General features: G+C 39.9%; 1 protein-coding gene across 1 annotated transcript; it reads left to right on the forward strand.

Annotated features, from left to right (window-relative positions):
• The first annotated feature begins 24966 nt into the window (after positions 1-24966).
• On the forward strand, positions 24967-59369 carry LOC140737095 (actin-related protein 2/3 complex subunit 5-A-like). The gene is given in 6 exon segments (XM_073063272.1): positions 24967-25239; positions 25241-25282; positions 27780-27784; positions 54592-54662; positions 55226-55402; positions 57676-59369. Coding segments are annotated over 6 exon segments (450 nt in total). The 5' UTR covers positions 24967-25147; the 3' UTR covers positions 57739-59369.
• The last annotated feature ends 1579 nt before the right edge of the window (positions 59370-60948 follow it).

A 60948-nucleotide genomic window follows, 5' to 3' on the forward strand; every position in this document is an offset into this window, starting at 1 on the left:
AACAAGTGGCTGAAGACATGGTGCAGGAGGGAGGGCTTCAGATCTACAGATAATTGGGCAGTTTTCCAGGGATGGTGGGACCTGTTCCGATGGGACGGTTTACATTTGAACTGGAGGGGGACAAATATTCTTGCAGGTAGGTTTGCTAGAGAGGCTCCAGTGGATTTAAACTAGATACGAGGGGGGAGGGAACGAGAGTGTAGGAACAGATGTATGGGAGAAGGAAGAGAAAGAAGACAGTAAAGTTCTTTGTACTGTGAGAGATAAACAGAGAGGAAGAGGTGGAGAATTTCTTAAATGCATTTATTTTAATGTTAGGAGCATTGTAAGAAAGGTGGATGAGCTTAGAGAATGTATTGATACCTGGAAATATGATGCTGTAGCTATTAGTGAAACATGGTTGCAGGAGGGGTGCGATTGGCAACTAAATATTCCTGGATTTCATTGCTTCAAGTGTGATAGAATCGGAAGGACAAGAGGGGGAGGTGTTGCGTTGCTTGTCAGAGAAAATATTACAGCAGTACTCTGGCAAGATAGATTACAGGGCTCGTCTAGGGAGACTAATTGAGTGGAACTGAGGAATGGGAAAGGTGTAGTAACACTTGTAGGGGTGTATTATAGACCGTTTAGTGGGGAGTGAGAATTGGAAGAGCAAATTTGCAAGGAGATAGCAGACATTTGTAGTAAGCACGTGGTTGTGATTGTGGGAGATTTTAATTTTCCACACATAGACTGGGAAGCCCATACTGTAAAAGGGATGGATGGTTTGGTGTTTGTAAAATGTGTGCAGGATAGTTTTTTGCAGCAATCCATAGAGGTACCAACTAGAGAAGGGGCAGTGTTGGATCTTCTGTTAGGGAACGAAATAGGTCAGGTGACAGAGGTATGTGTTGGGGAGCACTTTGGGTCCAGTGATCACAATGCCATTAGTTTCAATATAATTATGGAGAAGGATAGAACTGGACCCAGGGTTGAGATTTTTGATTGGAGAAAGGCTAACTTTGAGGAGATGCGAAAGGATTTAGAAGGAGTGGATTAGGACAATTTGTTTTATGGGAAGGATGTAATAGAGAAATGGAGGTCATTTAAAGGTGAAATTTTGAGGGTACAGAATCTTAACGTTCCTGTTAGGTTGAAAGAAAAGGTTAAAAGTTTGAGAGAGCCATGATTTTCAAGGGATATTGGAAACTTGGTTAGGAAAAAGAGAGAGATCTACAATAAATATAGGCAGCATGGAGTAAATGAGGTGCTCGAGGAATATAAAGAATGTAAGAAGAATCTTAACAAAGAAATTAGAAAAACTAAAAGAAAATACAAGGTTGCTTTGGCAAGTAAGGTGAAAATAAATTGGAAGGGTTTCTAGTTATATTAATAGCAAAAGGATAGTGAGGGATAAAATTGGTCCCTTAGAGAATCAGAGTGGACAGCTATGTGTGGAGCTGAAAGAGATGGGGGAGATTTTGAACAATTTCTTTTCTTCGGTATTCACTATGGAGAAGGATATTGAATTGTGTAAGGTAAGGGAAACAAGTAGGAAAGTTATGGAAACTATGACGATTAAAGTGGAGGAAGTACTGGTGCTTTTAAGGAATATGAAAGTGGATAAATCTCCAGGTCCTGATGGGATATTCCCTAGGACCTTGAAGGAAGTTAGTGTAGAAATAGCAGGGGCTCTGACAGAAATATTCCAAGTGTCATTAGAAACGGGGATGGTGCCAGAGGATTGGCATATTGCTCATGTGGTTCCATTGTTTAAAAAGGGTTCTAAGAGTAAACCTAGCAATTATAGGCCTGTCAGTTTGACATCAGTGGTGGGTAAATTAATGGAAAGTATTCTTAGAGATGGTACATATAATTATCTGGACAGACAGGGTCTGATTAGGAACAGTCAGCATGGATTTGTGCGTGGAAGGTCATGTTTGACAAATCTTATTGAATTTTTTGAAGAGGTTACGAGGAAAGTTGATGAGGGTAAAGCAGTGGATGTTGTCTATATGGACTTCAGTAAGGCCTTTGACAAGGTTCCGCATGGAAGGTTAGTTAGGAAAGTTCAATCGTTAGGTATTAATACTGAAGTAATAAAATGGATTCAACAGTGGCTGGATGGGAGATGCCAGAGAGTAGTGGTGGATAACTGTTTGTCAGGTTGGAGGCCGGTAACTAGTGGTGTGCCTCAGGGATCTGTACTGGGTCCAATGTTGTTTGTCATATACATTAATGATCTGGATGATGGGGTGGTAAATTGAATTAGTAAGTATGCAGATGATACTAAGGTAGGTGGTGTTGTGGATAATGAAGTAAGTTTTCAAAGCTTGCAGAGAGATTTAGGCCAGTTAGAAGAGTGGGCTGAATGATGGCAGATGGAGTTTAATGCTGATAATTGTGAGATGCTACAGTTTGGTTGGAATAATCCAAATAGGACATACTTGGTAAATGGTGGGGCATTGAAGAATGCAGTAGAACAGAGTGATCTAGGAATAATGGTGCATAGTTCCCTTAAAGTGGAATCTCATGTGGATAGGGTGGTGAAGAAAGCTTTTGGTATGTTGGCCTTTATAAATCAGAGCATTGAGCATAGGAGTTGGGATGTAATGTTAAAATTGTACAAGGCATTGGTAAGGCTGAATTTGGAGTATTGTGTATAGTTCTGGTCACCGAATTATAGGAAAGATGTCAACAAAATAGAGAGAGTACAGAGAAGATTTACTAGAATGTTACCTGGGTTTCAACACCTAAGTTACAGGGAAAGGTTGAATGAATTAGGCCTTTATTCTTTGGAGCATAGAAGGTTGAGGGGGGACTTGATAGGGATATTTAAAATTATGAGGGGGATAGATAGAGTTGACGTGGATAGGCTTTTTCCATTGAGAGTATGGGAGATTCAAACAAGAGGACATGAGTTGAGAGTTAGGGGTCAAAAGTTTAGGGGTAACACGAGGGAGAATTTCTTTACTCAGAGAGTGGTAGCTGTGTGGAACGAGCTTCCAGTAGAAATGGTAGAGGCAGGTTCGGTATTGTCATTTAAAGTAAAATTGGATAGGTATATGGACAGGAAAGGAATGGAGGGTTATGGGCTGAGTGCGGGTCAGTGGGACTAGGTGAGAGTAAGCATTCGGCACGGACAAGAAGGGCCAAGATGGCCTGTTTCCGTGCTGTAATTGTTATATGGTAATACAGCACAGTGCAGGCCCTTTGGCCCACAATGTTGTGCCGACCCTTAAACCCTGCCTCCCATATAACCCCCCCACCTTAAATTCCTCCATATACCTGTCTAGTAGTCTCTTAAATTTCACTAGTGTATCTGCCTCCACCACTGACTCAGGCAGTGCATTCCACGAACCAACCAATCTCCGGGTAAAAAACCTTCCTTTAATATCTCCCTTGAACTTTCCATCCCTTACCTTAAAGCCATGGCCTCTTGTATTGAGCAGTGGTGCCCTGGGGAAGAGGCGCTGGCTGTCCACTCTATCTATTCCTCTTAATATCTTGTATACCTCTATCATGTCTCCTCTCATCCTCTTTCTCTTCAGAGAGTAAAGCCCTAGCTCCCTTAATCTCTGATCATAATGCATACTCTCTAAACCAGGCAGCATCCTGGTAAATCTCCTCTGTACCCTTTCCAATGCTTCCACATTCTTCCGATAGTGAGGTGATCAGAACTGGACACAGTACTCCAAGTGTGGCCTAACCAGGGTTTTATAGAGCTGCATCATTACCCTGTGACTCTTAAACTCTATCCCTCGACTTATGAAAGCTAACACTCCATAAACTTTCTTAACTACCCTATCTAACTGCAAGGCAACTTTCAGGAATCTGTGGACATGTACCCCAGATCCTTCTGCTCCCCCACACTTCCAAGTATCCTGCCATTTACTTTGTACTCTGCCTTGGAGTTTGTCCTTCCAAAGTGTACCACCTCACACTTCTCAGCCAACTTCTGCATCCTATCAATGTCTCAATGCAATCTTCGACAATCCTCAACACTATCCACAACACCACCAACCTTTGTGTCATCTGCAAACTTGCCATCCCACCCTTCTACCCCAACATCCAGGTCGTTAATAAAAGTCACGAAAAGTAGAGGTCCCAGAACAGATCCTTGTGGGACACCACTAGTCACAACTCTCCAATCCGAATGTACTCCCTCCACCATGACCCTCTGCTTTCTGCAGGCAAGCCAATTCTGAATCCACCTGGCCAAACTTCCCTGGATCCCATACCTTCTGACTTTCTGAATAAGCCTACCGTGTGGTACCTTGTCATATGCCTTACTAAAATCCATGTAGATCACATCCACTACACTACCCTCATCTATATGCCTGGTCACCTCCTCAAAGAACTCTATCAGGCTTGTTAGACACGATCTGCCCTTCACAAAGCCATGCTGACTGTTCCTGATCAGACCATGATTCTCTAAATGCCCATAGATTCTATCTCTAAGAATCTTTTCCAACAGCTTTCCCACCACAGACGTAAGGCTCACTGGTCTATAATTAGCCGGACTATCCCTACTACCTTTTTTGAACAAGGGGATAACATTCGCCTCCCTCCAATCCTACGGTACCATTCCTGTGGACAACAAGGACATAAAGATCCTAGCCTCATGGAGCAGCCTGGGGAATATTCCATTAGGCCCCGGGGACTTATCCATCCTAATGTATTTTAACAATTCCAACACCTCTTCCCCCTTAATATCAACATGCTCCAGAACATCAACTTTACTCATATTGTCCTCACCATCATCAAGTTCCCTCTCATTGGTGAATACCAAAGAGAAGTATTCATTGAGGACCTCGCTCACTCCACAGCCTCCAGGCACATCTTCCCACCTTTATCTCTAATCGGTCCTATATTCACTCCTGTCAACCTTTTGTTCTTCACATAATTAAAGAAAGCCTTGGGGTTTTCCTTTACCCTACTCGTCAAGGATTTCTCATGCCCACTTCTTGCTCTCCTCAGCCCCTTCTTAAGCTCCTTTCTTGCTACCCTATATTCCTCAATAGACCCATCTGATCCTTGCTTCCTAAACATCATGTATGCTGCCTTCTTCCATCTGACTAAATTCTCCACCTCACATGTCACTCTACCATTCTTTATCTTCCTCATCCAGACAAATTTATCCCTAACATCCTGCAAGAGATCCCTAAACATTGACCACGTGTCCATATACATCTCCCTGCAAAAATATCATCCCAATTCACAACCGCAAGTTCTAGCCTTATAGCCCTTCCCCAATTAAATATTTTCCTGTCCTCTCTGATTCTATCCTTTCCCATGATAATGTTAAAGGCCAGGGAGCAGTGGTCACTGTCCCCCAGATGCTCACCCACTGAGAGATCTGTGGCCTGACCCAGTTCGTTACCTAATACTAGATCTAGTATGGCATTCCCCCTAGTCAGCCTGTCAACATACTGTGACAGGAATCCGTCCTGGACACACTTAACAAACTCTGCCCCGTCTAACCCATTGGAACTGATCAGGTGCCAATCAATATCAGGGAAGTTAAAGTCACCCATGAAAACAACCCTGTTATTTTTGCACCTTTCCAAAATCTGTCTCCCAATCTGCTCCTTGGTATCTCTGCTGCTACCAAGGGGCCTATGGAATACTCCCAATTGAGTAACTGCTCCCTTCCTGTTCCTGACTTCTACCCATACTGACTCAAAAGAGGATCCTGCTACATTACTCACCCTTTCTGTAGCTGTAATAGTATCCCTGACCAGTAATGCCACCCCTCCGCCCCTTCCCCCCCCCCCTCTATCCCTTTTAAAGCAATGAAATCCAGGAGAATTTCATAAGAGACTCAAAACTGCTTCCGGTACTCCAAGTGTGGTGTAACCAATGCATTATTAAATCTCAGTGTCACATCTTTGCTTTTATATTCTAGTCCTTATGAAAGGGATGCTAACCTTGTATTTATCTTTCTTCCCACCACACAACCTGCAGGAGACTTCAGGGGATCCTGCATGAAACTCCCACGCTCCTTTGCACCTCTGTTTTCTGAATTTGCTCCCCATTTTGAAAATGATCTCTGCCTTTATTCTTTCAAAGTGCATGATCATACATCTCCTTACACTGTATTCTATCTGCCACCTCTTTGTCCATTCTCCTAATGTATCCAAGTCCTTTTACAGACTCCCTATCCATTATTCCATCATTATTAAACAACTTTAAGCTAGTACTGGAGTTTGTAAATACCCTAATAGAAAGCATTCATTTTATTTAGTGGAATTTTATTTTCTGTTTGGCTTATTATTGGCCTCAAGGTGAAGAGGCTGCGGTGGTGGTGGGGGGGGGGGGGGGGGATGAGCCAATGTTCAACTCCATTTTGTCAATTAAAGCTTCCACTGTTCGCTGATTAAAGCAATGAGTGAAATTGAAACATCAAGGCAAATGCGAAAGCGGAGTGTCAGCTACCTGTCTTTTGATCGCTGGCGGGATCTCTCTGCAACCGGAGAGTGGAAGACATTGTGGCCCACCGCTGTGCCAGGAGGGTGTTACTGTGTTTTGGATATGGATATGGATATGGACTTGGACTATGGACTTTTTTACAGTCTTATATATTTTTTAATATTCTTTGTTTTCGCCTGGTCTTTCTCAGGGTTTTTTGTGCAGGGTTGGGGATTTGGGGATTGATTTTCCTGTTCCGTTTTTGTTCATTTTTTGTGCAGGGAAGGGAGAATTTGGGGGTTGATGATCGTGTTGCCGTTCTTTTCTCTCTTGGTTTCGTGGCTGTCTGGAGAAGGAGAATTTCAGAGTTGTATACTTTGATAATAAATTAACCATTGAACCTTTTATTAGCAATGGTATCTAATGGCCAGGAAACCCACCAATATTATCTCTCCTTTTTTATTTTTGTTTCAGATTTGCAAAGCAGTAGGTTTTAGCATTGGGATGGAATTTAATCTGCTATTGCAACCATGATGATTGTGAAAATCTTTTGTTTGGGCTGTCAAGCATGATCCAGTTTTTTAAGGCAACATAAAGCCAAAAGCTATGATCGAACAGCAAACAGATGCTTACATTTGTACCTTGGAATCCTCTGTGAGATAACTTGCTTTATGTTCAGTCATGCCTTGCTTTGCAATATATTAGCATGAAGCCTTATGGAATGTGGTCAGACTCCTCTGAGATGGAGCCTGATTAAAAAGCCTGTTAATATTGTAAAGCTGCATTAAGAAGGTATCAGGTGATCTTCTCCTCCAAGAGGAAAAGCAGTTTTCTCCATACATGGTAATGCTGCTGAGCAGTAGTGCTGCCACTTTACTCCAGCCACAAAGTAGCCAAGGGCCAAGGACACTTTTTGTTTCCACATCCAGTAATGCAGAGCTACAATCATGGCGTTTGTTTATTGTATGCCAGCGATCTCATCGGTACACAGTTGCTGCCTGCGCAAGTGGCCCAATGCCCATGCACTTGCTGTTACTCTGCAGCAGAGTCAACAAGGCCCAACATTGGCCCCAAGTGTCACCAAAGGACCAACAGTACTGGAGTGGAAGGAAGTAGTCCCCCATTTCTAAAGATGCCAAAAGAGGAGGCAGAAGGAAGCGGGGTCTGTTACACAATGTGGAAACCATTTAATACATGAATAGAGAAGAGAGAAAATACTCTGATACTGGGCCTCATCTGTGCAAAGAGAAAAATGTTCATGTGTCAAGTCAGACCCTTCATCAGAAATACAGGCAGTCCCTGAGCTACGAATGTCCGACTTACGGACAACTTGTACTTACGAACCAAGGAAGGAGAACGCCGTCAACCATTTTAAGTCATTGCCGTTGACACTGTGTTGAGTGTGTAACTTTGTATTTGGCTTAAATTTTTCTTAGCAAGATTCACCCTGACCCCGCCCCCCCATTCTGATTGGTTGGTGGCACAGTGAGATCAGTGCTGGGCTCGAGAATGGAGGTTCCCAAGTTCGATCCAGTGACAGAGATCAAGTGACTCCCATACCATCCGTGCCGGGTTGATGTTGAGCTTGCAACTCGACCTTGTAAAAAAAAACACTGCCACCTCCAGTTTAAATTTCCCCGTGGAATATTGTGGAGGGTCAAATACAGTTCCCAAACCCAGCACAGCCCCCACTTGTCCCATTTAACCTGTCTCAGTGCGGTGGAGTTTTGAACCCGGGGAATTCAGTGCGGTGGTCCTTAGGACCCAGCGGACCTCGGGAGCCGGCGGAGGTTGGGAGCCGCCGCCCACAGCGTTTCTGTTCTGTTGATGGGAAGTGATCGCGATTGAAAATAAAGTGAAAATAATAAAGCATTTGGAAAGAGGTGAAACGCCATCGGTCATTGGAAAAGCGTTAGGCTACAGTCAGTCAACGATCAGAACAATTTTAAAGCATGAAGTGAGAATAATGGAGCATGTGAAGGCCCTGCCCTGATGAAAGCTACGATAATACTAAGCAACGCAATGATTTAATTATTGGAATACATACATTTCATAAGTGTTTTATATGCATAAAAAGGTAAAATATATACTATATACTAAGACAAACGTTTGACTAACTGACGCTAAATAATACCGGATGTACTTGTCAGGACTTACGTAAAAATCCAACTTAAAGACGGACTCAGGAACAGAACTCGTACGTAACCCGGGACTGCCTGTAGTGGAAATAATTTCAACCTTTAAACAAATGTAAATTGTAACATTGTAGATTCAAATTTTTTCGTCTTTCTTTAATCTTGGTGATTGTGTTAACAGTTAGTTAAAGCAAAAATGTTACCCATTATTGCTGTTACTGTTCACCATTAGTTAGACCTCTCTGCAGTTGGCTCCACATTCTGGGAACTTCGCACAGACATGAAAATTGAAAAGAGGTCATGGAAAAGATGCAGTAACCCTGCTTTAAATAGAATGTCCTGCTTGAAAAATAATACTGATGTGTTTTTGACACTGATTCTCTCACCTTCTCCACATTTCCAGCTGCCCACACTGATACGCCTGCTCAGTTGGGTCATGCTGCTGAGTTTTTTAAACCTGCATTTCAGTCCTGAGACCACAAATGTATTGTTTAACACTGTCATCTCAGCTACCATGTGAAGGAAATGGCAATGTGAAAAATACATTAAAGAGTCGATTGAGAGAACTACACTTTTTTGAAACAATTACTCTTAAATATACAACAGCTTTTTCTGCTTTGATGTAGTAATGACCCAAATTATTAAATAAAATTATAGTTAGAATAAATGTATGGATAATGTCCCAAACGCAAATATTAACAGAGCTGACTAAAAGAGGGTCTTAATGCAAGACAAGCGTACACATCGTAGGGAAGCTGTTTGATATACTATAAAGATCTCATAGCTATGAAGAGACATGTTCATACAGGTTAATGCCTCTATAACTAAGATGGAAGAATGTGTATTTATGATATAATTTAGTTACAGATAACTCCATGTCCAAAAGACTGCAAGGATATGTACATTTGATTAGACTGTACAAATGTGTGCATTAAAGAGGATGGATTGGTAAATAGGGAACAATGTTTATGAACTACCATTCACACCCCACCCACTTTTGTCCATCCATTTCATTCCATCTCCCTCTGACCTTTAGTCTAAAAGTAAATGATGTTTGTGATTCATTTCCCCTCAATTCTGTTCCACCTTTCCTCCCCCACCCCCACCATTCTCCCAATTGACTCGTGATTTTAGCATACTTACCTGTCTCATTAACTACTTTCTTCAGCAATTACCACCAACTCTGCTCCTCTAATAAAGAACCATAAGCAAGAAACTGGATTTTACCCATTTCATTGCACTAAATATGTGACTATACTTAGCAGAAGCAACAAGCCTGAAAAAATGGGGTCCAGAAATCAGAAACATAATTGAAAGAGACTGCAATAGTTTACACCCAGGTACAGGCGCTAAAACAGGACCCGTGCATTTCCTAGCACAACCAGGCTCATTGAATAAAACTACTAGTATCCTGCTGCATGAAAATCACAAAATGCTGCAGGAACTCAGCAGGCTGGGCAGCATCTACGGAAAAGAGTAAACAGTCGACATTTCAGGCCAAGACACTTCATCAGTACTGTCACACTGTATCACTCTGCTTCCTATTGCATGAAAGGTTTTGTGTCCGGTACAGCCTTTTAATACACATTTTGTGATATTGAAGAAGAGGAGAATGCCTTCCAGTCTATCTTCTCCTTTGGACCTGTGGCTTTGGGTTGCTGCAGGGTCAGTCTCACTTGCATTGACACTACTCTGTGGTCAGAACTGACCGAGTTGAAAGTGCTGTACGCTTCTGTGTTGATCACACAATTACACCATTTCGTTCTTACGAGGATGGAGTAAAGATGTTTCCTGTTGAGGGAGGCTCTGTTTCCGTATGTCCACAGTTTACCAGTTTGCTTCTTGAATTGTGTGTTGGCGGCAATGAGACTGTGCTCCTGGCTGAAATCAACTAGGTATTGTTGATTTCTGTTGGTAAAGTCATGTTATGAGTGTGGAACATCTTCCAGTCCAACCTGGGCATTAAAATCGCTGAGCACAGCCAGGAAGTTATGTGCCGGTATTGAAGTGACCGCTTCGTGAAGTTTACTGTAGAAGGTCTCCACCTCCTTCTCCTTGCTGAAGTTGTGCAGGGAGTAACAGATGATGACAGAGGTCGCTGGGTTTCCGTCGAATTCCACAGTAAGGATTCTGTCACTAAGACTACACCCCTCAGTGCCTTCTTCGCCTTGCAGTTCAACACCAGCCCTACTCCCACCTTGTGCTGACATCGTTGTCGGCTCTCTCCATGCAGACGAGGTGATGAGGTGCATCCCCTCTACCTCTGTAAACCTTATAACAAGAGGAATTGAGTATAGGAGTAAAGAGGTCCTTCTGCAGCTGTACGGGGCCCTGGTGAGACCCCATCTGGAGTATTGTGTGCAGTTTTGGTCTCCAAATTTGAGGAAGGACATTCATATTGAGGGAGTGCAGCGTAGGTTCACAAGGTTACTTCCCGGAATGGCGGGACTGTCATATGTTGAAAGATTGGAGCGACTGGGCTTGTATACACTGGAATTTAGAAGGATGAGAGGGGATCTGATTGAAACATATAAGATTATTAAGGGATTGGACATGCTGAGGCAGGAAGCATGTTCCAGCTGATGGGTGAGTCCAGAACTAGAGGCCACAGTTTAAGAATAAGGGGTAGGCCATTTAGAACAGAGATGCGGAAAAACTTTTTCACCCAGAGAGTGGTGGATATGTGGAATGCTCTGCCCCAGAAGGCAGTGGAGGCTAAGTCTCTGGATGCATTCAAGACAAAGTTAGATAGAGCTCTTATAGGTAGCAGGGTCAAGGGATATGGGAGAGAGCAGGAATGGGGTACTGATTGTGTATGATCGGCCATGATCACAGTGAATGGCAGTGCTGGCTAGAAGGGCCGAATGGCCTACACCTGCACCTATTGTCTATTGTCTTATCTCTTCATCTGGGTGTACGTGACAGTGTTCTTGGATCCCCAGGATAGAGATCTTGTGTCTGCTTGTCTGTGATGCCAACTCTGTGCATCAAGGCAAGAGGCGGATGATTTTTGCATTGAAGGTTGAGATGATCGTTTTTACCTTACAACACAAAAGAGGCACAGTTCGCTTGCCCCCTCTTGTCGGACTCAACCCTCCCCGTGGGGTTTGAGGTTGCATCTTCATACTGCTTGTCTAGGCTAGAGTCTGTGCGCTCTGCAGAGTTCCTGAGCACTCTCGGCTCTGGAAGTATAGGGTTTGCTGGGTTGTCTGTCATCATAATGCCTTACAAGGCGCGAAACGGAAGACTGTGTGGTGCGCCACTCCTCACACAGACAGTAGGTGACACTCTGGCACCCTACTCTTTATAATCATCCTTGATTACACTCTATGTCAAGCTACCAAAGATCACGACAAGCTTGGTTTTACCATTAAACCAGGATGAACTAAAAGGGTCAGATGAGTTACGCTCACAGATCTCGATTTTGCAGATGACATAGCCTTGCTCTCTGACCAGATGGAGGAAGCACAGCAGCTACTGACAAAAGTGGAAATTGAGTGCAATAAAGTTGGATTTCATCTAAACACTAAAAAGACAGAGTACATGGCGTTCAACTGTGACGAAGCTACCCACAAGACCATAAAGAATAATACCATTAAGAAAGTCTTAGACTTCAAGTACCTTGGGTCAAGAATAATGAGTTCAGAGAAGGACATGAAGATATGGAAGGCGCTGGCATGGAGGGCTATGAACAACATGAAGGAAATCTGGAGTTTGAACCTGACCAGAGGGCTCAAAAAGAGGATCTTCATAGCAGTCATAGAGTTCATTCCCACGTACGGATGCGAGACGTGGACGCTCACCAAGACCATGCGAAAGTCACTAGATGGTTGCTATACACGAATGCTCCGGATGGCTCTTGACGTGAGTTGGCAACAGCACATGATGAACGACGAGCTCTATAATGACCTACTGATGCTCACTACTAAAATTGAGGCAAGAAGACTGCAACTAGCGGGGCACAGTCTACACCACCCTGAGCTACCTGCCAGCCTACTCATCACATGGGAGCCCAAGCATGGGAGGATGAACCCTGGGCGCCCCCTCAAGACTATGGTCAACACGCTCCTAGAAGATAGCAGTGCAGCTAATGTAGATGAACTGAACACACTGATGAGGATGAGGGAGAGGGAGGAGCGAAGAGTCCATCATCGTGCCCGACACCAGCTCCCTAGGCCAGAGTCGATGTAGTAGTACTTGTGATATTGTTATGGCCAGGCATAAATGTGTAAATTTCTCTGAAATATGTTTGAACAAGTAAGCATTCATACGGTATAAAGTGCACGTGTGCCACCTAGTGCCAAAAAAAAACATCAACTATCCAGCTGGAAGAATTTTTAAATTTGGCCTGTGGGAAGATTAGATTAGATCATTGTCTTATAGACCAGGGTGCAATGGGTTCCTTAATGGCTAGTGTGGAACCGATGGGCCAAAAGGCCCGCTTCCTCATTGTAAGTCTCTGACTCTTGCTATTCTATATATTTGTGTGATCCCTATTTCCATATTCTTACAGACAGAAATTTCCCAATAATAATTCCACATCTCCACATTCACCCCCCAACATTCTGTACCTTTTATTCATCATGTTGAACCTATCTTCCCAAATTGATGCATCACAGAAAGCACCATATCTGGATGTATCAATTAACTTGGGCTGTCTCCTTTCCCACACTTCTGTAATTCCCTTCACTATAATAATAGTAGATATTAATTTAGTTTCTTCCTTTCAAATTGCAAGGTGAATTCTATCACATTATGATCACTGTCTCCTAAGGGTTCCTTTACCTTAAGCTTGCTCATCAAATTCAGTTCATTTTACAACACCCAATCCAGAATTATCTTTTCCCTAGTCAGTTCAACTACAAGCTGCTCTAAACAGCCATCTCATAGGTATTCTACAATTCCTTCTCTTGGGATCCAGCACTTGGGAACCATCCTGATATTGAAATCCCCCATGACTATAAAAACAGTGCCCTTTTTACATGCCTTTTCTATTGTCTGTATAATTTGTATCCCACATCCTGGCTACTGTTCGGAAACCTGTATATACCTCCCATCGGGGTCTTTTTGCCCTTGCATTTTCTTAGTTCTTCACAAGGATTCAACATCTTCCGGTCTTATGTCACCTCTTTTTAAGGATTTGATTTCATTTTTTACCATCGGAGCCACCCACCCCGTCTGCCTACCTGCCTGTCCTTTCGATACAATGTGTATCCCTGGATGTTAAGTTCTCAATATAATCTTTTTCAACCACGATTCAGTGATGCCTAAAATGTCATACCTGCCAATGTCTAACTGCACTACTACACAATCATCTCCCTATTCTATATACTTTGTGTGTTCAAATATAACACCTTCAGCTCTGTATTCATCACCTGTTTCAATTTTGACCCCATTTTACACTTCAATTCATCCCACCAACTGCAATTTTTCCCTATCTTCTACCTATCCTTCCTCACAGTTTCACTACACACATCTACTTGTATACCAAATGCCCTATCCTCAGCCCTGTCACTTCAGACCCTATCCCTCTGCCAAATTAGTTTAAACCCTTGCCAACAGCTCCAGAAAACCTGCCCACAAGGACATTGGTCCACTCTTGAGTTCAGGTGTAACCCATCCTTTTTATATAGGTCATACCTTCCTTCAAAGAGATCCCAAGGATCTGGAAATCTGCAGCCATGTCCCCTGCACTAATTCCTCAGCCATGCATTCATCTGCTAAATCATTCTATTCTTTCTATTCTTATCCTCACTGGCACGTGACACAGGCAGCTATCCAGAGAATGTTATCCTTGAGATCCTGCTTTTCAGCTTTCTACCTAACTCCCTATATTCTCTCTTCAGAACCTCATCCTTTTTCCTACCTATGTCATTGGTACCAATATATATTATGACTTCCAACTACACCCTCCCCCCTTAAAATGCCGATCCGAGGTACCCTGGCACCTGGGAGGCAACATACCATCCAGGTATGTACTCATTCATGTACACAGAATCTCCTTTCTGGTCCTCCAACTATGGAGACCCTTATCACAGCTGCCTTCCTCTTCTCCCCCCCCCCCCACCCTTCCCTTCTGAGCTCCTGAGTCAGACTCAGTCCCAAAGACCCCATTACTGCTGCTTCTCCCGATAGGTCGTTTCCCACACCCCCAAAAGTAATATACTTATTATTAAGTATTCTTGAGGTACTCTGCATTGGCTGCCTATTCCCTTTCTCTCTCTTGACAGTCACTCAACTACTTCCCTCCTCCAACTTAGGAGTGACTACCTCCCTGTAGCTACTATCACCTCCTCATTCTCACCTATGAGCCAAAGCTCATCCAGCAGAGGCTCCTGTTCCCTAACACAGACTCTAAGGAGCTAAAGCTTGAAGCACCCTGCACAGATGTAGTTATCAGGGAGAATGCAGTTCTCCCAAAGTTCCCACATCTCACTAAAGAACATACCACTAACCCTGGATCCATTTTCACCACACTAGCTATGTACTAATAGACAAAGAAATTTATTAGGAACTTCCTTAAAGCCTCGTCCCTTCTCATCCAAGCCTCTTGTGCCAAGGCCTGACCATTCAAACACTGTCCACTCAGACGAAGACTGCTCTGCTTAAACCTTGCTTCTTTTTATTGGCCTTTGCCAAGTGCTAACAGTCATTATGATTTCAACTTGCTGAAAAGTCCCGAAAGGCCCCAAGCTCTTTTTAAGCTTCACACTGCCTCTCCCACAAGTGAGTGCCACTCTGCACTCAACTCTCCAGGTCCTGCTAAAGGATAATGGTTCTCAACAGGAGCTGAAGACAAAAAAAGCTATTACATACAATGAATAGTTTTTAGAAATTAATTTTTACAGTTTCAGCTGTTTTCACCAGCAGAAATTAATTTATCTGCAGGCTTTTACAAATAACCAGCATTAATAAAAACACGATTCCTTTTCTAGGCTTCTTAATTCTACTAACCTGTTCTCTCTTTACAACTGATTAAAACATTAACTCTGTTGTCAACATTGAATGAAAAAAAATTGGGTAAGTAAAGACTGAAAGGACATGTGTATCTTGTAACTATAATTACAAACATTAACTGTATTCATACTAGTCATTCAGTTATTTATGACTTAGGTTTATTTTGTGGAAAGAATTTTAATCACACCTACCTAACTTACTCAAATGTGGAAATTTCCAAAATGCCATCTCATTCTCCCAACGTGCTATGGTTTTGGAACAGGTTTACTATTTGTTATTGGCAGGAATATCTGATATCTGCACATTCAAAGTTTAATGTGAAAATCCCAATGTGGCCTTGATCACTCCCTGCACAAGACTATGCTGGTTTGCAGTCTTCCCCAACAATCAGGGCTCTAATATGAAGTCTTGACATTTATGAATTGTTACTATAAAACAATCTTTATGAGATGCTTAAGATGTTATTCGGCGTAATGAACCACAGTAACTATTTCCCAAACATTTAAGCTCAAATGTAGCTAATTTGTTGTTCTAAACTCCCTTAGGTAAATATTTCAAAATACCATGAATTTCAAAATTATAGAAGATCGTGTTCATTATTATCTTAAAATTTTCCTTGAATTTTTTAGTTTTAAACTATATATTTCATATATATTCCAGTTTTTGTGGTGTATTTTGTTTAAAAACATGTTTTAAAATGTGTATTTTGTGTCTTAAGAATTACCTTTCCTTTCTTAGTTTGGTATATGAGAACACTTCATTGTAATTGGCAATTGTTCAAACTCTTCATCATTATCTTGGTATAACAGGCAAAATATTCTGCTATGCAATTAATGAGATTTAATTTTATTGATAAGAGATATTACAAGAGTCATGCTTGAAAAAAGTTGCTAGCTGAGGTTTTTGGCCATGAGATGTTGATGATGAATTACACAATGGATTGCAAGCAGATTTAAAAACCTTTTTTTATTTTTCCATTGGTGCCACTGAACCAGCATGGCAACCTGGTGTTCCATCTGTTGCACAGGAAATTATGTTCCTAATAAAAATATTTTTATCTCAGTATACATTAGAGTTCATCGTAGATTGATTCTCCATTGATATTTGTTTTTAACTTTTTAAAAAAGAGAATCTCTTCATAAACTTTCAATTTTATCAACCCTACCGATACCATTAGCGATGTCTCAGTCTTGCACAGTTGACTCATCCAGTTGTACCCCAAATTCTGTTTTTTTTGTAGCTCTGTGCACAGTTGATACTCAATGTCTTCACTCATTTTGTCAATATAACGAGCTACAGAGTTATTACTCAGAGGAGTTGATTTAAAAATACTGGTATCTGCTTTGAGAAGTGTTGGGCAATTCTGATATAGGAGACTATTAATTTTTCACCAATTGTTTGAGATTTTTCACACTTTGCTATCAGTTTGGAAATTTTATAAGAAGCAGTGAGACCACTATCAAAGTCATTTTTACCTTTCTTGGCAAATGACTCGAGTGTGCAACAGTTTTCAAATGTTTCTTTCATCTTCTGGAACTGAGTGATACCTTAAGTAGCCTTTTAAGGGTGTCTTTTACGGAAGTGTTCCTGCAACCTTGATGGTTTCATGGCTTCATTAAACCTGGGGGCATTGCTGATGTGATGGGAATTAAATAAATCCATACTCCAGTTCATGCAACATTGTATTGATACACTTTCTGGAGTTTCTGTTTTTTAGCAGGATTAGAATTCAAGGCTTCACCACCTTCAGCCTCATAGAGGTCGCATCGTACATATATATCCATATTTAACAGGGTAAATTAGATTGACCAATTACGTCAGGTCCATAATCCCCAAAGCTGGTTCTTGCCTGCACATATGAAGCTGAGGTCACTTTGACCCCCTCAAGAGGAATCCTCCGGTTGGCAGGTTCACTGATGAACTCTATTTCACCATTTGGTTCCTGCCAGCGCTGTATCATTGCGGGACCTGTTTTCTGTAGATCTGTAGAGAGAGGGTGTACTTGACTTACCAACTGTTAATTTGCATGAATTCATTCTGTGCCGCAAGTCAAGGGGAACTGTTGGGCACCCTGTTTGCTAATTTCTGCATTCCCAATAATGTTTGTTTGGTTGGTAAAGTAGGATGAGAGTTTCAGACACATTGTGACGACAAGTGTTCACTGCCTGCAGAGCTGTGGTTCTTCCTGTGTTCCAGAGTCTCATTTCTTTTTATTGGAAGTGCCTACTCTACTGATGGTCGGTCAGGTCTTGCGCCTCAAGTTAGGGTGCCGCTTACTGCTCCCCCCCCCCCCCGAAGAATCTTCAACATCCTGTGACAACTTCTATTTTCCCTAATGCCACTATAGTACATATAACCACCTCTGTTGGGAATCACTATCTTAATGCAAGATAATTAAATGTATATAACCTCAGTGAGATGTTGTGCCATTAGAAATTAACAGATCAAGATGCAAGTACTAATCAGTAAAAAAGCAAAAATGAGCCAAAGCATAAGAAAATGTAGAAAGAGTAAATAAATAGACAAGGAAAAGATAGAATGCAAACAATCTGAAGTAAAATTGAAAAGAGTAATGTGCAGCTTATTTACCAGTTGTTAGATGAAAATAAAAGTACATCAACAGTACATATAAATGATTAGTAACAATATACAGTCATTTCAGCGTTCAGGATCAGGGACTCTACTAAAAGTTCAAATTTTCAGATGAGTGCCTGCTGTTCTTGCTATTGTCCCTGGTAATCAAACTGTGCTTCTGAATTAAGGCTTCAAACTACCTTTATGCCCTTCCCTGTAAGGACTTATTATTAGATATTTAGCTGGGGATTTATTTGACAATTTGCCTGAATATCTACACCTGTTGCAACATCCGTACCAGCATATATTTCATTGGTGATTCATAGCTTCTCAATAACTTCAGCAGGTGGTGAGGTGTTCAATGTCTAATTATCCATTTTAGTAGAAAAAATCACTGTGTTAATTCATGTGAGTTTCTAACTAGGTATTGTAATATTCTGTCAGTTCAAGGGATTTGCAAAACCTACAAAGGTCTCTTCATGGCAGTTCAAAATAATAATTGAAAATCAGGAAATGGCAAACTTACTGGTAGCTATTTTGCATCAGTTTTCACAGTAGAAGGTTAAAGACAAATACCACAGCTTCAATTTGTCAATAGGAGGAAGTAACTATATTTAAAGTAGTAAAGAATGTACTTAATCACATAGAAACATATGAGGAGTTAGAAGTGCCAATAAGCTTCTTTGGCTGTGGCATCCTTGTGGTTAGACTAGGATAGGCTATTGGTGATGTTCACCTCGTAGGAACTTGAAGCTCTCAGCTCTTGACATCAACACCTTTGATGTGAACAGGAACATGTGCACCAGTCCCTTCCTGAAGTCAATGACTAATTCTTTATTTTTTCTGACATTGAGGAAAAGGTTATCATGACACCATGTTGCAGGTTCTCTATTCACTTCCTGTACTCCTGTATTGAAGGCAGAGCTGTAGTCAATAAATAGTAGTCTAACATAGATAACTTTATTTTCCAGATGCTCCATAGTTGAGTGTAGAGCCAGGGAGATATGATCCACTATAAACCTGTTTCAGAGTAGGTGAATTGCATTGGGTCAAAGTTGTCTGGGAGGATGCGTGCCATGACCAGCCTCTCAAAAACAGTTCATGATGGTGGAAGTTAGAACCATGGGATGGTAGCCATTAAGGCACATTACCTTGTTTTTCTTGGGTACAGGGATAATCGTAATCTTCTTAAGCAGGTAAGAACCTCACATTGAAACAGGGAGAGGTTAAAAATGTCTGCAAATACCCCCCATGCCAGCTAATCTGCAAAGGATCAAAGAACACAAGTCAGGGACACCATCCTTGCCAGATGTTTTCTATGGATTCACTCTGGGCTGATCTTATGCCCACATCAGTGACTGTGGGTTCAGGTGCTTTGGAGTGGGTGTGAACATTCCAATCCCCTTATGTTCAAATTATGCATAGAATGTGTTAGGCTCATTGAGAGGGTTGCACTTCATCAGCAATACTGTCTGATTTTGTTTTGCAGCCCTCTATGACATGTGAGCCTTACTGCAACTGACAGCTGGACTGGGACTTGATTTTGGACCTGATATTGTCTCTTGGCATCACCGACAGCTTCTGTGCATGTACCCTGATTACTTGTATAGGTCAGTAGGGAGTGGATCTCTCGGTTCATCCATGATTTCCAATTAGGGAACACTCAGATTGTCCTCTTTGGTACACAGTCCTCGACACTCTTGCTGATAAAATCCATGAAGTTGTTGAGCATGTGAAAAATGTAGTCTGTCCAATGGAGCAACTGAGAGCATCAGTCCTGAAGATATTGGTCAAGGAAAGGACACAGACATTATACTTCATGTGAATATGGAAGAGACAAAGCTGTGGTAGCTTTCCTATGTCTTAATTCAATGGTCTAATTCGAGGAAACATACAGGAAGCAAGGATCACTGTTTCACACAGGGGAATATTGTCAACTGTGGGAGTACATACAAATGAAAGCAGCTTAAATGGGAATTGATTAAGAAATGGTAAACATATAATATACTTAAAATGGCAGGACTTATTCGATGTGTACTATAAGAATTATTGAGGAGCTAAGCCATAACTTTTCAATATTTTTTATAAGAATCTTGCATGAAAAGCCTTATTACTAAATTTACTTTAATAACTCTAAGCTGGATGACATAATGAATAATGTAGATGGAAATATAAGTTTGTAAGAAGGCAAATAAGTGAACTGAGAAAATGACATGCAGTAAGTTCATTATGGGCAAGTGTGAAGTAATCCATTCTGAGCTTAATAAAGCCGAGTTTTCTTACTATCGGAACTTCTAAAAGCCAGTGGATAAGAAAAATAAAGAACTAAAAGGTGGAAGTTTTATCCCACAAGGCTTAAATATCAAGAGTAGGGAATTATATTCAGGACATTGCATATCAGGAAATATAAACAGGCCCTAACATGATTCAGAGCAGATTTAGCACTCAAATGAGCTAAAAAAAGATTATGTTGAGGACATATTGGTCTGTCTTCTATTTTTTGAGATGATAAAGTGGTGAATTAACTGAGGTATTTAAGATAATTAAAGGATTTGAGAGGATAGCTAGAGAGAAAACACTTCCCCATGTTTGAAAGTTGAAATGAGCTTAACCTTAGACTTGGGTCAATCAACAATGATGTCAGAAATTACTTATTTACACAATGTGTAGCAGAAAACTGAAGCTCCATCTGCAAGAACTGTTGAAATGAACAGAATACAAATTTCAAAACTGAGGTTGTGGAATAAAGGTAAGTGGATGAAGTTAAAACACAGATAAGCCATGATCTGCAATGCAGCAATAAACTGCACAAGCTAAACGACCTCTTCCTGAATTGATCTATATAGTTGTATGCTATAATCCAGATGTCTCCATAGGGCCCATGGAAAGTTGAACTTCATGCTGAGCATCCTTCAACCTATCACAGGTTATTATATCCAGCTAAATTTTTGATGGACAGTTTTGATGTGCTCTGTCCGAAGTCCTCATTGACATTATTCCTTTCCCCTCTCCTGGTCCCATATACTTCCAACTTTTCCTGTGGGTAAGAGCATATATGGAGGAAAAGTGTACATGCATCTAACGAAGGGCAGTATGGAGTACTTTGAAGAAGCCTTAGTGCACAGAAGTTAAAGCTCAGATATTTTCAAACATCCTGCAGCTTACATCTGCTGTGGGCTTAATGCATGTTTTACGTAGCCATTTGTGATGCCTTACATGCATACTACAAACTTAGCAATGGGCTGAAATCTTGCTTTGTTGATAATACAAATATTACATACCTCTTATGTGCACAATAATGCTAATTATATACTATTATGAGTTATCTGCAAGAAGTGCCGATGGCTACCAGTGATATGTGCAGCAACTTCGTCCCATATATAAACCTCATATGTTTATTCCATAACACATGATCTGGCATCCTGGGTGAAGCATAAAGTTGGAGGCCTGATGTCTGCAAGTCTGAGAATCCAGGACAAGGACCGGAGGCCTGGAGGTGGCCTGTCCTTGGTTGAATGGGTGGGATGAGAAAGCAGTTTGTTTTGATGTTCTTATTGCCTTGTTATGTTTTGTTGCTGCCTCTATGTTGTTTTATGAAACATTGTGGGCATGCTATTTTGGTGCCAGGAATGTGCAGGACCCTTGCAAACATGAATATTTCAAATTCAAATATTTGAAATATCTTTAATGTCAAAGTAAAATTTGACCAATTATGGCATCAAGAAAGCCAGGAAAAACTGAAGTCTGTGTGAATCAAAAAGAAAGCAGACCTAGCACAACAGAAGATGGTAGCGGTTTTTGAGGTGAACCATCTCTGACTCAAAATATCTGTGTGTAAGTTCCTCAGGACCAATCATCTTCCAATTTTTAAATAACTTCCCTACTAGCATAAAGGCAGAAGTGAGGACATTCACGATTGCACAACGCTCAGTTCCATTCGCACTCCTCAGAAATGAAGTCATTTTTGTTTGCAGGCAATGAGACATCAACACCATTGTGATTTGGGCTGACAAGAGGCAAGTAGCTTGTGTCTACAAGATTCAGGCAACATTCAAAGAAAGTTAACCTTGTTATCTCTCCCTTTGGAGTTTAACCACATTTCATCACAATGTCTCCAACATCAATATCCAGCAGACCATTGAACATAAGTCAAATTCTACCAACCACATAAATACAATTACAACAGGAGAGGCCAGAGACTGGGTATTCTGTGGCTGATGAATCAGCTTTGACATTCTGTTAGTTTACTCTCCACTTTCCCAGAGGAATCCAGCTCCAGTAACCATCAAAAAGCTCAATGCCATCCGGAACAAAGCTGTTCACTTGACTAGACAGTCCACAAACCCACAACCACTTCTGAGTGGGAGAGCAAGGATTATTAGATGTAGAGGTACATCACCAGCTGAGAGCTTAGCTGGAAGTCACGTGTCAATCTTTTGTGGAAAATCATTCATATTCCTTCACTATTACTCTCTACCCAGAGCACTGTGGGTATAACTTCACCAGAAGGATGATGGCAATTCAAAAATTTGTCTCTCTGTCACCTCTCAAAGGCAGTCAGGGACAGGCATTAAACATTGACATTTCCAGCAGTATTGATATGCAGTGTATGAAATGAAACCGTGAGAAATGTTAGAACTGTGTGCTGCAGTGTTTGAACTACTGGAAGTGCCAACATACATTGTTTGAACTCAAGGGGTAATGGATAGCAATAGTCCTTTATGGTGATTACTATATCTGAAAGGCAAACACGATGACAGATGTGCTGCCCACCTCCAACTTGAGAGGGAGAAAATAAATCAAACTCACATTCAGGCATAATTCTCAGTGTGCAATTACACCTCTCACCACTCACGTGGTCTGTACACTCACATAATAAAGCATATCACATTGCTAAGATTCATACACTAGTTGAGTTAATTTACCAGATCAGGAGGCTTCTTAGATAGCACTGATCCCAAAGGAAATTACAGTGTCACAGTAGCATTACAAATGCACAGATGTACAAATATAGAAGAGAACTAAGAAAGAACTAATAAATAAGTTACCTCAAACAATCAAACAGGAGGAGGACATCACTTCCCTAGTTATATTGAATAATATTGCCTGGAGCCAATTACAATATAAATGAATACAAAGTTCTACACTAAATATAAATGACTTACCTTCAGAAAATAACTTATAAAAAACTTAATTTGATAGCTCCTGAAAACTAATGGAGGAATGTGTTTTATCTGCATTTCTTTCTTCATTACAGGTAGTACATTAATTTTGTTGTTCTTTTGCTAACTTGTCTCAGGGGAGGTTCAGTTTTGTAAAAGGTCATAACAAACTAGATTGCCTGACTTAAAGCTATCCTGTTTCCTGAATTATGCTGGGTATTGTGCACGGGTAAGCATTCAGTACCCATTGTGATCCAGGAGACTTTGAAGAGTGGCAAAATACAGTGTCTATAATTATCTAATGTTGTATTGGAAATAGAGGTATCAGTGGGCAAAATAGTAAACTCTGGCAGGCATACTTTGCAAAGTGAGTCGGAAGCCAAACCCCAAGATTTGAATGCTGCACTGCAAAAGGTTTTATATATCTTATACATATGGGGAAGCTCAGTGAGTACATCAGCAAATATACTGGATACATCAGAAAAGTATCCTTGTAGCTTCTATCCCATCACTTTTCTTGTTATCATGTAGCTATTCTCCTTGTAGTCATCCATATCGACCTTAAGGAAATAAACAACACTCGTGTTTTTGGAGGTATAGTGGGTCAGATGGTGATCTGATCCAGGTTAGAGTTAGAGTCGAACCTCAACTTCAGCATCTGGCTCTTTAGCGCACTTCCTATCCTTTCGAATCTTCTGCTTCAGTAAGATGAGCCACCAATTTTCTACACTTTGCAGAGCCTGAACCTTCTCAGCCTTTCTTCAATTGTCAACTCCTTCATCCAGTGAGGTTCTCCTCCGCCACTTCCAATGTGGACACCAAAACTGTACACAGTGGTTTTACCAGTGCCCAGTAATTTCATCAAAAACTTCTCTAATGTTGTATTCCACATCCCTTCAATAAGGGCTAACTTGTACCCTTCATAATTACTAACCATATCTGCAATCTTTGTTTCCAGATCTCTAGGATTCTTTTATACTGCAACATTCTGTAACCTCACTGCTTTTAAGTGATAATTTGCTTTTTCATTCTTCTTCTTAAGTGGATAACCTTACATTCTCCCACATCTATCAACTCTTGCACTAACGATTTGTATCTTATCTCTTCACAACCTGCTAATCCACTGATTTCAGCGTCAAACGTAAACTCACTTTCTTTCCAGTCCTGATGAAGGGTCTAGGCCCAAAACGTCGACTGTTTACTCTTTTCTATGGATGTTCCCTGGCCTGCTGAGTTCCTCCAGCATCTTGGTGTGTGAACCTTTTTTATGTGACATCTTATCAAACAGCTTCTGGAAATCCAGTTACACAGTACCCGGTTTCCCTTTTTCCACCTGTTTGTTACAATCTTTCTCCGCTAGAATAACTTTATTATTTAAATTTATAATTGCCCAAGCTAGTTGCGATGGTGACATCGTTGTTGGGCGCTCCAGATCAATTGCTCAAACCTCCAGACCTGAATCATATACGACTACCGCATACTTCAGATATCTGCAGTGTTTTACTCTCGGTAATCAAAGCGCATGGATGCTTATGAGCAGATTTATGGAGCCTGGGCCAGAAACGTAAGCGCCACCACGACTTTGTTGACTACCTGACACATGACGGCACCTCGAGAGATCAGCTGACACACGTGACCGGGAGAGGGCGGGGTTCCCGCTTCTCAGGAGGCGGGGTCGCGTGAAACAAGGTCGCGCGCGCGAGCATGCGTGCGTACGTGCGCGCGAGGGAAGTTGGGGGTGGGGCGCGGTTGTCGGAGTGTTCGTGCGCAGCGCGCGCGCGCCGGTCGCCGGGCCCCGCCCCTACCCCTCGCGCTGTCAGTTTGCGGAAGCGCCGGGCTCGCTGTGCTCTACGAAGACCTGACGGTAGAAGCGGGTGGCTTGGCCCTAACTCCTACCCGGATCAGATCACCGGGCCGCCCGCCCGCGACATGTCCAAGAACACGAGCGTTGACAAATTCCGTCGGGTCAATGTGGATGACTATGACGAGAATAACTACGTGGACGAGGAGGAAGTGGCGAGAACCAGCTGGGACCGACGAAGCGGAGGTGGACGCCTCCATCAGGCCAATATCCTTTTTCTGAAGGTGGCCCAACGGGCCACCACCTGGGGCCGTGGGGCAACGGTAGACAGCACCCTTACTGCCTTCTCCTTCACCCACTCGATGGGAAGTTATCCTCTGACTTTTCGCTTTCGCTGCACTTTTTCCAGCACCCTGGGCGTGGTTTTCTTTCCAGCGCCACGGTCTTGGGTAAAAGTGATCAAGGATATGCTGAATAACTCTCCATCTGATGGAGATGTATTTTTAAAAATGTATTACAGGCATTTGTGTTTAAATAGCTGCATCTATTAGCATAGCATTGATGAATGAGGCACAAATAGTTAATTGTGGTTTGTAAGAATTGGAGTAATGCACTAAAAGATGTGGCTCGGGATTAGGATTTGAAGAGTAAATTTGCAGACAAAGCAGATGTAATTGACAGGAAGTATGTTTGAGGCTCAAAAATGTCACATTTCTGTGGAATAGAAGAACAATAGGCCAACAGTTGAAAATGGGGAGAAATGTGAGATGATCATAGGAAGCGCACTGAATACATCAAGAGCAGTTCCTGTCAGTGCTGTGCTTCTGATGCATAAGATGGTCTCCAGGACTTTGCCTCAGGAGAAGCATTTCCAACAACATTTGCACCTGTTGACAAAGTAGATTATTGCCTAGTTATGCTGTCAAAGGAAGGTAAGTGAAATAAGATCTAAACATACCATAATTTTACTTGTAAAGAAAGTGATGCTGGAAGTTGACAGCATTGTGAAAATAGCATTTTTTCAACTGAATGTCTTGTTTTGGAAAATTCCAGTGTAACTGATGACCAGTTAGTTCTTTGCATTTCAAAAGGGAAAATAGTTAGCCTTTGAACTCCCGTAGCATACCAAAGTAAAACTATTAATGTGGGTTTGTTTCATTGCTAGCCACCATGTTCACCTCCAACAGCATGATGAACTTGTGGGCAAGTTTTGTTTTGTCAGGATAGCGGGCGGGAACATGCAACTTGTGTTCCAGCAAACTGTCACATCTTTTCAATTCTCTTGAAGATGTTGCTTCCAAAGCTTAGAATATGGAACAGTATAGCACAGTGTAAAATTAAAAAGAACGTGCCTCACACATCCCCTGTAAATCTCACCCTCCCCCCCCCCCCCCCCCCCCCCGCCATATTAGATTTATACCCTCTGGTATTAGAATAAGATTCCAGTTATCTCTCCATGCATTTCAAAACTTCTATCAGGTCTCCCCTCAGTCTCTCTGGCTTCAGAAGAGACAACCATATTCCATCCATCCAACTCCACCCTCCCCGCAGCCAGAGAACACCCTTTTCACAGCTTTCTGCAGTGGAACGACCAAAATTTAATGTGATGCTTCGGATGTGACCTAAGCAGAGGTTTATGAAACTGCAACATAACTTCATGCTCTTGAACTCTAGATGTTCTGCTTTCTTTCAGCTCTATGGCCTGATGGCTTACACCCCGGGGTTCTGAAAGAAGTTAGCTTAAGAGATTGTGGAGGCATCAGAAATGAGATTTCAAGAATCACTAAATTCTGGAATGGTTGTGGAGGGCTGGAAAATTGCGAATGTCACTTTGCTCTTTATGAAGGGATGGAGACAGAAGAAAGGAAATTACAGGCCAGTTAGCCTGACTTCTGTAGTTGGGAAGATGCTGGTATCCAATTATTAAAGATGAGGTTTTGGGGTACTTGGAGGCACATGATAAGTAGGCCAAAGTCAGCCTGGTTTCCGTAAGGGGAAGTCTTGCCTGATAGATCTGCTGGAATTCTTTGAGGAAGTAACAGGCAGGAAAGTCAGGAGATATTTACATGGATTTTCAGAAAGCCTTTGACAAAGTGCCGTACATGAGGCTGCTTAACAAGTTAAGAGCCCATGGTATTATATCATGATAGGAAAGGTACTAGCTTGGAAAGAAGATTGACTGGTGGGAGGTAAAGAGTGGAATAAAGAGGGCCTATGCTTGTTGGTTGACAGTGACAAATAGTGTTCAGCAGGGGTTGGTATTGGGACCTCTTCTTTTCACGTTTTATGTTGACAATTGGATGACAGAATTGATGGCTTTGTGGCCAGGTTCGCAGACAATACAAAGACGTGGGGGGGGGGGGGCAGGTAGTATGAGGAAGCATGAAGTCTGTAGAAGGACTTGGATTGGGAGAATAGGCAAAGAGGTGGCAGATGGAATATAGTTAGGAAAGTATATGGTCATGCATAATGGTAAATGGAATAAAGGCATGGACTATTTTCGAAACGGGGAGAAAACTCAGAAATCAGAGGTGCAAAGGGATTTGGAAGTCCTTGTGCAAGATTCACTAAAGGTAATCTTGCAGGTTGAGTTGGTGGTAATTAAGGTAAATGTTAGCATTCATTTCAAGAGGACTAGAATATAAGAGCAAGAATGTAATGCTGAGACTTTAAGACATTGGTCAAACTGCACTTGGAGTATGTGAGCAATTTTATGTCCCTTATCTAAGAAAAGATATGTTGGTATTGAAGAGGGTCTAGAGGAGGTTCACGAGAATGCTGAATGCTTCCAGGATGCAAGGGTTAACATATGAGGAACATTTGATGGCTCTGAGCTTGTACTTTTGTACTTGCTGGAGTTTAGACGAATTGGGGGGGGGGGGGGGGGGGGGGGGTCTCTTTGAAAACTACCGAATTTTGAAAGGCCTAGCTAGAGTAAATGTGGAGAGGATGTTTCCTACGATGGGCGAGTCTAGGGCTGGGAGCACAGCCTCAGACTAAAGGGACATCTTTTTTTTTAACAGAGATGAGGAGGAATTTCTTTAGCCAGAGGGTGATGAATCTGTAGAATTCATTGCCACGGACTGCTGTGTTATTATCTATATTTAAAGCAGAGGTTGATAGGTTCTTGTTTAGCCAGGCATCAAATGTTATGGGGAGAAGGCAGAAGAAGAAAGTGATAATGCCTATCTAATCTTAACCAGAATTTCACTTGCTTTCCTTGTTTTCTGAGTCAGTCCTTGGTACTCTTCCCTGTCTTGTCTATCTCAATGATATGATCCAATACTTTAAGCAATTTCCCATGTGGATGGTGATATCACCCAGATTGTTCTCCCTACTGCCTCTGTGCTTTAAATATAGGAAGTAAGTTTATCTGGCAGGACATGGTGGGAACCTCAGGAGTTATTCCTAAGTGTTCCTCTTGTGTTCCTGGATGGTCGTTATTGCGTGGGAGGTTTCATTTTGGATAAACTGCAAATTTCCTCAGTTAAATGATTGAATTCCTTTTTTGCAGGTCTCATCAGAAACTGAATTGATTAAAAACAGGAAATACTTGGTAACTCAGGGTACATCTATGTAGAAACAAATCAGATCAAATACTCTGTTTATCTTCCCAGAGATGTGACTTAACCTGCTGAGTGTTTCCAATGTCTGCAATTTTTATTTTAGTTTTCAGCATCTGCAGGGATTTTTTTATGAACTGCATGTGTTACTTCTCATTGATTGCATCATCTTTCATGGCCACAGCCTTGGTTCAGCCATCTCTGTGTGGCTCCAGCATTCTGCTCCTTCCCTTTGAGTCAAAAAGGGAGGCAGAGATTGGAAACTATGAGTCAGTTTGTTTAATATTTTTCATTGAGAGAAATATTAGGAACTTTTTAAGATGTTTAGTGGAACAAGTGGATGCTATATACTTAGATTTCTTGATAAGGAGCCACATAAGATAAGGATACCTGGAAGTTGGGGAGTAATGTATTAGAATGGTTAGAGGAGTGGTTAAACAACAGAAGACAGAGAGTTGGGATAACTGGGTGTTTCTCTGTTTGACAGTCAGTGGTGATTGCAGTGTCGCAGGGATTGGTGCTGTTCCCACGAGTGTTTACGATATGCATTAGCAGTTTGGAAGAGAGGACAAGTGTAATATATCTAAGTTTACTGATGACACTAAATTGAGTGGAAAACAAAAAATATACGGAGTTTGTGGAGAGTTTACAGAGACATATTGATAGATTAAGTGAGTAGGCAAGAGTCTGGTAGTTCAAGAACCACAAAGGTAATTGCAAGATCATCCACTTGGAAGGAAAAATAGAAGATCTGATTATTATTTAAATCGGGTTCCCAACCGTTTTTATGCCGTGGATACCTACCATTAACTGAGGGGCTTTATGGATGCAGGTTGGGAACCCCTGGTTTAAACGGTTAAATATTGTAACATGCCACTTGTGCAGAGGGAACTGGGGTGCTTGTGCATGAATCAGAAAAAGTTGGCTTGCAAGTTGTCAAGAAGGCAAATGGAATGTTTCTTTCCCTTTCTCCTATGACACCCTTTTCCCTCTTATCAGATTTGGTCTTCTCCAGCCCTTGACCTTTCCCACCCACCTGGTTTCACCTATCACCTTCCAGCGAGCCTCTTTCCCCTCTCCCTACCTTTATATTCTGGCATCTACCCCGTTCCTTCTCAGTCTTGAAATATGTCTCGGCCCGAAATGTCTTTTCCATAGCTCCTGTCTGACCTGCTGAGTTCCTCCAGCATTTTGCATGTGTTGCAAACAGAATGTTGGCCTTCATTGCTCGAGGGATTGAAGTTAAGAGCAGGGAGGTTATCTTGTAACTATATAGGGTTCTGGTGAGGCTGCATATGGAATACTGCAAGCAGTCTGGTCTCCATACTTGAGGAAGTCCATTCTGGCTTTGGAAACCACACAGAGGGGGTTTACAAGGATGATTCTGGAGATGAGGGGCTTAACCCATGAGTAGAGAATGAATCGCCTGGTACTATACTCATTGAAATTCAGAATAAGAGGGATCTTATAGAAGCATAAAATTATGAAAGGGATAGATAAGGAGTAAGAGCCTGGTAAGTGAGACCAGAAATAGGGGACTTAGCCTCAAGATTTGGGATAGAAATGAGGAGAAGGTGCTTTTCTGCGAATTAGAGAATCTCCACTCAGGGAAGCAATAGATGCTACCTAATTAAAAACTGAATTCTAGTTAATTGGGGCAACCGCTTGTTTGGGACAACTTGTAAAGAACAAAAACTAATTGAGAAAATTGTTGGGATTTCTTTCATTTATTTGGGATGCTGTGTTGCTTAATTGGGTCAGGAGACTGTTGCTGAGCAGTTTCTAACTGGCGCCAGTTGAGTACACTTCTGTGGGTATTAGACATACACTGTGCTTAGACCGAATAGTTTTAAAATAGCGTCAGTTGCATATGTTTGTGTTCAAAGAGCAGTGATTTTTGTCACAAAATGCTGGAGCCAAGACTGGAGGAAAAAAGATGAGGAGTAGAGTTTTACCTCTACTCCTCATCTTTTTTTTTTCTCCAGTCCTGTTGAAGGGTCTCGTCCCGAAACACCAACTGTACTCTTCCATAGATGCTGCCTGACCTGTTGAGCTCCTCCAACATTTAATGTGTGTTGCTTGGATTTCCAGCATCTGCAGATTTTCTCTTGTTTGTGATTTTTGTCACTGTTAGTTGGTGAGAAATAAGCAGCAAGACAATTCTGAGCTGTTTTGCCCAATGTAGCTTCAGGCATTCAAGATTGGAGTTGTGAGAAATGACTGTGAGTGAAAATTTAACGATTTCACTACTTCAGCAAGTTGGGAACAACAAAAAACTTGAAGGTATCAATAATCATCTTGAGTGTTACAATGAAAATGAAGATTTGGGCGATGCAATCATCGAAAGCATTGTCTGAAGGCAGTCCAGTATCTGCACCCATTGACTGCGCTGATTTTGTTCACTTACAGTCAATTAAAAGAACATGGCATCATACACAATGAATTTCTCCATCAGTAACTACAGTGTTATCATATTAGTAGTGTTCTAATTTGTTTTGTATTTCATTTAAGTACATAATTTGTTATGCAGTTTCTGGTCCCAGTGTGTCCCAATTAACTGGAATCCACTGTGTTTTTAATACACAGATTGACTTTTGCATAACAGGGGAATTGAGGGTTAGTGGGAAAGGCGGTAGGTGAAGCTGAGTCCACAGCCAGATCAACTGTGATCTTGTTGAATGGCAGAGTAGGCTCAATGGGCCAGATGGCCTACTTCATTTCCTATTTCTTATATTAGGGAACTTTAAAAAAAATTGTAATTATGAGTCAGAATTAATGTGGTTTTGTGAAAAGGAAATGACATTTAACCAATATGCTGGAATTCTTTGAAGGTATGTGCAGTGAAGGGAATTCGTACAACTAAAATACTTAGTTTTCTCGAAGGCAATCAAATGCCATATCAAAGGTTGTTGGTGTAGGCGGTGACATATGGGCTTTGGTGGTAGATTGGTTCCCACTAGTCAGCCAGACATTGTTTTTTTTCTGGTTGGCAAGACACACGTAATGATGTGCCACATGAAACAGTGCTGGGCCCTCAGCTTTTTACTATTTATGTTTGATCTTGCTTGAAGATGTGGAAGATACTATTGTTAGATAGAAAAACAAGTTGTGAAGATGAGAAGCTGAGAAGCAAAGGGATATAAATAAATTGTAAAGATTAGGCATATGAAATATAATGTGGCAAGATTGAAGTTGTCCAGTTGGACCAGAGAAATATGAAAGAAGCATATTATTTAAAAGGCAAGATGTTATTCTGAAATGCAGAGAGATCTGGACATGATATGCAAAAGGCTAATATGCAACTCTAGCAAATATTTAGGAAAGTAAATCAGGTTTAAAAAACTTAAAACTGTAATTTAATAAAGAATCAGTTTCTCGATCTTTCTCTGTTTCGCACTTCCACTTGAACTCATTTCTGTAGGCATGATGCTGTACCCTCTAAGTTCTTGGCTTCCTCTGTATTTCATTTGCTGTTTGCCGGCTCCCAGTTGCCATCACATCACCTGTCTCCATTGCAATAGTCAGACCTCTTCTGTTATTTTGTTGAATGTATGTGACTTGAAAGTGAGCAATATTGATGGTTTTGCTGTTGATTTGAATAAAGACTTCCTGTCACATGTACAAACTCAGTAAGTTATGTACTCCATGCATGCTTTCTCTAATAGCTGTTTTGTTCCTCCTACTTCTACAAATCTTTTGTAATGTTTGCATTGCTCTGTCGTCTTCACTTTTTGGTTGCATGGTCATTTTTATTTGAATCACTCCAGTTTTTCCTTTAGAGTTGGAAAGTATTTTCATTTTCATGTCATTTTTTTCAAGTCATTTACTGGTGGCAGCAATGGTTTGGGTTTAATCTTGGGGAGCTCCTCAGAACTGGCAATGACTTCCTTCATTTCCTGTTCTTTTTTTTTAATAAAATTTTTTAATTGAATTTTCAAGTGGTTACAGAAGGAAAAAAAAATTATCAACCCTTCCCCCCTCCCCTTAACCCCTCCCCCATAACATATCCCTGTAGAAAGAGGGAGAAAAAAAAGAGAAAAAAAAAGAAACAAGAAAGAATGCCTGGATATCAGAATATCCCCACGTGCTCCATGGAGTTCATAATAGCTTTAGTATATATATTTATTTCTTTCCCCAGATAACCAATAATTTTATCTTCGAGCACCTATATATTTAATCCTATCTTTTGTAAATAAGGGCGCCAAATTTTCAGAAATATTTCGTATTTATCTCTTAAATTATAAGTAATTTTTTCAAATGGAATGCAGCTAAAAGCTATATCTATTTTCATTTTCTTAATGTATGTTAAAATTCTTTTTCTTTTCACCGGTCCATTAAGCCCATTAACATTAAAACTTTAAAAATTCAGTGAATTAGTCATTATTTTTAACAGGGTTACTCCAGTCTATAGTAATACCTAACTTTTCAACTTTCGTAGTACCTTGGGGAATCTTTTTAAAATTCTCCATGTTGCTATGTGTCTCCCCCCCCCCCCCCCCCCCCGATTGTCCAGGCAAAGAAAGAAAGATTAAAGAAAAACAGATTATAGAGAAAAAAGATAACAAAATACCCCCCTACTAATGTTGTGAATAAAGAAAAAACACAACATTACCCCCCTCCATTGTGCGGGTCATGGCAATCGCCATGATTACACACGTGAATCCCGTAGCAATCGATCTGAAGTTCCCCCAGCTCCCCCGTAACATAAAAAAGTATATATAAGAGAAGAAAAAATAATATCACTACTCTCGATTAATATTTCTCAAATTTTTACCTTTCTCCCCCTGTATCATATAATTAAGAATATATTTAAATACTCTTCTGTCCTTAAACATCCATCAACTCCATTCACTGCCCCTGTCTTCATCTTTAATCTGTTTCACTTTTAAATCTCTGGCTGTGGTTAGCGAATATTTGGGAGTTCTTGTGCAAATTCTTCTGCATCCCGATAATCAGTAAAAAATCTTCTTTTTTCCGTCATCCAAAAAAGTTATCAGGGTTGCCAGGTGGCGCAATATAAATTTATAACCCTTTTCCCATAAAACTTTTCTCGTTGGGTTAAATTCCTTCTTTCTCTTCAAAAGGTCAGAACTTATATCAGGATAGGAAAGAACTGTTTTCCCTTTTATCATCAATGGCCCGTTTCTCCTTCTGGCTCGTTGGGCAGCCGCCTTCAGGATCTTTTCTTTATCTTGATATCTTAAGTATTTCATCAAGATTGATCATGGGTTTTGATCAACTTGGGGTCTTGATCTTAAGGCTCTGTGAGTCCTTTCAATTTCAATTAACTGGGTTCCTTCTTCCATTTCCAAAATTTCCGGAATCAATTTTTGAAAAAAAATTTATTGGATCCTCTCCCTCTATACCTTCTTTAAGTCCAACAATCTTAATATTATTTCGTCTGTTAAAATTTTCAAGTACATCCATTTTTTCCAACACCTGTTTTCTTTCTGATGTCCAGGCAGAAATATTATCTTTAATTTTATTCACTCTATCAATGGTGTCTCCCGTTATTTCTTCCAAGTTTTTAATTTTCTTGTCCATTTTGTCCTGTCTTTTCATCATTTTATCAAACATAATCTTCATATTTTTAATATTTTTTATTACTTTTAATTCATGCATTATTTGCACCAAAGATTTTTTTATGTCTCCAATATCACCTCCAACCTCTTCCTGTTGCTCTTTTTTGTTTGTCTCTTCGTCTTTGTCTGATTTATCCAGAGAATCTGATTCCACCTCATATTCATTTTCACTTTCAGTTCCGATCATAGCTGGGATTTGTAGTTTGGGTTGCTCGTGTTTGCGCATGCCCCTTGTTTCACGCATGCGCAATTCCTGTTGCTCTTTTTTTTTGGAAACGGTTGATGTTGCCGCAGTTTCCTGTTCTGTATCGCTGGAGGTAAAACGCACTTGAGCTGGAGGCTCTTTCATGGCTGCCGGCCTTGATTCTTTTCCAACTTGTGTTGTCTTCAAAGTAGTAGTTTTCTTCTGCTTCTGTTTAGGAGACATATCTTAAGACAATCCTGAGTAGTTTATAAGTAATTTTTAAAAAAGTATTTACTAACTTTTCTTCACTTAAACACTATTTTACTGGTTTTTTATGGGAGAGCTGGATTTCTACGTCTCGATCCTACGTCATCACGTGACGTCCCCCCATTTCCTGTTCTATGAGGTTCTAAAGAGGCAAGCAAGGGGAAATTGGTACCTTCAGACACTTCAATAAGTAGGGCAAGAACTGCTTGTTGGAGTGAGCAGGTGATAATTTGGGATTTGTTGTCCTTCTGTACACTCCCAACAAATGAACTGTAGTTTCTCAATGCCCCTTAGATGCTCCTGCTCCACTGAGCAGACATAGACCATGGATTTATAGCAGTCAGTGTGTGTGTTATATTTGTTCGAGGCTTTGAGAATATCCTTCAGTGTTTTCCTCTATCCTACCAATTCTCTTGCCATTCTGGAGATCAGAATAGAGTATGTGTTTTTTGAGTATGGTGTCAAAATGTGTGCAACCAGCACTATACATCTGAGCTGACTCAGTGTCATTCAAGCCTCTGGGTCAAGAAGATGACCTGAGAATGGATAGAAATGTTGATTCACTTACACTGCCAGTGGATTAGATGGATTTTGCAGAAATAGCATTGATGGTGTGACATCTACTGTAGCAGGTCATGTATCAGAAACCTATAGCAGATTAAGGATTGTATGTCATGAACTTTGTGCCCTTGGATTTGAGGTCATAATCTTTGGATACTTTTCCTTGGACAGTTGAAGGCTGATCAGACACACTAAAGAAAATGGTGGAATTTTTATTCTCAGTGTTGTGTTTTATAGTGGGGCAAAGATCTTTGTGTCAAACCCATTCTTCTGTCTCCTTCAGTAAATGATTTGATGATTAATTTGACCCTGACCTCACTTTTTGTTTTGCAGATTTAAGCTTTGTCTATACATTGCGGCTTGACAATTCAAGTTGAGGTAACCTTTGGAGTAGAGAAGCTGTGCATTAGGCAATTTCTGCTTCGTTTTGCAGATTAATTTTATTCCATTGGAAAGCTTATTGTAGGTGAGGTGCAGCATTTTAGCGACAAAAATTGAGAAAACTGCTGAGGTGATGACGCACCATTTCTTGGCACCACATTGCACTGAGGGTTTTTTTGCCATGGACCCATTTGGATAGCATCATAGTTTGTGTGGCAACCTCAAAGAGCAGTTTAATTTCCAGCAAAATTTCAGAGTGATTTGCCACAGTCTTCCTTGATGGAACTGAAGGCTTTTGATGTCAATAAACCCGGGTATATTATGTCTGATGCTGTTTCCTGCATTTCTGTTGGAATTGAGTTGATATGTGATGGTAATTTCCTTTGTGCCTAAAGGTTGATGTAATTCAAGGAACATTGCTTTGGCAATTGGGAGATGGTGGTTGAGGAGGATCCTGATAATGACATTCCCGGGAGGAAGATTTCTGAGGTTACCGTAGATTTATGTCTTACTTGGAGGGAGATCATGTATATTAGCTTTTCAGCTCCCATGCTTCATTCTCCTTTTATGAGATGTGGAGCCAATGTTCTGAATTTGTGATTGTGGCTTACAAGTTTCAGAAAATCATTTGGGACCTTAACAGTCATAGATGCACATTGTATCGAAAGGACGGATAGGTATACAGAGCAGGTGGGGCTCTGTTGGTTTGAAAAAAAAATGAAATCAAATCCTTAGAAAGATGTAGCATAGGATCGGAAGATGCAGAATTTTTGTGGGCAGAGTTAAGAAATTGCAAGGGTAAATAGACCTTGATGTGAGTTATATACAGGCCTCCAAACAGTAGCCGGGATTGGGGATACAGGTTATAATGGGAGATGGAAAAGGTATGTGAGAAGGGCAATGTTACGATAGTGATGGGGGATTTTAATATGCAGGTAGGATGGAAAAATCAGGTTGGTGCTGGATCCTCAGAGGGGATTTGTGGAATGCCTACAAAATGGCTCTTTAGAACAGCCTGTGGTTCAGCCCACTAAGAGAATGTCAATTCTGGATTGGATGTTATCTATTGAAACAGATTTGATTAGGGAGCTTAAGGTAAAGGAATCTTCAGAAGAGAGTGATCGTAATATGATTGAATTCACCCTGCAGTTTGAGGGGGGGAAAGATAATCAGATATATCAGTGTTACGGTGGAATAAAAAGGATTTCATGGGCTTGAAAAAGGAGCTGGCCAAAGGTGACTGAAGAGGATGTTAGAAGGGATGATGGCAGAACAGCAGTGGTAGGAGTTTCTGAGGACAATTGGGAAGACAGAGGAAAGATGTATCCCAAAAATGAAGAAGTGTTCTTAAGGAAGGATAAGGCACATGTTGCTGATGAGGGAAGTCAAAGATAGCATAAAAGCAAAAGATAGGGCATGTAATATTGTAAAAATTAGCTGGAAGTTAGGGGGCTGTGAAGCTTCTAAACACCAAAAGAAGGCGACTTACAAGCATGAGAATATCTGAAGATGCTGGGAATCCGAGTAAAACACACAAACTGCTGGAGGAACTCAGCAGGCTAGGCAGCATCTATGGAAAAATAAAGTACAGTCAATGTTTTGGGCCAAAACTTAAAAAGCCATAAAGAGAGAAAAGTTGAAATATGAAGCCAATTGTATAAAAGAGGATATCAAAAGTTTTTTCAGATACACCCTATCCTTGTTATATGCGGGAGATACGCTCCTCGTAGTTGACGCATAATGTGAATAATTATTTAAATGGAGAAAATAGGGATGAGTTCCAGAGGGCTTCCTAAATATGTTTCATCTGTGATTTATTCACTTTTTCATACCAATACAACACAAAAGCAGTACCACAATGCAACATTCATATTATATTTCATCAATTTAAGGTAATATTCAATGTAATAAATCATAGAAAGTTAACATACAGTACTCACCAACAGTGACAGGTGTGTTCGTTCCGGGAGATGAGTGGTTGTTGTGTTGGACAGCTTTACATGGATAAGGTGGACGGTTGTGGTCGTCAGGATCATCAAGCATAGCAAGGGGTGAAGGAAGACTTACAGAACTCTTAGAACTGCCGGTAGCAGGAGATGACACTGGTTTGAAGAAAATGGTGAGGGTTGTTTAGCTGGCAGCATTTTGTTTATTCAGCATAAATTTACTTGTAGGGAAGAAGGGTTGAAGGCAGGGAACGACTGAAATGCTGACTCCATTCTAAACTTGGGTCCATGTCCATCGCCACTTGTGCCAAGTGTTCCAACTTCTACCATTCCCTCACCGTTGGTAAACTCCTGGGATTTTCAAAATCGTCTCTTGCAGCATCTGAGAGATAGTTCACCGTTAAAAAAGAACGCCTTGAATGTGGATCACACATTGGTTGAGTGGTTGAATCAGCGATGTTGTGTTAGGCGGCAGGAAACACACTGTTATGTTAGGATGAATGCTGCCCAAGTGTTTTGGATGGGCTGGCATATTGTCAAGCAACAAAAGAATTTTAAAGGCAAGATTCTGTTCCTGGCAGCAGCGTCTCAGAGCTGTGTTACCTGATGTCATGCTGCTTATAATTTCCAACTTTTTTTCAAGTGTTAAAGCGGTTCTCTGCCGCTCAGCTGATGGCCCAGGACATGACATCGAATGTTTAGGAGGCATAGTTAAATATTTCAAGCACAAGATCGCTGTACCATAGGTAAAACCAACAAAAGTTTAAGAGCGCAAGATCGCAAATCCACACCTTGCGAAAACTAATGCGAGACTGGCGGGAGTGAGATTGTGAGGTGCGCACACCTGACTTGTATTGTCGGGAAAACAGTGCTCCTCGCATAACTGTGAGTTTTGGACGCATATAAGGAGATGTTGGTAGAAATAGGTTCCTCGCATAACTGTGAATCCACATTGTCTTAAGACGCATATAACGAGGATAGGGTGTATATAAAGAGCAAAAGTGAGGCAAGAGTGGATAGTGGACCACTGATAAATAACACTGGAAAAGTAAATTCAAGATTGTCAGGTGGAAGAAGTGAGTGCAGTTGCTATTACTAAGGAGAAGGTACATGGGAAGCTAAAAAGTAGATAAGTCACTTAGACCAACTAGACTACACCCCACAGTTTTGAAAGATATAGCTGAAAAGATTGTGGGGGCATTAGTAATGATTTTCAAGAATCACTAGATTCTGGAATGGTTCCGGAGGACTGGAAAATTGCAAATGTTCCACTCCACTATTTAAGAAGGTGGTGGAGGCAGAAAACAGGAAATTATAGACCAGTTAATCTGACTTGAGCTTAACAAGATAAGAGTCTATGGTGTTACAGGAAAGTTACTAGTATGGATAGAAGACTGGCTGATGGGCAGAAAATAAAGAGTGGGAATAAAGGGGGCCTTTTCTGGACAGCTTTGTTGACTAGTGCTGTTACACAGGTCAGTGTTGGTACTGCCTATTTTCACGTTTTTTGTCAATAATTGGATGATGAAATCAATGGCTTTGTGGCCGAGTTTGCGGATAATACAAAGATAGGTGGAAGGGTAGGTCATATTAAGAAGCAGGGAGTGTGCAAAGGACCTAGATTTGGAGAATGGGCAGAGAAGTGGCAGATGGAATCGGTGTTGATAAGCATATGGTTGACACTTTGGTAGAAGGAATGAAGATGTAAAGTATTTTCTAAATGGGGAGAAAATTCAGAAATGAGAGGTGCAAAGCGACTTGTACTCATGCAGGATTCCCTAAAGCTTAACTTGCATGTGGAGTCGAAGGTAAGGAATACAAATACAATGTTAGCATTCATTTCAAGAGGATTGGAATTTAAGAGCAAAGATGTAATGCTGAGACTTTATAAAGCATTGGTCAGACTGCAGTTGGAGTATTGTGAGCAAATTTGTGCCCCTTATTCAAGAAAAGATGTGCTGGCATCGGAGAGGGTCCACAGAAGATTCACAAGAATGAGTCCAGGAATTAAAGTATTAACAAATGACGACCCTTGATGGTTTTGGCCTAGTACTCACCAGAGTTTAGAAGAATGAGGGGGAGAGTCTCATTGAAAAGCCTAGATAGTGGATGTGGAGAGGGTATTTCCTCTGGTTAGTGAGTCTAGAACCACCGCCTCAGAATAGAGGGACTTACATTTAGAACAAAAATGAGAAGAAATTACTTTAGCCAGAGAATAGTGCATCTGTGGCATTTGTTGTCATGGATGGCTGTGGAAGCCAAGTCATTATGTATGTTTAAAGTGGAGGTTGATAGATTCTTGATTAATCAGGGTGTCAAAGATTTGTAGGGAGAAGGCAGGAGAATGAGATTGAGAGGGATAAATCAGCCATGAAGGAATGGCGGAGCAAACTTGATGGGCCAAATAGGCTAAATCTGCTCCTACGTCTTATGGCCTAATTTTAGTGGTGAAGTCACTGCTCCCAATTTCCTGATGTTTTTCAATTGGCATATAATATTATCAACTTAACTCAGGAGTGATGTCAGGGTTGGACCGGATAGTTTGCTGTGGAATGGAGTCAGGGATTGTACCTCATGAATATAGTCAGATGCTTGCTTTGTCCTTGAAATGTTCACCTGGTTATTTAGATGGACTCTTGCGTGTTTAACCGTAGATGCCTTTGACAGTATCAAAGAACCTACCGGGTACTGTTATGGTTATCAGTGAGTTACTGAGTTGTCTATACTGACTAGGGCACTTTCACTGAAAGATTAATGTTGGATAGGCAATGTTTAACATTTTGAGGAACCGATGCAGAAATTGCAGTAGTAATACTTTAATTAATGGGGGAAAAAAAGAAAACAGGGAAAAACCAGCCAACCAAAACTGACAAAAAAATTAAAATGTAGAATTGGATCCAATGAGGAGTCACTAAGTTGCCAGGGAAAGTAACAAGCCTGGAGAATAGGAGCTGATTCAGCAAAGATAGCAGCAAGAGAGTGATCATGAGTAAAGCTGAAACACGAGAGTAAACTTGCAAGAAAGACAAGTTACAGGGAAAAAAAGACTAGTGGAAATGTGTAGGAACCTTGTAGTCAAAGATGAGAGAATTTACAATGGGAATGAAAAAATAAATTTTACTTTGATTATTATCTGAGTATATATATGTTATCACATGCAACCCTGATTTTTCTTTTTCTGTGTGGGCATACTCATCAAATCTATAGAATAGTAACTGTAAAAAGGATCAATGAAAGAGCAAGAGCATAATAGGCCACAAATTGTGAAAATGCAGTTATAAATAAACAGCGATAAATAACGAGAGCATGAAACAACAAGATAGAGTCCTTAAATTGAGGTCAATGGTCATCTATCTCAATAGATGAGTGTAGTTATCCTCTTTTGTTCAAGAGACAGATGGTTGAAGGGTAGTAACTGTTCTTGAACCTGATGGTGCGAGTCCTGGGGCACCTGTACCTTCTACCTGATGGCAGCAGTGAGAAAAGAGCATGGCCTGGGTGTTAAGGATATTTGATGATGGTTGCTGTTTTTCTATGACAACATTTCATGTAAATGTGCTCAGTGATGGGGAGTGTTTTACCTATGATGTACTGAGCCGAATGTACTACCTTTTGTAGGAGATTCATAGTCTGCTGAAGACTGAGATTGAAAATCTGGCTGAGTGATGTCGAAACAACAACCTCGTACTCAGTAGGTTTCAGTAGGTACATTTAATGTCAGAGAAATGTATACAATGTACATCCTGAAATTCTTTTCTTGACAAACATGCATGAAAACAGAGGAGGGCCCCAAAGAATGAATGACATTTAAATGTTAGAACCCCAAAGCCCCCACCCCAGCTCTCCCCTCCAAGCATGAGCAGCATCAAAGCAACGAACCTCCCCCCACCAGTGAAAAAGCATCGGCACCCCCCACCGAGCACTCAAGCGTGCAGCAAAGCATCAATAAAGACCCAAGGACAGTACCCCAAGGACAACCTGTTCACCTGGTAATAAAGAGGTGTCCCCATTTCACAGCAAGAGGGGAGACATAAAACAACTTGCTGACTTATGATGTTAAAAAGTTTATTGCATTGCTTTTGCTGAGCTCTGTGCTCAAAGAACTCGAGTTTCTGGACACTCAGTCAGCTCAATTTTTATGATCTTCTGTCTCCCACAACACATCAGGTGGTGGCACTGGCCTTGAGACTGCATGCCTCCAGAGCCACGAAAATACGTCATCCTGAAGGCGTGCTATTCTTCCAGGCCACATCCTTGGCATATTGAAAAGTGGCTGGTCGTGAGGCCCTGAGCTCGGGTCCCATTTCCACAAAGAACCGAAGTCAGTATGTAACTCCAGGTCGGTCTTCAAAATATCCTTGAAAAGGGAAAAAAGATATATCAAAGACAGAAATAGAGCTGTTTCTGAAGATGCAAGCAAAGGAGTCATCGTTAGGCGGCATCATCCTCCTAAGCTCCAAATGATCAATGTCAGCAAGACCCGGGAACTGATTATTGACTTCAGGAGGAGGGAACCGGAGGTCCATGAGCCAGTCCTCATTGGGGGAATCAGAGTGGAGAGGGTCAGCAACTTTAAATTTCTTCATGTAATCATTTCAGAGACCTGTCCTGGATCCAGCACTGAAGTACAAGTATGAAGAAAACACAATAGTGCCTCTACCTCCTTAAATTTGTGAAGATTTGGCATGGAATATAAAACTTTTGATGAACTTCAGTAGATGTGTGGTGGAGGGTATATTGACTGGATGTATCACAGCCTGGTATGGAAACACCAAAGCCCTTAAATAGAAATTCCTACAAAAAGTAGTTGATATGGACCAGTCCAGCATGAATAAAGCCATCCCTACTATTGAACATATCTGCACGGAGCATTGTTGCAGGAAAGCAGCATCCGTCATCAGGGACCCCCACCACCCAGCACTGTTCTTGTTGATACCATCAGGAAGAAGATACAGGAGCCTCAGGACTTAGACCACCATGTTCAGGAACAGTTACTACCCCTCAGTCATCAAGTTCTTGAACCAGAGGGAATAATTTCACTCAGCTTCCCTTGCCCCATCACTGAACAATTCCACAACCAATGAACTCACTTTCAAGGCTCTTTATCTCATGTTCCAGATATTTATTGCTTATTTATTTATTATTCCTTTCTGTATTTGCAGAGTTTGTTGTTTTTGCACTCTGGTTGTTTGCCCTGTTGGTGCAGTCTTTTATTGATTCTGTTATGGCTATTGGATTTATCGAGTATGCCCGCAAGAAAATTAATCTCATAGTTGTATATGGTGACGTATGTGTACTTTGATAAAAAATTTACTTTGAACTTTGAAGTAGGTCTGTGGCGTTCAAGACCATTGATTCAGAACCATACAAGTACAGGTACAACCTACAGAAGACTACTTTAAGAGCAAAAAAGAAATTCTGATAAAGGTTAGAGACAGAAATGGATGCCTATCAGCTCTGGCAGTCTTTGCAGGCCATTACTTCCTACAGAACAAAAAACCTAACTTCACGAATGGCTGTGAAGCTTCACTCCCAGATGAGCTCAACACCATTTCCGCATGCTTTGAAAGAGGGAACAAAACTACACCTGTGCAAATCCCTGCAGCATCTGGTGACCCTGTGATCACTATCTTGGAGATTGATGTCATAAACATTTTTAAGAGGGTGAACCCTAATTGTGTACCAGATGGGCTCTGAAAACCTGTGCCAACAACTGGCAGGAGTGTTCAAGGACATCTTCAATCTTTCACTGCTGCATTCAGATGTTTTTAACTGCTTTAAAAGAGCAGGGTGAACTGCCTTAATGATTTGATCATCCAGTCGCACTCATGTTTACTGTGAAGAGGTGCTTTGAGAGATTGGTTTTGGCTATAATCAACTCCTGCCTAAAAGTACCTGGAACTGCTGCAATTTGCCCATTGCCACAATTGGTTTTTGGTACATGCAATCTAACCAGCTCTCTGCTTAGCTGTGGATCACCTGGAGAATAGTAGTACCTATATCAGGCTGCTGTTTATTGATTATAGCTCAGTGTTCAACACAATCATACCCTCAGTTCTAATAAACAAGCTTCAAAACCTGGGCCTCTAACTGGATCCTTGACTTACTCACTGGGAGACCACAGTGTGTGTGGATTAGAAATAACATCACCTCACCAACACCTCAAGAATGCATGCTTAGCCCAGTAGTCTTCTTTCTCTACACTCACGATAATGTGGCTAGGCACAGCTTAAATGCCACCTAATATATATTTGCCAATGACACGTCTATAGTTGGCAAAATTTCAGATGCTGACAGGGAGGCATACAGGAGCAAGATAGATGCACTAAATGTCAGTAAGACCAAGGAATTGATTGTGGACTTCAGAAAGGGGAAGTCGAGGAACGCACACCAATCCTCATCGAGGGCTCTGAAGTAGAAGGGGTGAGCAGTTTCAAGTTCCTAGGTGTCAACATATCTGAGGATCTTTCCTGTGTACAAAATATTGATGCAATTTTTTTTTTAAAAAGGCTTGACAGCAGCTATATTTCATTAGAAGTTTGAAGAGATTTGGTATGTCAGCAAAAACATTTGCAAATTTCTATAGATGTATTGTGGAGAGCATTGTAACTGGTTGCATCACTATCTAGTATAGATCAGCAAAAGCTGCAGAAAATTATAAACTCAGCCAGCTCCATCATGGGCACTAACCTCCCCAGCATCCAGGACACCTTCAAAAGGTGATGCCTCAAAAAGGTGGCATCCATCATTAAGGACTCCCCATCACTCAGGATGTACACTCTCCTTATTGCTATCATCCAGGAGGAGGTACGGAAGCCTGAAGAGCGAGACTCAACATTTAAGGAACAGCTTCTTCCCCTCTGCCATCACATTTCTGAACAGTTAATGAACGCTACCTCAGTATTTTTTCCTCTTTTTACACTACTTTTTAAATTTTCTTCTTTTATATATACTTAATATAGTTTTTATTAATGTATTGTGCTGCCACAAAGCAACAGAATATGTCAGTGATATTAAATATGAATCTGAAGCTAAGTGCTATGATTTGTGGGCATACATTATACTGGTGACCATGAACTTAATAGATGGCTGGATTAATTGTAGAATATAGAATAGTACAGCACAGGAGTAGTCCCTTCAGCCCATAATATTTTGCTGAAATAGTTCAACTAGTAATTAAGAGCCCAACTAAACTAGCCCCTTCTGCCTACACATCCATATCTGTCCATTTACTGCATATTAATGTGCTTAACTAAGAACCTCTTAGATGCCTTTTATCATATTTACCTCCAATACCATCCCTGGTACTCATTCCAGGTGCCCATTATTCTGCATAAAGAAAGAAAAAAACACTGTCCAACATATATCTTTCGAACTTGTTTTCTTCACCTTAAACGTATACCCAAACTGTACGTCATTTTGATGTTCATTGGCTTATTCCGTATCCAGAATGCTTTTATAGTTTTGATTTTATTTTAAGATTTAGATTGTTTTTTTAAAAACTGTAGTTAGTATTTTTCCTGGATATCTAAGCTTTAATGCAAAATGTAAATGACAAAGTACAGGTATGCGCCGCTTAACGTCCATTTGGACAACGTTCGATCGTATATACGTCCGTAGTCCCAATCAGAGAATGTGACGTAGCGGACATAACCAATCTTGTGTATCGCGCGTTTCTTGAGTGTAGTAGCGTTATCTCTCTCTTTAATTTTCTTTCGAAAATATTACCGTAAAAATGCATCATAGCTTCCAGATGCAGCAAAACCACTCCTAGTGATAGCAGCAGCAAGAGGCAAAGGAAAAGTATTGATTTGGAAGTGAACCAAAAGGTTAGTAAACAATATGAAGCTGTTAAAGGATTGGCTTCACTGAAAACTACAAGGCTTACGAAAATGCGAGAGGGACCTATATCGGATATGGAGAAATTGCTAATGACGTGGATTGGATGACCAACCACAAAAGAGAATCCCTCTCAGCACGTTGACGATCACTGCTAAGGCACGGAGCTTGTCTAAGTTCTTGGCTGTTTGGTCAATACAGGTACACTACAGTACTCCATATAGGTTTGCTAAGTATATAATATGGTGTTCGCACAACGTCCAAATTATGTAACGTTTGATTTCACAGAACGTATCGTGGATGTTAAGCGATGCATTCCTGTATTATGAAAGAAGATGTACATTGGAAAAACTAAAGCATTTGCTCCACTGAGGTGCTTAATTTTAAAGTTTAATCTTTCACACAACTTTAAAATGAAGGAGATGTCCCTGTTATTGGAAATTTGGGGAAAAAAATAGGACAATATTAGCAATACTCTGAAGTTCAGGCATCATTGTGGAGATTTGATGTTTTACAATGATGACTTTTAATAGTCTTCTAGTTTACATTTCTCTAAATTGCACTTCTGTATTGAATAAAATGATGAGAATTGTATGCATGTGAAATCATGAAGAAAATTAAAGAAGCACAGAGCTGTCTACTATGTAGGGCATTATTTTAATATCTTACTAGATCGAGGTAATTTGGATAGTAGCAAATATACTTCAGGCTCCTGTGCAAACTAACTGTTGAAGAGAGAAGAATGATGAAGGGAATGCATTCGAATGTGTGCTTGACCTTTCAGAATGTGTTCCAGAATCATTACATAATACACTTGCTAACAAAATTATTAGCATAGGCATATGAAGTAATTCATTTTGAATATGCATATGAAATATAAATGTTGATGTGTGTGAACAAACATTTGAGTGGAGTAGAATGTCCCTAAAGCTTTTAAATGTGTGGTTATTTTGTATATTTTTAATAGAGGCATAGGAGTATAACAAGTCCAACTATAGCTTTGTAATATATTCACTGTTTGCGTTCAGTTCTGGGTTCTGCTCATTAAGAAGCATATCAAAGCTTGAGAGGGTGTACAGAAAGATTATTGGAACATTGCCAGATTTGTAGGGCTTCAGTTATATGGAGAGATCATAGATATCAAGGTTGTTTTTCTAATAAAAGCAGATTGAGAAAGTTTGATAAAGATGTTCAAAGGACAGTAAATGAGGAGAACTTACATTAACAGAAAGGTGGATGGTTATCAATAATTTAAAGTTTTGAAGTTATTGGCAAAATAAATGAAAGAATTGTTTGTGATTGAAACAGAGAAAAACTGCAGTTGCTGAAAATCCAAGCAACACACACAAACTGCTGGAGGAACTCAGCAGGCCAGGCAGCATCTATGGGGGGGAAATGTCGGACTGGAGAAAAAAAGATGAGGAGCAGATTTAAAAGGTGGGGGGAGGGGATTGAGAAACACAAGGTGATAGGTGAAACCTAAAGGGGGAAGTAAAGAGCTGGGAAGTTGATTGATGAAAGGGATACAGGGTTGGAGAAGGGGCCAATCTGATGGAAGACAGAAGGCTGTGAAAGAAAGAAAAGGGGGGAGGAGCACCAGAAGGAGGCAATTGGCGGGTAAGGAGATGATGTGAGAGAGAGAAAATGGGGTGGGAAATGGTGAGGGAGAGGGGTGGTATTACTGGAAGTTCGCAAAATTGTTATTCATGCCATCAAGTTGGAGGCTACCCAGATGGAATATTAGGTGTTGTTCCTCCAACCTAAGTGTGGCTTTATCACAACAGTGGAGAAGGCCCTGGATTGACATATTGGATTAAGAATGGGAAGTGTAATTAAAATGGGTGACCACTGGGACATACCGCTTTTTCTGGCAGATGGAGTGTAGGTGCTCGGCAAAGCGGTTTTCCAACCTACGTTAGGTCTCACCGATATACAGGAGTCCACACAGACACAGTATATTACCCCAGCAGACTCGCAGGTGAAGTGCAGCCTCACCTGGAAGGAATGTTTAGGGCCTTGAATGGTAGTGAGGGAGGAGGTGTCATGGCAAGTGTAGCCCTTGTCCCGCTTGCAAGGATAAGTGCCAGGAGGAACAAATGGACAAGGGAGTCGAGTAGGGAGCGATTCCTGTGTGGGAGGGGCATGGAAAGATGTGCTTGGTGGTGGTGGCATTCTGTTGGAACTGGTATGAACATTTATTTCTCGAACTTCCAGTAATGTCCCCCTCCCCCCTCCCATTCCACTTTTCCCCCCTCATTTTATCTCCTTGCCTGCCCATTACCTCCTTCAGGTGCTCCTCCCCCCTTTTCTTCCATGGCCTTCTGCCCTCTCCTATCATACTGGCCTCCAGCCCTGTATCTCTCACCAATCAACTTCACAGCTCTTTACTTCACCCCTCCCCCTTCAGGTTCACCTATCACCTTTTGTCTCTCTCTCTCTCTCTCCCCCTTTCCCCTGCATTTTAAATCTACTCAGCCTTTTTTCCTCCAGTCCTGCTGAAGTGTCTCAGCTGGAAACAGTGACTGTACCCTTTTCCATAGATGATGCTGCTCGGCCTGCTGAGTTCCTCCAGCATTTTGTGTGTGCTGCATGAAAGAATACTTTTTTTGTTATTTTGCATTCAGTTGTACTGTCTAAAGCAGGGGTTCTCAACCTGAGGTAAACAAGCACTTTGCTTAATGGTATTGGTCCATGGCATAAAAAGGTTGGGAAACCCTGGACTAAAGGATGCTGGATGCAGATTAATATTGACTTTCAAATGCGAATTCTGTGCATGACTTGATGGAGATCTCCATAATACATTAAATGTAAAATTCCAAATGCGTTCCCATCAGTAGCTTGTCAATCAAGCCTCCGGCCCAAAGTTAAGGAGAAATCCAGCCAATGCAAATATATTAATCTATATATAGCATAAAATATGTTTTTATTAAAAGTTGTTTCCCAGTTGGCTCAAGTGAAGTAACTTTGTAACTGTAGGCTTTGAAACAAAAAAACATTTGTTGGGAATCCACAACTGGATCTGACTATTGTTTTGTGTAGGAGGTTAAAACAAGAAACCGAAATTTGGATACATGTTGTGACTTGTACACTGAGTACCCACTTTATTAGGTATACCTGTTTGTTAATGTAAAAATCTGCCAATTGTGGCAGCAACTCAAGCATTAAAGCATGCAAACTTGCTCAAGAGGTTCGGTTCTTCAGACCAGATATCAGAATGGGGAAGAAATATGATATAAGTGACTTTGACTGTGGAATGTTTGCTGGTGCCAGATGATGGGGTAGTTTGAGTATCTCAGAAACTACTCATCTCCTGAAATTTTCAAGCACAATGATCTCTAGAGTTTACAGAGAATGGTGCAAAAAAACCAAAAAAAATCCAGTGAGCAGCAGTTCTCAGCAAAAAAAAATGAGAGAAGTCAGTGAAGAATGGGCAGTTTGGTTCAAGCTGACAGGAAGGCAGCAGTACTCAGTGATATATAGAAGAGCATCTTTGAACACACTGCACATTGTACTTTGAAGTAGATGGGCGACAGCAGTAGCAGACCATGAACATACACTCAGTAGCCACTTTAGGTATAGGAGGTACCTAATAAAGTGGCCACTTGGGTGTATATTGCAGTACTTTATGTACAATGAATAACTTTTAAATATAATATCCTAATTGGGTAACCTGGTGAGAAACCAATATTTATAGTTTTGGTTAAAATTTGAATTGCCACATTAATGTCCACTAAAGAAAGTTCGAAGATTTTTGGGTAAACACAATTTCTGTAATATTATTGGAGATGGTTTTTAAATTTAATTTGTGCAAAAGAATAAGTAAACAGTATTAAATTGTTTGGATTGAACAGAAAGACACAAACAACACAAGTTGGTTTGAGTATGAGGAAATTGTTCTATGATGAGTGAATGATAAATATTACTCTTGCTTGAATTTAGAGGAATGACAGATGATCTCAATAAAATGTACACAATTCTGGGATATATTGATTGAATAGATGTTAAGTAGGTCTTTCCTCTAAAGAGCCTAGAACTTGAGCATGATCTCAGAAAAAAGGGTCAGCCTTAAATAATTCACAGAAAACACTTTTTTACATAGTGTTGTTCTTTGCAATTCTCTAATGAAGGGGTTGTTTGCTGAATAGTTGCATGTATATATACAGTTTGAAATTTTTTAAGCTCAATTTTTAGTTTATATTTACCAAAATTATTTCACCTTTTCACATTTTCATATTTTCTCATGACATTATACCAAATGCTGATTCTTAGAGCATGCCTATCAGTCCCATGCTTCATTTATTTCCCAGTAAGGAGGAATTGCACGCTTGATCTGTTTCCATGTTAATCAGTACAAGGCTTTTCTCGCTATCACAAAATGTAAATGGAATAATTGCCAAGTATCTCAGGGCTTCACTATGGGCAATGCTTTTATTTTCTATGTTTGCAGTTCCAAATCAATTTCAAAATATGTGCCATGGCAGACATTTTCTAGTAAGACTGACATGTGTAGTCAGACTTGTGCTACAAATGCTTTATTGTGACATGCTCACCAAAGGCTTCATCCACTTGATTCAATATACTGTTAAATGCACCATTGCTCAGGTGAATTCATGAGTGACAGCATCCTCTTCCTCACACTTCCTGTTTAATTTCTCTAGTTTCTGTTGGTGGCATCTATACTGCTCCATTTCTGCCCATGCTTTCATGCTTCCAGCTATCTTCATCACTGTCTGGCCACATACCTGTTTCTTCTTTACTTAGGCATTCAGGTTATTTGACCTTTAAGAGAGTCATGATTTGTATATTTGGATGCATGAGAGAGAGGATATTACCAATATAAAAACAAATACTGGAAAAAGTCAACTGATCAGGTAACATCTTACTAAGACAAATGTTTTGGGTCTTAGAAGTTTTGATGCAGGATCTTCGGCCTAAAATAATTATTCCATTTCTTTCCACAGATACAACTTAACCTGCTGAATGTTTCTTTTAATATTTTGGACTTGTAGCATCTACAGATTTTTTTATGGATTATCAATGGACATTCTAAGGGATGTCTATTAGCTTTGGGAAGGGGTCCAAGTAGACTGAACACTGAAATTTATGTATTTGTTCAGTTAATGTAAATTGTTTTAAGTTCATAAGTACTTAAAACATAAGTCATAAGTACAGAGGTATAATGTAAAATTTGTCTTGCATTCCATCCATATAGATAATTTCATTGCAATAAATCATTAAGGTGGTACAAGGTAAAACAATAATGCAGCATAAAGTGTTATAGTTACAAGCAAGTGCAGTGCAGGTAGACAACAAGGTTCAATGTCGTAATTAAATGTATTGTGTGGTTAAGTCTATCACATTAATGAAGCAAATGTTCAATAGTCTTATAACTGGGCCTTGCAATATATGCTTTCAAGCTTTTGTATCTTCTGCACAATGGGAAGGGAAAAAGAGAAAATGTCCAGGATGGCTGAGATCTTTGATTATTCTAGCACAACAAAGTGTAGATGGGACCCATGCAGCAGTGGTCAGTTTCCATGATGTGATGAGCTGTGTCCATAATTCTGTAGTTTCTTGCAGTCTCGGGCAGAGCAATTGCCTTACCAAATCATGATGTATCTGGATAGGATGCTCCCTTGTGAGCATTGATAAAAATTGAGGGTCAAAGGGGATATACCTATATTTCTTTCTCCTTTTAAAGAAGTAGATGCACTGGTGAGCTTTCTTGGCCATAACATCTGTGTGGTTGGATGTGCACAGGCTATTATTAGTGATGTTATCTCCTCGGAGCTTGAAACACTCAACTCTCAACCTGAGCACTGTTGATTTAAATAGGAGCATATGCACTCCTTCCTGTTCCTGTAGTAAATAACCACTGTTTTGTTTTACTGACAATGAGGAAAAGGTTATTGTCATGACTCCACATGCTGTCTATCTATGGTATCACCTGCAAACTTGTAGATGGAGTTAGAGCAGAATCTGCCCAAATAGTCCTGGGTGTATAGGGAGCAGAGTAGGAGACTGAGGATGCGGCCTTGTGGGACATCAATGTTTTGAATGATTGTGGTAGGGGTGTTGCTTTATATCTTTACTGATTGCAATCTGTTGATCAGAAAGTCAAGGATGCAGTTGCAAAGAGTCCCAGGTTTAGAAGTTTGGAGATCACCCCAGTCCTTGTTTAGTTTCACTTACCATCTGCCAGTTCCTGTCACATACCAGTCCTTCAGCACTTTATACTGGTTCTATCCCCTCTGTGCTCTTAGTGCTACAGGGGAGCTGTAGCAATAAAGAATATCATGGTGTCTTTAATGTCCTGATGCTCTGAAGATGAACATAAGGCTAAGGCATTGACCTGTTTTGTTAGTAGGTGAATCACACTAAAGTCAACACAGAATGCTATCATTTAAATACAAAAATCATTTAAATGCTTTGATATATCAATTACTGTCAAATGCTTCATTTGACTCTTAGCTATGTTGGTCAATCCTTTCCTCTATACTGCACTTAGCATTAAATTCACCCCCTTTGATTTGTACTTTTCAAATGGTACACAGTTAATATCATTGTCCTTAAATCAATTTGGTTGCACGCTCTGTTTATTCAGGTTTTGGATATCCATTTGCACTTGCTGCAGTATTGTTGGTGCCACAGTAGTGTAAAGGTTAGCGTGATGCTATTACAGCTCAGGGAGTCAGAGTTCAGAGTTCAATTCCATCATCATCTGTAGGGATTCTGTGCATCTTCCCTGTGGAAAGCATGAATATTCTCCGGGTGCTCCAATTTCCTCCCATGATCCAAAAATTTAGTAAGTTAACTGATCATTGTAAACTGTCCTGTTTAGGCTAGCATTAAATTGGGGGTTGCTGGGTAGCATTTGAAAGGCCGGTAGGGCCTTTTCCACTCTGTATCTCAATAAAATAAATTGTTATTTTGCTGTTTTCATCAAAATGCTAGCAAACACTGTTGTAAGCCTCTAATAATTAACACTTGCATAAATTATGGCTATAATTAAATATAATTACTATTTTATAAATTTGGTATATTTTTCTTGATGCATTACGGTAGTTAAGTTTAGTTTCACAGGGAGTTTCCATGTCAGTCATAACTCATCAGCACTGAATACCAGTTGACTGAAAAATAGCTAATTTCAATAAGCATTTGAATTTGAGGAAAACTAACAAAGGTGTGCAATACAAAATGTAATTTTTCTCTGCGGTGTGACCTTTTAGCTTGGTAGGTATCATTCCTGTTATTGAAAAATGCATTTCATAATTAGCTGAAGTGCCACCCAAGATTATGTGAAAATGCTGCATGGTTATCTTTAGATGTCTTTTTAATAAAATCTTGTTTGCAAGTTCTGATGAATATAAAATAATCGATACTGTGATCAACTTATTAATCAATAATTAATATTAAGTACTGTGCAGAAATCTTAGGCACATATATATAGCTAGTGTGCCTAAGACTTTTGCACAGTACTGCAGTAATTTTATGTATTACACTGTACTGCTGCTGCAAAAAAGCAAATTTCATGACATGTGAGTGATGATAATATTCTGATATGGGTCTCTATTGTGGACTGAGAGTAAGAAGGGGGCAGGAAGGGGGTATCATGGTTGGGAAAAGGGGAAGGGAGGTGGGAATTAGACATTCTGTAATGATCAATAAACCAATTGTTTGGAATCAAATGACCATGCCTGGTGTCTCAGGGCTTGGTGTGTCTAGACCTGCACCACATCCTACCCCTGACATTCCTTCTCTGCCACCTGTCCCACACCCCTTTTCAAGCGTTCCACCCTCAGCATTCCCAACATCGTTTGCTCCTGCAAGATTTACAAATTCACTCTCCACTCCACATTGACAACTACAGTACTATACAAAAGTCTTAGGCACCCTAACTTTATATATGTGCCTAAAACCTTTGCACAGTACTGTATATGTGTGACCAGGATTCAATTACTAACCTGTTTCTGTATCAGAACTCATTAACTGGTTTATTAATCTTATTTGATGTTTGAGCATTTGTAGTTGTCTGTGTTTTTTCAACCAACTGCATGATAGTAGCTGCATTTCAAAGCCTTCGCTCTGGATTCCAAATATTTTTGTATATGTTGAAGATGCCACACGTTTTTATCTCCCCTTGTTATTCCGAGAGTAGAAGCTAGTTGTTTTCATTTAGACTTCTAATTTGAGGAATAATTTGTTTTTATTTATGTTATTTAATAATAATAAGTACTTTATTGATCCCGAGTGAGAAATTATTTCATTATAGCAGCACTTAAAAACACTTAGCAATAATAATAAATCTAATAATTTTACTAATAATAAAGCACAGAATAATATACACAAATTTACCAATGTGCAATAATAATGTACGAACTAGTAAAACAGAGACTATTGTGTGTTCTCTTGTTGCACAAAGATGAATTATTGAGTATGCTTATTTAGCAATACAGCATGGAGTATGCCCTTTGGACATTTGATCTGTGCTACCCCAGCAACCCCACAACCCTGACTAAACCTAACCTAATCACAGGACAATTTGCAATGAACAGTTGATCTTCCCAGTACACTTTGGGACTGTGGGGAGAAACTGGAGCACCCAGAGAAAACCCATGCGTTCCACAGGGAAGTACATGCCGGGACTTTGTACAGAACGGCACCATAATTGAACTCTGGAACGCCCTCAGCTGTATTAGCAATGCACTAACTGCTAAAGCACTGTGGTGCCGGATGGGATTTAGCAAAATAAAATATTTGGTCTTGAGCAACAAATGCAAATTCATTTCTTTCCATATGATTTGTAGTATACTACAGTAAGAGTACATTGGCAGTTAATTGTAAAGATTTCGTCAAATAAAAGACTGCAAAATGAAAGAATATAATTGGCTGTGAAATTGCAGAGAATACCCAAGTTTAAAATAGAGGAAATTGTTGAAAGAGAAAATGTTTTAACTCACATATGCCATGTGTGCTGGAAAAACTTAGCTTGAATTGGATATCTTAGCGCATTGATAATAATCATAATATTCTGTGAACTATGGAGTTTTCTTCAAAAAACTGGCCCTTATTATTAAAGAAATTGCAATAATTTTCAAATTTAATGTTGTTAAAGACAACATGGAAAACATCCTTCTGTCACTATTATTGAAAGTAAAATCCACTTAAAATGCTTTATCTTTTATCCATTTGTGCTGGTGTTATTTAGGTGAAGTCTGGTATGTTCTATTCCTTAATATCTGTGCACAGGAAATCTGAATGCAGCTCTTCAAGCAGCTCTAAAGAATCCTCCAATCAATACAAAAAACCAGGCTGTTAAGGTAAAGTTGAAGGGCTAAAATGCTGTGTGTTATTAATAGCTGAAAACACTGTGGTTTCTTTCTGTTAGTTTCTGGGGTTTGCACTAATTTTAATACACACATTTTCTTTGCTTGTAATTCAGGTTTTCAGGTCAAATTTAGTTAAGCTTTAAAAAAACTTAATATGTGAAAATGTTTGTTCAATGTCCATATTAATGATACATTAATATGCATCAGTTCACAGAACTGCATAATTTCTCTTTCAACTTGGTTCAATCAAACTTGGTAGCAATAAATGTGTTGCTTTATAAAAACTTTTTTTGCTTGAATTATATACTGACTACCTAATCAGATGCTCAGATGTTGTTTGAGTTAATGTTATTCTCTCACATGGTGCTCCATACCTTTACAGCATTTAAGGATCGTTCTTATAATTGGGAGACAGAAATGCAGTGGTATTTAAGTAACTTGCCTCTGGCCAGGTTATGTCTTAAGTAATTCCATTTGATTTTAAGTTGTTATACTTCATTTGATTCAATTGATTGCATATAACGTCAATGACAAAATTTATTTTGTTTTAACAGGACCGGGCGGAAAATACAGTTGTTAAAGTTTTGACTTCATTTAAGAGTAATGATATTGAAAAAGCTGTTCAGTCCCTTGACAAGAATAGTATTGACCTCCTGATGAAGTATATCTACAAAGGTTTTGAAAAACCATCAGACAATAGTAGTGCAATATTACTACAATGGCATGAAAAGGTTAGTATAGTGTGGTATTTATCAAAATGCAAAATAGGCCGCCTTTGTATTCTTCACACCATAACAAAGTTGCCACTTTGGCAGGCCCTGGCAAAGCTACAATGTTGGTAATGATGTAAAGGCAGTTTCATAACAGTTTGGTGGAATTACACCTTGGAAGTGATGCAACTTGAGATTCAACTTGATTTTCTACAGAGGACTGTCTTTATGTGTGAATGGGTGAACTGATGGATGGGAGGGAGGAAAGGAGCTAGTTTTCCTGTTTTGTTGCTGTTGTTCTGATGAATATTGGGCATGCTATATTGGTGCCATAGTGTGTGGTGACATTTGCAGGCTGTGCCTAGCATATTCTTAGGCTGTGTTGGTTGTTAGTGCAATAGATACATTTCGTTATACTGTATGTTTTGACATACATGTAATAAATAGATAATTCTGAATCTCTTGTTACCTCTGGTAAAATTCCAAAAGGTTCGTCAGATGTGATCTCCCACACACAAAACCATTCTGTCTATTCCCAATCAAGCCTTGATTATCCAAGATTTGTTAGCTCTTATGAAAGTGATTTTTGTCTTACAAACTTAAGTTTAATTCTTGAGGTGATTGAGGGTACAGCAGTGATGTTGTCTGCATGGACTTTAGTAAGGGATTTGACAAGGTTGGAATATGAATGATGACTGATGATATAGATAACTGGATTAGTAAATCTGTAGATGACACAAAGGTTGGTGGAATTCTGGACTGTTATGGGCCTGTTAAAGTATAGGGCAGAATATAGATTAGTTACAGATATGGATGGAAAAATAGCAGGTGAAGTTTAATGCAAGCAGATGTGAAGTGTTACACTTTGGGAAGTCAGATGTAAGTTGAAGGTATACAGTTAACAGCAGGACCTTTAACAGCATTGATGTACAAAGGGATTTTGGCATCCAAGTTCATAGCTCACTGAAAATGGCCACTTAAGTACTTGGTGATAAAGAAGGCATTTTGACATGTTTGCTTTCATCGGTCGAAGCATTGAGTATAAAGAAAAGGAGATCGTTGCTCTATCAGACATTGGCTATGCTGCACATGGGGATATTGTGTGCAATTCTGGCGCCCCATTGCAGGAAGGATGTGAAAGTTTAAGAAGCAATGCAGAAGTACTAGAGAACATGTATCTAATGTGAGAGGGAAGAAGTTAAAAGGCGATTTATGGATCAAGTTTTTTCCAACAGAGTGGAAGGTGCCTGGAGTCACCTGCCAAGGGTAGTGTTGGAAGCAGATAAAATAGTGGCATATTGGCTCTTCAGCATACAAATATGCAGGGAATGGAGGGATATGGATCATGTACGGGCAGGAAAAAAAGTTTACTTTTGTATCGTGTTCCATGCAGACATTGAGAGCCAAAGGGCACTGTTCTGTGACCCACATATTGAATACTGCATACAGTTCTGATTGTCATCTTAAAACAGATGATGGATAAATTTGTGAGGATGTAAAAAAAAGGTTTAGAAACATGATAAGGTTATACCTGCAAGAATTGGTGGACAGATAATATTAGGTGGCTCACTAATACTTGAACTGCATTGGGATGGGCAGTAACCAGCTTTGTCAGTAGTACCTGCACTTCTCTTCATTTGTGAGAAATAGAAGCCATAAATGTAAGATGGTCACCATGTAATCCTATAGTTAATTCTGAACTTCATACTCTGCCAGAAATTTGAGTTTGTGGAACTTGTTACCACAGGAAGTGGTTGAAGTGCATCTAAATGATTAAGGAAAGGCAACATAATGAAAGAAGATAATGAAAGGCTGGATGAGTAGGAAGCTTCATTAGAAAATAGTACCATAGATTGCTTGGGCTGCAGGTTTCTGTACTACTACATATAAGTTATTTCATTAGTGATACAGAAGCTTTCAGATGAAAAGCTTTTGGCTCCAGGATATCACTAACAAAGAAACAACTAAGTACTTAGTAACAGGTAGCTTTTAAATTGTATAAAATTTACCATTTAATTTGGAGATACCCTGAATAAATTGACTGACCTAATATATAATTTACTGCATAGGAATGATTATCAAGATGTAGCAAGTTGCTCAGTGAAATTACTTGTACTGTAAATTAACAATCGTCTCACATTCTGCATGTCAGGTACAGTATGATTTGATATTTGTATTAAAAGGATGTTGTCATTATTTTCCATGACCACTTTCCTTGTCCACTCCCTTACCCAACAGAATTGTTGTATTGTGGTTGACACAACAATTTTTACTTTGACTCTCTTGTTTTCTAGGTGTTAGCAGTTGGAGGAGTGGGATCTGTAGTCCGAGTTCTAACAGCAAGAAAAACTGTTTAAAACCATGGGATCAAGATTACCTGTCTGGTACAGAGGAATTGCTGGTGCAGAGACCAAAAGAACCAGTTTGTGCAACACTGGAGTCATTTTTTTTTGTTTTGGCTTGCTTTTTATGACCAGATTATATTTCTTACTCAATTTGTTTGTCTGTTAACCAAAATCTTAGGTGCAGTCCAAACTGGTTTTATAAGCTCAGTATTTAGTCCAAACTTTGTAGCCATGCAGGAACATTTGAAAAGCCCAGTTTTATTCAAAGTGTAGAAGTATTTGATAAGATGGAGATTTTTTTCTTTTGCAGAAATGATTTTTTATTTTAAATGTTTAATTAAACAAAGGTACAGAGTATGAATGTGCTATCCAGACAGTGAATCCATTGACTCAAACTTAATCCATTCAGTGATAGTCACACATACAACTAATCATGGGCATTTCAAATTTGAAGCTGGGTATTTAGCTGAGTGATAGAAGCTGAACATACAGAATCACCAGAAAGACTTCTGTTTGAAATCATGCCTCAATTGGTAAAGGTAATGATAAAGTGTGTGGCTTTGGTGTTCTGGGGATTAATTCATTTGTTCATAATCATTCCTGGCATGAGGAGTAATTCCATTATAAAGAGGCCTTGGCAATGATTGACTACTTTCAATGTGTAGGTGCAGTGTAACATGTTTCACCTTTCTGGAAAAAAAACTAAAAATTGTACAATAGATGTCTGAACTGAACACATTTCAGATAGTTTTAGCATCTGTAGGATTTACAAAAATGTAGTCAGTCACAATTTTTTATTGTGTCAGCTATGATCAAAGGTTTGCAGACATGACTGACTTAATGCTGGTTTTGAATTATCTCAATAAAGCTTTCAAATTACTCCTTGAAAATGAAACATAAATACAATGTTTGCACTGTTTTAAAAGTAGCAGAAATAGTATTTGGATTTGTCGTTCATAACAGAGAGCAGTAAGTTCACAAAAGGCACAAAACCTCATGGCCAGTGTCCATTTGCTTTGTACCATGTTTTCTAATTCCAATTAGTCATTTCAAAGTGGTGCTTTCAGCTGATGGTGGATTTAATTTTTCATTTTATAGCAAATCACTTAATCTTGAATTCACAATAAAAAGGTGAAAATGGATCAACTGCCCTACTTGTAGATCAAGTTCGTGCCTTTAGCAAGGAAGCTGATTTCTCCTACCTCCCCCTTCATATTTCTGAACATAAAGGAGTGCTGAGTACATTCTGTTAGGGCAAGTTTACTCAAGAGTAAGCTAAGTTTCATTTTAGCACGTTTATAAATGTCAAAGACCTCTTAATGGCTGTGATGGTTGTCTAAATCCTAGCAGACAATCTGTTTCACTTTGACTATTTAATGTTGTAAAAAAAAACAAGAGTTAAATATTCTTCATATCTCTTGTAAAAAGAAAATATGCAAAATTATTGGATTATGAAACCTAATCATTGTGAACAAAATGTTTGATAACTCAGCCACAGTTTTCTATGCCTGAAACATGAGTTAAGTGTGATCAGTATTTCAAGTTTGAGCAATTGCTGTTGTAGTTGTAAGTATTACTTTAATCACATTGCCCCAAGATTTTTATTGCTTTTATTAAGATAATAAAAAGTTGCTAAACTACAATTGTAATTTGTTATTACATGCTAAGAATTAAGAACTCCCAATACACACAGTTTACCTGAAATCTGAAGTTCAGTTCTCTTTTACATTGAATGGAAGGCAAGTTACCAAATACCAAAATCCGGAAGTAAACTTTATAATCCTAGAAATGCTCAACAGGTCAGGCAGCATAAAAATAGATCTAATATTTCAGTTCAATAATCTTTCATCAGAGCTCTTTTATATTGCCTGGATCAGAGTTAAATTTCGAGTAGTAATGATCTGATTGCAAATTTAAGTCAGTGCCACTCTGAGCAGACCACAAAGCCTTGTCAGCACTCTAAATTCTCATTGTAGAGCAGTGATTGAGATTAGATCCTCAGAATGGATCTTGAACCTGCAAACTATTATTCTTTTCACAGGAATATCATCAGAGGTGTAGATTACTTCAACCCCCTGAGCTAGTTAATGTCTTTGTTAATGGGTGTCAATGAATTTCTCGACATTAATATAATCATCATGCGGGTCTGAGCTCTGGTTAGTTTTTGGAACTCTTTACCCTAGAAGGCTATGGAGGCTTAGTTGTTGAGTTCATTAATGGATTTCTGATATCAAAACAGTATCATGCATTATGTTCATAATATTGTCAAATTGATACACTCTAGGCCCCAATGCCATCCATGGCCTTTTTGAACAATATACCTTTTAAATATTTGTTATATTGGACCTAACTCCTCAGTATCGATCAGTGACTGGACCTAAAATTTCAGTCCTTCCCCCATCCCAAGCTTCAGTGTGTTCTTTAGCATTTTCTCCTGAAGACATCTTATATCAGAAGACAAACAAGTTTCAAGCAGACTGAAGTGCGTCTTTCACAGAAATAGTCTTTCAGCACCACTTGTTGTTTTTGTGGTATGCCTCTCATAGATTAGAGACTCCTCTATTGCACAGCTGCTTGGGAAGAACCTCATAAGGATCCTTGCATCCTCTTCTAGATCTTCTCTGCAAACAAAGGAAACAAATTGATGGATGATTGTTTCACTCTCAACCCAGCTGCCTCCAGGGAGTTGGGAGTGAAACTTTGGCTGTAGAGAACTGTTCCTATTCCTTAGGATCTTGCCTTTGATTAATCATAGGACAGATTCCTAAGGTAATAGTGAGGGCACCAAATTTGCACTTAAAACTTGTAACTAATATCACAGTCCAGTATACAACAGAATCAAAAATTGTTTTCTGAAAGCTGTTTGCTTTAATTGTAATTTAACACTGACTTGTAAAATTTTCAATGTAGGAAGAAGTATTCTTAAGCTCAATACATTCTATTGCTTAAGATTTGTCACTTCTGCTTTGTATTTGTTTCTTCAATTCTGTAGCTTGTTTGCTATGAGGCTGCATTAAATGATTCTCAGTATTTGAAAAAATCAACACAGCCATCAAGTTGCTCTGTTGTACCTGCTCCCCAAATGTGAAGGGAGCACAGTGACCTCCCTTGCATTATTTGAATAAGATTTGAAGTTAATTGTTGGCAGCTGGGCGATGAAGGCAGTGAATGTGGGTTTGAATGTGAGTTGGGATTTACAAATTAGTTTACTTCTTCATCACA

This window comes from Hemitrygon akajei, chromosome 12 (genome assembly GCF_048418815.1).
Source record: "Hemitrygon akajei chromosome 12, sHemAka1.3, whole genome shotgun sequence".
Classification (NCBI taxonomy): Eukaryota; Metazoa; Chordata; class Chondrichthyes; order Myliobatiformes; family Dasyatidae; genus Hemitrygon; species Hemitrygon akajei.